Source organism: Colossoma macropomum, unplaced genomic scaffold (assembly GCF_904425465.1).
Source record: "Colossoma macropomum unplaced genomic scaffold, Colossoma_macropomum, whole genome shotgun sequence".
Taxonomy (NCBI): domain Eukaryota; kingdom Metazoa; phylum Chordata; class Actinopteri; order Characiformes; family Serrasalmidae; genus Colossoma; species Colossoma macropomum.
The window spans coordinates 29,768,153-29,838,648 of record NW_023494794.1 but is presented as its reverse complement, the minus strand read 5'-3'; the positions used below and the strand labels follow the sequence as shown (position 1 = coordinate 29,838,648).

The following is a 70,496-nucleotide window of genomic DNA, read 5'->3' as shown; positions in this document are numbered from 1 at the left end:
GCCAAGAGGTCAAAGGTCATGATCATGCAGATAAAAAGCTCCTGAAAGCGGATGAAGCTCCAAAAAAAAGCCCCATCTCTGAGAGCCCAGGCCCCGCGGGGAAAACGGAGAGCCAGGCTAGAGCAGTGTCCGGCTCGTGGACCCCAGAGAAACGAAGCTGTAAACAATCAGAAAACCACAACAGCGCTGTTAAAGCGGGAAACAGCGGACAGAAGAGTCCGGGAGCGGAAAACCATGAAAAGAAAAACATGGGAACGGCGGAGAACCGGAGCCCGAAGAACAGCACTCACGATGTCACTGCGGAGAAGAGCACAGGTCAGTCGATCTGCTCAAATCATCGTGTGTTCATTCAGTATAACGTATTTAAATATTATGATCTAATTCTACTGCTGTGAATATATAACCATATATTATATCTCTGCTGTTGGAACAAAACCTCGAAAATGAGAACTTTACAGGAGAAGGAAAAAACATACTTTAGTGTTAATGTAAGTCAGTGGAACCAGACTTTTATCCAAGTCATTTTGGGCCGTTTCTTTTGGTCCATTCATCATGAAATTTACACACAACGTAAAGAAGAACAGGCATTTTCAAATTACCTCAAAAACTGAAAAACATAGTTTTGCTCTGACAGCAGTGACACATGACCTTATAATTACATATGACCATTTATTATTATATACAACATATAACAATGTGCTATTTTTTAAAATAAAACAAATTTATTTGTTTAAGGTTGAAATCAGATGCAGACACTTTGTTTTCCAACATATTCACCAAGTATAAAATGTACAATGTGTCTGCATGAATTTCAGTTTTAAAACAATTGTGTTCTGACTAATTTGGATATTCGAGAGTAAAACCAGCAACACTTCTCACTGATGAAGGCAGGGTTCCTAATGCATACATTAATCCATAAACATTAAAAATGCATGAATGGTCAGCTCTAATTTTACCATGGTGACAGCCCTGTCTGCTGCTTTATATGGCGGTTACCTTCTGATGAAGGTGAGGAGGTAAAACTTCTTCTTATGAAATCAGAAGACCATGTTTAAAGTGTCACAGCTGAGTCTCGGCTGTTCTGTACAGTCCAGCCTGTTCTATTCCAGCCTTCTCTCCGTTACATCACGTCCATTTTCTCTACCAAACTGGACTTTAATAACACTTTATTACGTCTGCTTTTGCCCGTTTGCCATTTCTCAGATCGTTCACCTTCGGCCCCTACTGGGAAGGCTGTTGCTGGGACGACAGACGCGGAGGAGGCGTCTCGTCTGTTAGCGGAGAGACGGCGTCTGGCTCGAGTCCACAAGGAGCAGGAGGAGCAGGAGAGGTGCGCTTGCGTTTCAGAAAGAAGCTGCGCGACTTCTGTATCACTTAAACACACTCAGGAGCGTAAAAGTAAAAAGAAAATGTTTAAACAAATAAAAGCTTCTTGTCGGGTTGGTGCAGCTCAGCGTTTTACATTTACTCAAGTGTCGATGAAACTGAACACTTGTACGTAACCAAAGGGCAGGAGATTCTTCTTTTTCTTTTTTCTTTGTTTTTCTCTCGCCAATCAGCTCCTGTGCATTTTAATTTACTTTTTTTATCCAGATAAAGAAAGTTAGGGTCAGGGTCAGATAGGGTCACGGTGGCAGTTGGGAGAGCAGAGAATCCCAGGGTCGTCCCAGTAGGCCGTGCCCTTAGATTTGCATACTTAGATGCCGCGTTGTCTGTTCTCTATCTGAGGCGATGCGTCTGCGCGTCCGCCATGTTGGAGAGGTCAAGATCCGCTTGTGAACAGATTCACTTGTACTGAGAGACTGAAGAGTCTCAGGATTAAATCAGCCACAACTTCCTTATTACTCAACCGATTTTCACCAAATCTGTCTAGTTATAATCCTCAGACACAGATTAATCCAGGCTGCTCGGATCTGCTCTCGGTAACTTTTATTACTTTAATAACTGATCGTGATATTTAGCCGTCCAGACCAGCAGGAGAGTATTCAGTCTGGACCTGACATTAAAAACCGAGTTTAGTGTGAGAAACACAATCAGACACATCAGCAAATCCATCAATGAGTGAATCACTTCTAGTCTTTATACACATAAAAATAAAATAAAGCTAATCTATGATGAATATCTACACAGATTAAGGAATGCTGTAATTTACCGCTACAAAGCTTTAACCATCACTGTAAATAAATAACTACTACATAAAGTTAAGATCCTGAATAGACTATTAAATGAAATGAGCTTCAAATAAAACCAGAGGAAAAACAATCACATCAACAGGTTCTCTGTGCCTCATTAACCACACAGACAACACACATCACACAGACATGAGTGTGGATCACTGCGTTCCCTCCGTTATATAATCCTGTCCCTCTTTCTGAGAGTGATATTCCTGAAATAGTGTAATTTTGGACAGTATCTTTATTAAACTGCCGCTCTGTAATGGTACTGAATGCAGTCCAGCAGCGATTTTGACCACCCTAAGATAGTGGCGCCGTTGACATGCCTGTCTGGACCCAACGCAGCATCTAGGTATGTACATCTATGGCCGTGCCTGGTAAACCCCCACCGGGAGGCGTCCAGTGGGTGTCCTGATCAGACGCCTGAACCACCTCAACTGGCTCCTCTCAGTGTGGGGGCTCTACTCTGAGCTCCTCCCAGCTGACTCAGCTCCTCACCAGTCAGTAGAGGGTTCAGTATCACTTAAACACACTCAGGAGTGTAAAAGTAAAAAGAAAATGTTTAAACAAATAAATGAAAAGTTTCTCGTCTGGTTTGTGTGGTTCAGCGTTTTGTTTTACTCAGTTATAAAACTGACTGGATAAAAAAGTAAATTAAAATGCACAGGAACTGATTGACAAGAGAAAACAAAGAAAAGAGGAAAAGAAGAATCTCCTGCCTTTTAGTTAAGCACAAGCGTTCAGTTTCACCGACACGTGAGTAAATGTACGAATCTTCAAGGCAGGTTTATTTATACAGCATCTTTCATTCATTGTGCTCACTTAAGGCTTTAATATCCTCACCAAGAAAAAAGCAATGGAATTTCATATTTTGTATTTTTTATTTGTTTGAGGCAAAAATAAACACTTTTTTTTTTCATTTTTTTGACCCCACAATTTTTAAAATATTCACGTCTACCAAACGGTCAAGATGGCACTTTGTGGCATATATAGTGACTCAAAATGTGCTCTACCAAATGGTCAAGCAGAAGGTTAAAGGGTTCAAGTGTTAGATTAAAAGTGAAAAAGATGTAGGAGAAATTAAAAACATACTAAAACACGATTACAACAAAAATAAGTAAATAATTAGTGATGCACTGAAATAAAAGTTCCTGTAATTGAACAGACGCACCTGGCAGAAAACTGAAAATCATTCTATTATTAATTTTGTAATTTGCTGTTTTATTTATGCTTTTGAAAAAACTGCTACACATAAAACCACATGTTAAAAGAAAAGCACACTTTTATTATTAAAATCTGCTGTCAGTTGAAGTATTAAAATGTTTACATTAAATGCAGAAAGAGCTGGAATCCAGTGATTCTATTGGTCCATTCTCTGTGAAATTGTACACATTGTGAAAAGCAGCTGGTGTTTACAGATCACGTCAAGATCTGAGGTTCCCACCAGTGACGATGCACCTGTACATGTTTGTGTTTGTGTGCAAGGCTGAAAGCAGAGCAGCTGAAGGCTCAGAAGCGAGCGGATGAGCGAGTTCGCGAGGAAGAGGAGGAGCGGCGGAGGGAGGAGGAAGAGAAGGAGGTAGGGGCGCAGATGGAGAGAGAGGTTATAATGCTTTTACAGTAAATCCCCAAAGCCTTTCAGCCTTGTTAGCCTTGTAGCAGGCGGCCACTGATGGAGACACGAGCTCTAAAACAAACCCACTCAGAGTGGATCCTGATAAAGCACTTCATTACAGCCACAGGACCTTCGGCAGGATCTGAGGAACATCGCGATTTTACATCACTACAAGCAAGAAGTGCGAAAGTTTAAAAAATATTTTAGAGTTAAGATAATTTACTGCCCAACACAGAAACAGAATATATATTTTCTGTGTAAAATGCATTCAGATACTTTGGATTTACTTCCACAGTCCATTAAAAATGAAATGAAATATTTTTCAGAACAGACACAAAGAACTATGTGCACAAGCACTGTGGATGTTGAACATTAGCTAATCAAAAGTACCTCTATGTACTAAATATATAAGCAGCTATGCAGATTAATTTCTTCATTTAAAATGCATTTTTTATCAGTACTGTCCTGGCGTTGTAATATACCATAGCATGTAATGTAACATACAACAACAACAACAACATTTATTTTTTATAGCGCTTTTTACAACTAGTGTTGTCTCAAAGCAGCTTTACAGAAAAGCAGTTTAGGAAGGATCAAAAGAATAAAAAAGAAAACAAGAGAAAATAAAAAGTAGTCCATGTATAGACGTAAGGAACTGAATCCAGGTCCAATCTGGGTCCAATCGCATGAGCAAGCCAGAGATGACAGTGGCAAAGAAAAGCTCCCTATGATAAAGAGGAAGAAACCTCAAGATGAACCGAGGCTCAAGGGAGGAACCCATCCTCCTCTGGTCGACCCCGGATGAAGAGAGAATGACAGAGCTAACGAGATTTTATCACAAGAAGCTTAGAGCTTGAAATCTTTCAGAAATATTCTGATTAATCCAGGAGGAAGTAACGTAAAGTTAGAACCCTCTCATAGGTTCTCTGCCAAAGTGAGAGACAGAGTTCATGATCAGTGCCAGACGCTGGTGCCTCCACTGTGGTAATTCTAGTGATGCAGCCAATGTAACATACAGTATGAATACATCATCATCATCTTAACCGCTTAGTCCAGATGGGGTCGCGGTAGCAGGTGGGAGAGCAGAGAATCCCAGACAGCCCTGTCCTCCGCAACTTTCTCCAGCTCATTCTGGGGAGCTGCTCCCAGGCCAACTTGGAGATATAATCCCTCCAGTGGTCCTCGGACGACCTTGGGGTCTCGTCCCAGTAGGCCGTGCGTGGTACACCCCCACTGGGAGGTGTCCAGGGGGCATCTTGATCAGATGCCTGAACCAACCTTAACTGGCTCCTCTCAATGCGGAGGAGTAGTGGCTCTACTCTGAGTCCCTCCCGGATGACCGAGCTCCTCACGCTGTCAGTAGAGTGTAGCCGCCACCCTGTGAAGAGGCTCATTTCTGCCACTTGTATCCTCGATCTCATTCTTTCGGTCATTACCCACAGCTCATGACCACAGGTGAGGGTCGGGATGTAGACTGACCGGTAAACAGAGAGCTTTGCCTTACGGCTCAGCTCCCTCTTCACCACTACAGTCCGGTTCAGTGACCGCATTACTGCTGCCGCCTGTCCCAGCCGACCTCACCATCCCTCTTCCCATCATTTGTCAGCAAGACCTGAGATACTTAAACTCCTCCTCCTGGGGCAGGTCCTCTCCCCTCACCTGGGGTGGGCATGCCGTCCTTTTCCAGGCAGTATAAATACATTAACAATAAACAGTTTGGTGATTTTCATACATTGCAAAAATATATTTGATAATTATACTTTTTTTTTTCTTTTTTATACTAGACAATCCAACACAACGTTTAACACGTTTATCACCACTAGTTCCTGAACGCGTGTGCGTGTGTGTGTGTGTGTGTGTGTAACAGAGAGATGCCAAGCGTCAGCGGATGGAGAGAGAACAGATGAAGCAGCAGGAAGAACAGGAGAGACAGCAGAGGAAAAAGGTTTTACAAACTTTACAGTATATACAAAAATAGCCGTGCACAAAACTTTACACTTAGCACTAGAACAGCTGTTAACTTTACACTAAGCACTATACCTGCTGTGAACTTTACACCACACAACACACCAGCTGTAAAGTTTATACCACACAACACACAAGCTGTAAACTTTACACTGGGCACTACATCCGCTCTAAACTTTACACAAGACACTACACCAGCTGTAAACTTTACATTAAACACTACACCAGTTGTAAACTTTTCACCACAGAATACACCAGCTGTAAACTTTACACTAAATGCTACACCAGCTGTAGACTTTACACCAGTGATACGCCAGCTATAAATGTTACACCATGCAATGCACCAGATGTAAACTTTACGATAAGTACTACACAAGCCGTAAACTTTACACTAATCACTAGATCTGCTGTAAATTCTACAGTGCTATGATCAGTGTCTCTGCTCTATGAAGGCTTTTTGTTAAAGTTTTTGGAAACGTAAACAGACTTAAGTAGTGTGTGAATATCTCTGTTTCCAGAGAATTGAAGAGATCATGAAGAGGACGAGGAAGAGCGATGGGGAGATGAAGGTGACGTTTAACATGAAAATAATACGACCAGAATATAAAAACATTTTTTTCTGTTTTTATTTTTCATTTTTCATCTATCAGTCAGCCTTTCTGGCTACCCAATGAGCACTTTTCAGCTTATACAATAAACATATCGCCTTGTTCAGAATGACTGAGATGCTAAAAACCTGTTGGATGTTTGTACAACCAAAACCCCTCCCAGTACAACAGAAACTCCTCCTAGTACAACCAAAACCCCTCCCAGTACAACCAAAACTCCTCCTAGTAAAACCGATACTCCTCCCAGTACAAACAAAACTCATCCCAGTACAACTGAAACTCCTTCCCATGCAGTATGTCAATATGACACACTGCTAACCATAAACTTGGACTAAAGACATTAGCATATGTAAATCCGTATCATCTGTTCGGCCATACTTTTATAGATTTATAGAACTGTTATGTATCTTTTCTTCCAGTCATTTAGCAGTTAAAGCTCTCAGCTCTCCGCAGGTTTCAGTGGAGTTTTAGTGGTACCTGTGCTGCGGCCCTGGAGAGAGACGACTTTAATAGGCCTGATTTGTGTCAGAGAGGGAAACTGGAGCGGAAGTGAGTGAGGAGAGCTGGAGTGGCTTTAATGATGTGTGTGTATTTCCACAGAGAGAGGACAGCCTGGAGCTCCAGTCGCCCCCGTCCCACCAACTCTCCCCACCAGGTCAGTCTGCCGTTAATGCAGTGCTCTACTCTCTCAGCCTCTTTCATTCTCTCTCTGTCCAACCCAGTCTCTCTCTCAGTCTCTCTCTCAGTCTCTCTCTCAGTCTCTCTCTCAGTCTCTCTCCCACATGAACTGCCTCAGCAGCTAACTCTAATATCAGCTGTGTGTGAGTCAGTGAGTCACTCTTTCCCTTTATTCCAGCTTCCATTCTCTTCAGGAGACTCACTTTCAGTTCCTCAAAGAATCTGCAGACACACCTCCAAAGTTCAGTCTCAGAAGCTGGTTGATTTTTTTCTGAAGTAGTCAAACACATTCAGTGGTGTTGAGGTCTGGACTCTGGGGTGGTCAGTCCATTGTTCAGCTTCTTTGTTTGATGTGTCCGTCTCCTTTTCTCAGTGAGGTTCTTCTTGATCAGCTACACCTCCTTTCAGACCCACAGCGCTGAGTCGTCTTCTCACAGTGGAAGGATGGACAGAAACACCTGTGGATGTTTTCAGATCTGAAGCAGCTTGATTTTCTCCTCTCTCTCAGAGATGAAAGCTTTAAGTGCTGTTTATCTGATGGGGGCAGTTTTGGGGTCGACCAGCTCTTCCAGGTGGTTGTTAGGAGACACATTTTCTCAGGAGCTTTGAATCAGTTTTTGAACAGTTTTGGAAAGTTCTGTTTTTCACCCCACACCCCTACCGTTTTGCACGTTCACATCTAGGGGTAGGGTTTCATGATTGTTGTTGAGATAGAGGGAAAAGGCGAGGCGTTAGGGCTACATGACCCTCCCAACAGAGTGTTATGAGAAAAAGAAAATCAGGCAAGATGGAGCACAAGAGACCAAAGAATCTTCTCCGTTAAAAATGACAATAATAAGTGTATCATCTTAGTTCAATGTTGTTTCAATGTATTATGGTCCTTTTCAAGCTAAGTAAATTTCCCGTTCCACCTTAAATAGTCCAGCAGTTCTGACACCTGAAGCGCCAGAATGTAACTGCTGCTCCATTTAAGGTGGAACAGGAAAATTCAAAGACAAAGCTGGTGAATATCTGACTTCAGCTTCATATCACTGAAGAATTAGGGGTGGGTGATAATAAATAATTCTCCTATAACTCGAGTTTAAAAGCTCTTAATAATATAACAGTGGTGTTAAAATGTTTTATGCTGCTCTGTGTTCAGAATATTAATGTGTTCTTTTACATTTAAAAGGTTTCAGCATTTATATACTATGATTTTGCTGAAATGCTCCATCTTAACCCATTCATTTTGGACTCTCTTGGGAGCGCCCTCTAGTGTTTGAGAAACCCGGAAGACATTACAGAGTGGAAATTCTCCTCACTACAAGTTCTCTGGTTCTAGCTGCAGAGCCACACTGTCAACCCCGCACTCTCAGCTCCGGATATGATGTCGTGTAAAGGTCAAGAGGCTAGCCATTCGTCACATGGAGTACGTACAGATGCCTATTACCAGAGAACCGGCTCTGCTATTACTGCATAATGTTTAAGAAACCCTCAGATATCTGAAGAACCGTTTCACCAAGAACTATTTAAGCATGAAATGGTTCTATGTAGAACTCATAGTTCTAAATAGACCAATTTCCTTTACTAAAGAACCCTCAAAGAACCTTCATCCATTCTTTTTAAGAGCGTATGGGTTCAAAACACCAGTAAACAAGGCCAAAACTGATATATAAATCAGCGAGCTAATAAACACCCATTTCACAACCTCAGTATCTCTTCATCTGTCACAAAAAAACACTTGGACGCGCACGATAGGCTAACAAGTTCCTCCTCGTACAAAACTACTGCCTCACTTGCACTTAAAAGCAGCATTACTATGTACTGTAGACACTTTGGTGCTAAAAAAACAAAAAACGTCACTGTCAAATTCTCTCGTAAGGGCTGGAAAGTATGACTGCAATTCTGAAATGAACCACAGGAGGCGCACTGGTAAGGAGCTGATAGTGCGGGTCTGAAAGTGCAGCACTGCGGGTCTGCAGTTGGATACTACTTGAGAATCTTCCCTGATTTTGCTCTGATATTCTGGTAGTGAGGTTGATCCACCTAGCCAGCTCAGAGTCCAGAGTCCAGGAGCAGAGCGCTCATCTGACAGCATAGTCTCAAGGCCTGTACGGCTCCTCTGGCTACTGGACACAGAGAACTGGTGTCAGAGTGAGAGATGGCGCCCCCTGCTGGCTGCAGTCTGAGTGTGCGGTGTGTGAGCCGTGGTAGCAGTGGTGGTTTTTGCGCAGTGCTGATTGGCTGCGGCGCTCTGATAGCCGGCCGGATCGGATTCCCCGAGTTCAGCAGTGTGAGCTGAAGGCCGTCTGGTCAAGGACATTTAGGGCTATATTTAAACTGCCATACAGCACTTTCAGTTCAGTTACTCCCCTCTGACTGAGAGAGAGAGGGAGGAAGAGAGGGGGGGGGCGCAGGGAAGGGTAAGAGGTGGAAAAAGAGAGACAGAGAAGGAGAGGGGGGAGAGACAGAGAGAGAGAGAGAGAGAGAGAGAGAGAATAAGGGTGAGGGGGGAGAGAGAGAGGGGGAAGAGGGGGAGAGAGAGAGGCTGGGGAGGGAAGGAGGGGGTGGAGAGAGAAAGACAGGGAGAGAGATAGAGGAGGGGGCAGAGATAGGGAGAGAGGGGGACAGACAAAGAGAGAAAGACAGGAAGAGAAAGAGAGAGAGAGAGATAGAGCAGGGGGAAGAGGGGGAGAGAGATAAAGAGGGAGAGAGAAAAAGACAGAAAGAGAGAGAGAGAAAATGGAGAGAGAGATAGAGCAGGGGAAGAAGAGAGAGAGAGAAAGAGGGAGAGAGAAAAAGACAGGAAGAGAAAGAGAGAGAAAGGGGGAGAGAGATAGGGGGGGGAGAGATAAAGAGGGAGAGAGAAAGAGTGGGAGAGAGATGGAAAGAGGGGGAGAGTAAGAGAGGGAGAGAGAAAAAGAGAAAGGGGAAGAGAGAGAAACAGGAAGGAAAAAAAGAAAGAGAGAGGGGAAGAAAGAGAGGGAGGAGGAAGAGAGAGGAGAGAGAAACAGAAAGAGAAAAAGAGAGAAAGACGGAGAGAAACAGAGAGGGGAAAGAGAAAGTGAGGGAGATAGAGAGAGAAAGGGGGAGAGAGAAAGAGAGAGGGGATGAAAGAGACGGAGGGGAGAAAAACAGTGGCCAATCAGAGGCCCCGAATCACTGGAGGCGAAGTGGAAAATTGTGTAAATTTGAATATTTTCACCCTGTCATCCTCTAAACAAAGTGCAGATGTTGAAATAGAATGAAATAATATGATGAGTAAACAGATAGTATGTTTATCACTGTTGGCGTATAAGTGAGGCATCTCACTGGACAAACGAGGCCGTCGTGGTCACAAACAACAGAAGAGACCTTGGAGGGGCAGGTAGTCAGCAGTATTGATCGGTCAGTTATTTTGAACCTCCTGTGGGAACAATACCACTACTGCTGAATCCCAGAGGAGGACGGGCTCTCCTTTTGAGTTTGTTCATATGATCCACACAGTCACTCTGACAGACTGTAATACACTACAGGAAGTGTAGGGGGCGATATGGCTTCTACTGTTTCATTTAAAAGCCTCTATAATGTTCATATGATCCACACATTCAGTCTGACAGACTGTAATACACTACAGGAAGTGTAGGGGGCGATATGGCTTCTACTGTTTCATTTAAAAGCCTCTATAATGTTCATATGATCCACACATTCAGTCTGACAGACTGTAATACACTACAGGAACTGTAGGGGGCGATATGGCTTCTACTGTTTCATTTAAAAGCCTCTATAATGTTCATATGATCCACACATTCAGTCTGACAGACTGTAATACACTACAGGAAGTGTAGGGGGCGATATGGCTTCTACTGTTTCATTTAAAAGCCTCTATAATGTTCATATGATCCACACAGTCACTCTGACAGACTGTAATACACTACAGCAAGTGTAGGGGGCGATACGGCTTCTACTGTTTCATTTAAAAAGCTCTGTAATGTTCATATGATCCACACAGTCACTCTGACAGACTGTAATACACTACAGGAAGTGTAGGGGGCGATATGGCTTCTAGTATTTCATTTAAAAAGCCTCTATAATGTTCATATGATCCACACAGTCACTCTGACAGACTGTAATACACTACAGGAAGTGTAGGGGGCGATATGGCTTCTACTGTTTCATTTAAAAAGCCTCTATAATGTTCATATGATCCACACAGTCACTCTGACAGACTGTAATGTGCTACTCTCACTGCCAGCTGCACGAATGTGATGCAGTCATTCTTTAATCTTGCAGGTGAAATCCAGGTGAACTCAAAGGTGAACGGTGAGGTAAAGACTCCACCTAGCAGCACTCAGGTGAACCCTCCAGCTCCTGTGCCAGTCCGCAGGCAGGAGAGTGCAGAGAAGAGAGTGGAGAGTTCCAGAGAGGGAGCAAACACACCTGCACAGGTGCAACTGAAGAGTCCCTCATTAAACGGGCAGACACACAGTGAAAAACATACAGAGCAGAAGGGTGAGAGAGGTCAGGTGAAGGAGGGCAGTGCCCAGGTGAGAAAAAACGAGTGTCCCACAGTGCAGGTGCAGGGAACCCAGCTGAAGGTGACAGGTGAAAACCAAAGTGTGCAAAAACAAGAAAACAGCCAGCTTCTGGTACAGGACAGAGAGAGAGGAGCTGCCAAGGTAGAAGCACCTGCCCAGGTAAAAACATTTGTCCAGATAAAAGCACCTGCCCAGGTAGAAGCACCTGCCCAGGTAAAAACATTTGTCCAGATAAAAGCACCTGCCCAGGTAGAATCACCGGTTCTGGTGAAGACATTTGTCCAGGTAAAAGCACCTGTCCAGGGAGAAGCACCGGTTCAGGTGAAAGCACCTGTCCATGTAAAAGCACCTGACCAGGCAGAATCACCTGCCCAGGTAAAAGCACCTGCTCAGGTAGAAGCACCTGCGCTGGTAAAAGCACCTGTCCAGGTAGAATCACCTGCCCAGGTAAAAGCACCTGTCCGTGTAGAATCACCTGCCCGGGCAGAAGCACCTGCCCAAGTAAAGAAACCTGCCCAGGCAGAATCACCTGTTCAGGTAAAGGCACCTGCTCAGGTATCATCTCCCAACCCAGTAACCCAGGTGGTAAAACAGGAGCCCAGCAGCCAGGTGAAAAGCCCAGTGTCTGAGCAAGTGAAGGTCCAGTCTCCAGCTCAGGATCGCACTGTGAAGACTCCAGACGGCCCCCTGGTGAACGGCCGGGGAAACAAGGTGAGCACACAGGTGTCCACCGTCCAGGTGAGGACTCCTCCTGTTGTACTAAAACTTATATTTAATTTTTTTCCAAATGCCTATTTTTAAGATCACTAATATTTGCATATCCCAACAAACATTTGATGTTTTGAAATACAAGAACTTGGATATAATTTTTATCAAAACTTTGTTCTCAGTATTAATTTTAGTATCATTTTAATTATAAATTCTACTTAAGTTGTTATTATTATTATTATTACTATTATTATACAGACACCATCACAAGTGACATCAAAGCCGGGATTGAAAGACAGCAGCCCCGCCTCCCTCCCCCCTTTACCAGTTTCCCGGGCTCCGCCTCCTCTCATTAACCTGGAGCCTATAGAGAAAAGGGGCGGAGCAAATGAAGAGGAAGTTCAGTCGATGGAGGTCAGGTGAGGCCACTAGTGGACGTGTTCCAAACCCATCACGGTTTCCCACGGTTTCATCTCACACATGCCTATATCCCATCTAGAAAAATGGGATATAGGCATGTGTGAGATGATTTAGGCATGAAGTTAGCATCATGCTAATTGGTGCCCCTGCCAGAAAAAACAGCACAGACTAACATAAACATGTGTTTTGGGTGCTGGTACGCTAGTCCGCCATCATGACTTTGCTGGGTGACCACCTAAAAAGCATAGATCAGCTTGTTTTTTCAGCAGAGGTGATATCATTTCCATTACTTTCTAGCTATGTTAGCCTCGTAGCTCCAGTGCGAACCCAGATAGCAGACTTATACAGGGAGATTCACTTGAAAGAGGCCCCGAATATTCTGCTGTAACTCCCATTAGGATGAAGCAATCTGAACCAAAAAAATACGCTACATATCTTGACGTATGTATAATTGATTGCATTACATTACGCATTTTCTGCCAGACACATTTCGGCGTGGCGCTCCATGTTCCTGAACGTATCGGCAAGCATATCGGTTGAACAGCAGCAATTTCACGTTGGATGTTTTCCTTCAAACCTTCCACAGTGTGAGGCTTGTTCCCATAGGCTTTTCCTTTGAGCATAACCCAAAGGAAGAAGTCTGGTGGTGTCAGATCCGGCGACCGTGGTGGCCAAAGCCCCTTTCAAATGACCCTGTTGCCGAAGAAGGACTCAAATTCTGCCATGCTCCTTACTTTATACTGTATACCACCATCCTGATGAGAAGTCGAGTGACTGAGTGAAGGGGTACGGGGGTATGCACCTGGAAGTTGCAAAAGGAGGTTAAACGTCGCGGCGGCTGTCCGGCGCCTCCCTCATCGCTCCGACACAGGGGCATCCTGGCTTGTTCGAAGCTCCATATGCTGAGGAGCTCATTGCATGTTGTTTCGTTCAGATTGCTTCGTCCTAGAGAGAGTTATTACAGAATATTCGGGGCCTCTTTCGAGTGAATCTCCCTGTATAAGTCCGCTGGCTTAATAAGGTTGGTACCCCGCTGACTGTATGCCACCCGGATTGTCCTGCATGCAAGACAACTAGTTTTTAAACTCAACAGATTTTGAGATTTCTCAATGTTTTTTGGGAAAATAAACTAAGACTAACATCACAAATGACTGAATAAAAAAAAAAAATTTAATGACTAGGTCTGATATAAAATGATTTAGTTTTAGAAACGTTGAGTCTGAGGCTGTGCTAAATTAAAATTATTTACTAAACTAATTTACAAAGGATAACGAAAGAAAGAAATGAAGGAAAAATCAGTAAATTGGACTGGGAGTGGAAAATGACAATGACAGTTTAAAAAATCATATAATAGGCTACAACAGTTTCAACATGAGAAATATTAGACATATCGACCAGATTAGACTGTCTAAGATACTATTTTTTGCAGTGTAATAAAACATGCATGTTGTGTATCTTTGTACAGCACCAGTGTCTTCACCTAAAAAGCCCTGTCGTCACCTAAAAAGCTACTTTTTTGCTGTGGTTTTCCTTCCCGGATGAACTCAGGATACTCAGATATTAAAATAAGTTAAAATGCACATCTCTACACCAAACGTGTCCTGGCTGATTGGGTTGGGGGGAGTTGATTGTGTAAATTAGATATTTTGCCATCACTTCAACACTGAGACTCTCCTTCCTATCCCATCAGCCCCGTGTCGAAAGAGGAGCTGATCTCCATCCCGGAGTTTTCTCCGGTGGCGGACGTGCAGCAGAACGGAGTGAGTAACACGCGGGCGCTGGAGGACCTGCTGGACCTGACGGGTCACGTGGCGTATCCCAGAATTCCACAGGGCGCCACGCTGGGAGACTGCAACAAAAACCTGATCGAGGGGGTCTGCAGCCCGAGCGGCGACAACAAAATCATCTCCACCAGCCCCGCCTCCAAACTCAACATTCAGTAAGGAGGAGGGGGCGGAGCTTAGAGAGGTGAGTCTGTAAAGAACGATGATATCAGAACCGTATCGGTAAATAACTGCTTGAAAATAATATTGCGATATTATATGATATCCATCGTACACACACGTGGCCCACAATTCTGCACGTATTGGCCCACAATTGCCAATAAGTTAACATTTATAAAATGTAGAAATCATCATCCAGATCTGAACACCTGTCTGATGATATATATTCTGCCTATATTGTCCCAAAATTCCAAACATATTCTGCATATATTGGGCCACAATCCCAAATATGTTCTACATATATTTGCCCATATATAAAAGTTGGTTCAAGGGTTGTTTAGTAAAGACAGTGGTTCTATATAGAACCACGAACACAAAGGTTTCTTTGCATGGCGAAACGGTTCTTCAGTCTGGAGAATGTGTTGTAAATGGTTCTATATAGCACCAAAAAGTGTTCTTGTATTCTTACAAGCTTGACATCATAACATTAGCAGAATCATTTTTGGTGCTAGATAGAACCATTTCCAAAATGGTTCTATATAGAACCATATTCAACACATTCTTCATCAATCTGAAAAATTATTTCACCATGTAAAGAACCTTTAAGCATGCAAATGGTTCTTTGAGTGTTCATAGTTCTATATAGAACCACTGTCTTTACTAAAGAAGCCTTGAAGAGCCATGTTTTTTAAGAGTGTAAATGGCTGGAGAGTAGAGCTTTGGGGAAAACATCTAATTGCAATTTTTCTGACCAATACTGTGATTAAAAGTTATGACAACACTGAACAATATGAGATATCATTTAAATTGTAGCCCTTGTGATTTGTGCACTTTTTCAAATTGTGATCTTGCAATTTCCCTTCGGGATCAATAAAGTTCTATCTGTCTATCGATATGAAAATGATGAATCATTCAACCCCAGCTGCAGCCCTGTCACATATTTATTATTTATTCAAGCAAAATTATTTCTGCCAAAAATCTAATTTATGCTGTTGTCCCCCTTCCTATAATTGAGGTCTGACAGCCAAGACGTCTATAATCACATCTATATCAGAACTGTTAAATTATTAAATTCATCACAGTTAAATTCATTTTATGTAGTTAATCATGATTAATCATAATTGTAAACTTAGCTGATCCACATTTGGGGTAAGGAGGCAGGGAAAGTGGGGGAATTCGATCTTCCAGCAAGCTATTGCTTTGAAGGCGATTTCCACCAAAATTCCCCCATAACTCAGTGTGTGAGATGGAAACAGTGATTCAGAGTGGTTTGGTGTGAAATGGTTCAGATGTCTTTACAGTGGTGCTGATAGGAACCAGGGGTCGCCATGACTACAACACAGATATAGACATTTTATTTACTATCCAGAACCACCAGTGAACCTACACGAGTCTTCTGAGCTTATATGAAATGTTGATGATGGAAAATAGTGGAAAATCTGAAATAATAAGCTTTCTTTGGGGACTATTTTGCCTCACAGTGCCCTGCATATTATGTATCCCTCCACCATGAATGGAGTTTAAGACCAAAATCTTCTCAAAACTATCATAAAACAGTGTGTCAGTCATCAGGCAGGGAATTTATAACCATTTCATGTAATAACCTTCTGTGAGCTTTTAGAGGTGGACGTCTGGTTCCTATCACCACCATTGTGAACAGTTCTGACTCAGTAAGTTTATCTAGAACGGAGCGTTTCACACCAAACCACTCTGAGCGGCTCTGTTTACATGTTAAACGTTTAATAATGTGATAGTAATGATCTTCCTCTGTCACTTGGGCAGGTGGAGTGAGTGACGGACTGTCGAGTGTGGATGAAGCAAGCGGAGTGGAAGAGAAACAGAAGAGGAGGTTCTGGAAACTGACTGATACTGAATGTACTTTCAATGCGTGAACATCTTCAGCGAACACATTTACCCATCAGCCTCGCGCTCCTCATACTACCACGTGCACAGCCGCAGCCGCAGTCTTACTAGACCGAAGTACAGTGATGATGATGATGCTGATGATGATGATGATGATGATGAATGTGCTATTTCTTTACCGCTAACAGAGAGCAGTATTAGTGTGAGCTAACTGTTAGCTTTGGGTAAGTATGTATGCGTGTTGTATGTGCGTACATGCAGTATTTATTTATGTTTGTACCGGTATGACTGGCTAAAGTGCTCACAAGGGACGTGAAAAAAGACTTTCTGTGGAGCAATACCTTCTTAAACCACGTTTTACTCTTTCCTAAGTTAGCCTGGATAGAATTAGCCGACTACAGTTCACCTTTAAATGAGAAAAAACTCCAGCCTAAAGAGGTGTACGTCATCCACCCCCACTAGCGTTAGAGACCATCCATATTGTAGTAGATTTTAACCCTTAACAGTGTAAGAAAACTGTTCTAACTCTAATTATAGGGTAGCTAGGCCATATTTCATGCTAATAGGCTATGGAAAAAGGTTCCCTGCATCGCATTGCATTGTAGCCCCTCAAGTTTGCTATGAACTGCTTGTTTTCCTGGACAGGACTGTTTAGCGCTGTATTGTATGTAGCCAGTGATTTGGGTGAAAGGAATAGTTACGTCAAAAAATGATAGCTAATTGTTGCTAACAGTAGTTAAATGTGAATAGCCAGCAGTTAGCATTAGCATTAGGCAAATGGGGTCTTACTAACCTTCCATTTGTGCCCTGTTGGCATGTTTTGATGGGCTATTCCTTTCACTGGGACTGCAACAAGTAGGTCTGCTGTGTATTATGACACTGAACGCTAGTCAATCGCGAACGGCTGAAGGCCTCCAGGTCACTGTTAGTGTTTATTCTGAGTGAGTTTTCCTCCAGGGTGTGAGTAAAAAGTGCTTTAAAGTGTTCCACAACCTGCACATCCACAATCCTTCTGTATAAACAGACAGTGGAGCCTTTCAGATGCTTATTTCTTCTCTAAACTTGGTATTAAGGAAGGACAGCGGTCTTCAATTATCCTTTTGTAGTTTCTGTTGTGAGGTCGGACGAGCTTTGCGGAGCGTTGGTGAAAATCCCATTAAACCTAATGAGAAACTGTAGAACAGACTCAGTTTATATCACAATACCTACATTTAGAGTCAGTTATTCATTCAACCTAATGAGAAACTGTAGAACAGACTCAGTTTATATCACAATACCTACATTTAGAGTCAGTTATTCATTCAGTCTAATGAGAAACTGTAGAACAGACTCAGTTTATATCATAATACCTACATTTAGAGTCAGTTATTCATTCAGCCTAATGAGAGACTGTAGAACAGACTTAGTTTATATCACAATGCCTACATTTAGAGTCAGTTATTGATTCAAATTAATGAGAAACTGTAGAGCAGACTGAGTTTATATCACAATACCTACATTTAGAGTCAGTTATTCATTCAGCCTAATGAGAAACCGTAGAACAGACTCAGTTTATATCACAATACCTACATTTAGAGTCGGTTATTCATTCAGCCTAATGAGAAACTGTAGAACAGACTCAGTTTATATCACAATACCTACATTTAGAGTCGGTTATTCATTCAGCCTAATGAGAAACTGTAGAGCAGACTCAGTTTATATCACAATACCTACATTTAGAGTCAGTTATTCATTCAAATTAATGAGAAACTGTAGAACAGGGCTCAGTTTCATTTTTGTGGGTGGAGCATGGATGAATCTGTTCATTTTATGGCTTTGAATGAGGCTCAGCCAATCAAATTTTACTACTGGACCTATATCTGTTTTGTAATACGTGGTAATAATGATAAAATGTGATGTAGCCTCTAATTAAATTTTAAAAAATAAATGCTATACACCTGAACTGTGTTGTTAAATATAGTGTAATAGACAGAACACTGACCAGAAACATAACAGAACAATTTGTTAGCTCCCTCTTTTTCCTGCTGTAGGTGGTGCAGCGTGTGAGTAACTGACTCTAAATGTAGGTATTGTGATATACACTGAGTCTGTTCTACAGTTTCTCATTAGGTTGAATGAATAACTGGCTCTAAATGTAGGTATTGTGATATAAACTGAGTCTGTTCTGCAGTTTCTCATTAGGCTGAATGAATGACTCTAAATGTAGGTATTGTGATATAAACTGAGTCTGTTCTACAGTTTCTCATTAGGTTAAATGAATAACTGACTCTAAATGTAGGTATTGTGATATAAACCGAGTCTGTTCTACAGTTTCTAATTAGGCTGATTGAATAATTGACTCTAAATGTAGGTATTGTGATATAAACTGAGTCTGTTCTACAGTTTCTAATTAGGCTGATTGAATAATTGACTCTAAATGTAGGTATTGTGATATAAACTGAGTCTGTTCTACAGTTTCTCATTAGGTTTAGTGGGATTTTCACCTGCGTTCTGTAAAGCTTGTCCAGCCTCACAGCAGTAGCTATGAAAGAAGGTGGATAAGGTGATTCCTTACAGCTGCTTTACGTTGTTCTTGGACAGAATCAGTTGTATATTATCTCTGCTGTAGTGCTGCTGGTGGAGTGACTGTTGTGGGTTGAGTGAAACCGTTTCCTGTTCTGATTGTATGTGGGAGTCGGGGGATACACCAAAAAAAGTGTTTACTTGAAACGTCATGGACAACCAGGGATCTTCCACATCAGGTCAGAAGAGAGGGTGAAACCTAGTGTCTTATCCTTTTTCTCCTTTAGAGCAGAGTGTTGCAGTGACTGTGAGATGTCATTTGTGTAGACGATGTGCATGGGTCCTCATTGGCATGACCGCCGTGCTATGGTTATAATAATAAAACAGATAAACCCTCCTCACTGTGCTCTTTCATTGTGTTTTCTCTGGATAGATAAGCTTTATACTGAGGCTTAAACCATAAACACATAAACTCTGAACTCTGACATTGGCTTTGCTGCTTTTCTTGGCAAGATTATTCACTCATTTCACAAGATCAGAGCCAAATGTTCAGGCTAATTTTAATTTTTTGTCAAGAATTAATACTATTTTGTCATTTTGTTCATTTAAATGTGGCTATAACAACAATGTCCACATCAGTAAGCATACACACTGAAAAAGATGGCTCTTTAAGGGTTCTTCAGTGAAGGCAATGGCTCTATTTAGAACCATTTGCATGCTTAAATGGTTCTGTGCATGGTGAAACAGTTCTTCATATTGATGGAGAATGTGTTGTATATGGTTCTGTATCAGTGGTGGACGAAGTACACAAATCATGTACCTGAGTTAAAGTAGAGACACCCAAGGTAAAATATTACTCCAGTAAAAGTAGAAGTTCCTCCCTTTAGACCTCCACTTGAGTAAAAGTACTAAAGTATTTGCCTTCAAATGTACTTAAGTATCGAAAGTAAAAGTACTAAAAGATTAATTATGGCTCTGATGTCCTACTATCATTTTTGTAACAAGACTCGCTTCATTAACTCATTTTAGGTGAAAATACTCCAGTGTCTCTCTTGGTAAACCAGTCTTTAATAGAGTCATTAATTAGTGATGCTGATGTCTATTAAAATTATCATCAGCACAAAACACTGAAGGCAAACAGTTTCCATCAGGTAGAACTGAGTGGCTCTGAAATCACTTTTTACAAACAAGCAAAGTTTCAGTTTAAGATTTATTTACAACTTAGTTACAAGTTAAAATAAGTTTATTAAAAACATGCTTTAAACTCAGATTCACAAATGAGTTTCCTTTACTAAACTGCATCTGTAGGTCTCTGTTCATAAACATAAACTAGACAAAACTAATTTACTATAAAATGAAATGTGTTTGTATAAATTCAGAATAAAGACACGTCAGTCACAACTGCATATGTGTACATATTTCTATATTGTGGTCTATTTACACAAAGTTAGGTTAGTTCATCATTTATGTTGAATAGACTCTCCCAAAATTTTACACTGCTGCACTGATGTTAAACCGTGTGCTGCACTGGGTCGGTATGACCAACAGGTCAAAACAAGCTCAAAACAAAGTGCGCTGTGCCCTGATTGGTGTTCTTGCTTCACACTTCGTTTTGACATGTTACGTTTTTATACACACATAAACCAAAAGGAACGACAGATTTCTCATAATGTAGTGGAGTAAAAAGTGAGATATTTGACTTTGAAATGTAGTGGAGTGAAAGTAAAAAGTCACCCAAAATGGAAAAACTTTAGTAAAGTACAGATACACGAAAAAGTACTTAAGTACAGAAACGAATTACATTTACTTTGTTACTGTCCACCAAAGTTCTGTAACTTTTTTGAAAATGGTTCTCTATAGCACCAAAAAAGGTTCTGCTATTGTATATGATGTCAAGTTTGCAACAATAGCAGAATGCTTTTTGGTGCCATATAGAACCATAAACAACACATTCTCTATCTAAAGAAGAGTTTTACCATGCAGAGCGTGGCCATGACTTAGTAAGATGTGGGATAGACATAATTAAGTCATGGCCACGACTTAGTAAGGCATGGGAATGAGATCATGCTTTATTAAGCTGTCTTCAAGGCTTAATTATCTCATTCCCACTCCTTACTATGCAGTGGCCATGCGTTCGGATCTCGTTTCCACGCCTTACTAAGTTGTGGCGACGCATTATTTTTATTTATATGGGATGTCACCAGCAGGGCTCCATAGTTTTCAGTAAGATATGATAAGATAAGAGATAAGATAAGATAAGATAATCCTTTATTAATCCCACAACGGGGAAATTTGCGGTGTTACAGCAGCACAGAAGACAGAGCAGCAGGAAATATACAAACAATATATAAAATAGAATAAACAATAAAAATATAAAGATATATGTATATGTACAAAAATTACAAGAAAAATATACAAAGTATTAAATTTAAATTTAGAAATGTAGAAATGTATGTATTGTAGTGAGTATTGCACAGTGAATAAAATAGCAAATAAATAAACAGTAATAAATGGAGAAATATTGCACTTGACATAATTGCACATGATGGTGGTAAACATATTGACAGTGATCCGCAGTGAATATACTACGCATGGTGGGTTGAGATATTGCACACAGTAAAGTGCTGTGGCAGTGATGTTGAGAGTTCTTGCACATGGAAAGTAATTGTAAACTACTGTCTACTGAGTGCCGTGACTGTTAGAGTCTGACAGCGGCTGGGAGGAAGGACCTGCGGTATCTCTCCTTCACGCACCGCGGGTGCCGCAGCCGGGCACTGAAGGAGCTGCTCAGTGCTGTCAGAGAGCGGTGCATGGGGTGGGACAGGTTCTTCAGCATGTTTGTTAGCTTAGTCCTCATTCTCCTGTCCCCCACCACCTCCACTGGGTCAAGAGGACATCCCAGGACAGAGCTGGACTTCCTGATGATCTTATTCAGTCTCTTCCTGTCAGCAATGGAGATGCTGCTACCCCAGCACACCACTCCATAAAAAATGGCTGATGCCACCACAGCGTCGAAGAAGGTCCTGAGAAGTGCCCCCTGCACGCCAAAGGACCTGAGTCTCCTCAGGAGATGTAGCCTGCTCTGGCCTTTCCTGTAGAGGGCAGCTGTGTTGTCAGTCCAGTCCAGCTTGTTGTTGAGGTGAACACCCAGGTACTTATAGGACTTCACAATCTCAATGTCCATTCCCTGGATGTTCACAGGCACCGGAGGAGAATGTTTGGACTTGCGGAAGTCCACCACCAGCTCCTTGGTTTTTCCTGCGTTGATCTGCAGGCAGTTCCTCTGGCACCATTCCACAAAGTCCTGCGTCAGTTCTCTGTACTCCCTGTCATCTCCGTCTGTGATGAGGCCGACGATAGCAGAGTCGTCAGAGAACTTTTGCAGGTGACAACTGGCAGAGCTGTACTTAAAGTCCGCAGTGTAGAGGGTGAAGAGAAAGGGAGCGAGGACAGTTCCCTGTGGAGCCCCCGTGCTGCAGACCACCGTGTCCGACTGACAGCCCTGGGTCCTCACATATTGCGGTCGGTTAGTGAGGTAGTCCAGGATCCAGGTGGTGAGGTGATGGTCCAGGCCCGTGCACTCCAGCTTGTCCTTCAGCAGTGTGGGTTTGATGGTATTGAAAGCACTGGAGAAATCAAAAAACATGATTCTCACAGTGCTCCCAGCATTCTCCAGGTGAGAGAGAGAGCTGTGTAGGAGGTGGATGATGGCATCCTCCACGCCAGTGCCAGGTTGGTAGGCAAACTGCAGTGGGTCCATTGAAGAGCTCACCAGGGGGCGCAGGTGGACAAGAAGCAGTCTCTCCAGGGTCTTCATCAGGTGAGATGTCAGCGCCACCGGCCTATAGCTGTTGAGGTCTTTGGGGTGTGGGGTCTTTGGCACTGGCACCACGCAGGATGTTTTCCACAGCTGTGGGACTTTCCCTAACCTAACTCTAACCTGATTATTTCTCTTTTACTTATCTAAGTGCAGATGTCAGCATCAGCTCCAGCAGAAATACACACAGTCCAAAAAATGACCCACAAGTGATAAAAACAACGTGATACATTATAAATTCTGCTGTTCTAAACAGCTGTAAAGTTATGAATATCAGTTAAAATGACCTGGTCAGCAGTGGTGGACAGTAACTAAGTAAATGTAATTCGTTACTGTCCTTAAGTAGTTTTTTCGTGTATCTGTACTGAAGTTTTTCCATTTTGGGTGACTTTTTACTTTCACTCCACTACATTTCAAAGTCAAATATCTCACTTTTTACTCCACTACATTATGAGAAATCTGTCGTTCCTTTTGGTTTATGTGTGAATAAAAACGCAACGTCAAAACAAAAGAAGTGCAAAGTAAGAACACCAATCAGGGCACAGCGGTCACTTTGTTTTGAGCTTGTTTTGAACTGTTGGTCATACCGACCCAGTGCAGCACACGGTTCAACATCAGTGCAGCAGCGTAAAATTTTGTGAGTGTCTATTCAACATAAATGATGAACTAACCTAACTTTGTGTAAACAGACCACAATATAGAAATATGTACTCATATGCAGTTGTGACTGACGTGTCTTTATTCTGAATTTATACAAACACATTTCATTTTATAGTAAATTAGTTTTGTCTAGTTTATGTTTATGAACAGAGACCTACAGATGCAGTTTAGTAAAGGAAACTCATTTGTGAATCTGAGTTTAAAGCATGTTTTTAATAAACTTATTTTAACTTGTAACTAAGTTGTAAATAAATCTTAAACTGAAACTTTGCTTGTTTGTAAAAAGTGATTTCAGAGCCACTCAGTTCTACCTGATGGAAACTGTTTGCCTTCAGTGTTTTGTGCTTATGATAATTTTAATAGTCATCACCGTCACTAATTAATGACTCTATTAAAAGACTGGTTTACCAAGAGAGACACTGGAGTATTTTCACCTAAAATGAGTTAATGAAGCGAGTCTTGTTACAAAAATGATAATAGGACATCAGAGCCATAATTAATCTTTTAGTACTTTTACTTTCATACTTAAGTACATTTGAAGGCAAATACTTTAGTACTTTTCCTCAAGTGGAGGTCTAAAGGGAGGAACTTCTACTTTTACTGGAGTAATATTTTTTATTGGGTGTCTCAACTTTAACTCAGGTACATGGTTTGTGTACTCCGTCCACCTCTGCTGGTCAGAGAACAGTGTGAGATAAGACAGGAAGGACAGTGACCAACAGGCCTCTGCAAATCAATCACAGCCCCTTCTGAAGTTTATTTAAAGTCTCGCTGAGTGACGGAGGACAGCAGGTGAAGGCTTAGCTGTCCGGCCGCTCCTCCCCGCTTTCACACCGGTCTGGGATCAGCCTGCGCCGCGGTGACGCGCATTTATCCCGCATCCCGTCCTACCGAGAAACTGATCTGAGATCCGCCTTAACCACGCCCCCTTCGCAAGAAGCCACTTCCCCGTATGTAGCCAGTGTTCGGGCACTTTATAGCCTAGCTTAGCCTGCTAACATCGCTGCATCGTATGAAGTGGAGGAAGGCGCGGTAGTCGATTACTCCCGCTAATATTCGTTAAATTTACGAATAATATCTGGATAATCTGTATTTCAGTTTGTTTATCCGACTACCGACGCGAGGATCGTCGAGACTTCGTGAATTACGAGTTGTAAGAAGTTGCTAGCGCGTTAGCTGCTGGCTAACAGTACTTCCGAAGAGAAATTTGGGTAAGTGTTTTCTTTAACGTCGATCTTTTGTCCTGGGATAGCTTTTAAGATGTCTTATAAAATAAATATAGGTTTTGTGGTGTATTTGTGTCGATAATTGTTAATAGTTTCGTTTTTTTAAGTTGGCTAGCTCAGTACGTGAAGCTCAAACTGGCTTCACAGTCGAACGTTCCGTTCCACCTTAAATGCCGCAGCGGTTACATTCTGTGGCCTCAGAATGCAACTGCTGCGGCATTTAAGGTGGAACGGAACATTCGAAAACTGCTAAGCTAAGTTAGCTGGCCTGGTTTCGGTTGTAACATTTCAGGTGACCTTGTTTTTTCCCATCCAGCTCGACGACAATGAATAATAAATCATGTTAACCTAGTTACCTATAAAACTGTCTTTGTAGCTGATTTTAGTCACGGATGTTGTTTTATGCTTCGATTTGTCTGATATTAAAATTGCGGCCTTGCTTTATTGTGGTTCGGTTCTCCCTGGAAGGGCTTCAGTCGAGCAATGTGCTCGTTTACTAACTTATTAGCCCCCTATTTCTGTCTACAAATAGCTCGGCAACATCTTATTTGGCTCGAAAATGGAAAATATTTTCATTTTCACTTCATTTTTTGGGTCCACTTTCTTCTTACAAGTAGCACTGCGCCATTATTTTGTTTTTGTTTTTCCGAGCGGGAGGGCTAGCTTAAAGGGAAATTCCACCGATCAGAATTCCCCCATAATTCAGAGTTTGAGATGTAGATAGAGTGATTCAGAGTGGTTTGGTGTGAAATGGTTAAGATGTCAGGAACCAGGGGTCGCCATGACTACAACACAAATATAGACATTTTATTTACTATCCAGAACCACCAGTGAACCTACACGAGTCTTCTGAGTTTATATGGAATGTTGATGATGGAAAATAGTGGAAAATCTGAAATAATAAGTTTTCTTTGGGGACTATTTGGCCTGCATATTATTTATCCCTCCGCCATGTCTCAGTCATCAGGCAGTGAATTCATAACCATTTCATGTAGTAACTTTCTGTGCGGGAGCTTTTAGAGGTGGACGTCTGGTTCCTATCACCACCACTGTGAACAGTTCTGACTTGGTAAGTTTATCTAGAACGGAGCGTTTCACACCAAACCACTCTGAATGACTCTGTTTACATCTTAACTGATGTTAAGTCATTTTTTTAATTGTTGGAGTTCCCCTTTTCAGATTGGTTACGTTCTCAACTGTTATAGGTGTGGACTTTGTATCATGGTTCAGTATGACCTGTTTTACTATGTGCTGTCTTACTACTAGGTTTCTTTCAGTTTGATGTGAACGAATGGATGGAAGTGAAACAGACAGACATCCTGTTCTTTCAGTTTTATGTTTTTTGCCATATACTGTTGTATTTGTACTGTTTTGTGTATGTGCACTGTTTTGTTTACATATATTATGAAACATTTTGGTGCATTTTTATTTATGGAATATTCAGTATAAAGGTTGTTGTTGTTGTTGTTGTTGTTGTTGTTGTTGTTTTATTTTAACCTTATAGTGTTTTCTTCAGGTAGGTAAGTGCCCTGAAGATGGTGAGACCTCACTCAGGCTCTCCACGCTCCAAACCGAGGTTAGTCTTTTGTCTGTTTATGAACCATGCTTTATCTAAGTTCAGTGCCTTACTGTTAATCAGCATTGTGAATTTTTTTTTTGCGTTTCAGGCCCTTTTCTGATAGCTACCACAATGACCACCATGGCGATCGGTTCGGCCCCTCTTCTCGGAGTCAGAGGGGATTTCGAGGCCCCTCAGGTAAGGCCCCTCCCAGCTGGAGAGAGAACAACAGTGGAGGACCTCACCCCTACAACAAGAGACCACCTCTAATGGGAGTACCCAGGGAGAGGCCACATGGACATTGGACATCACAGAACCAGGATAGCTTCAGATCGTACCCGCAGGATTCACACCGAGGCCGAAGGAGGCCTTCCCCGCCCCGTTCAAACCGCCCCCCACCTGTCCAACACAGGATGTCACCTCATGGTCCCTCACATGGACCCCCAGGCCATCACAGGCCTCCACCCTTCCATGGGAACCAATCTGGTCACGTTTCTCCTTCCCCCCGTCATTTTCAAGGCCCTCCAGACAGAAGGGGCCCATCTCCCCATGGTAACTATAGACCCCTTCAACGACACAGAAGTCCTGCCCATGAGCAGGAGAGGAGCTGGGGCCCTGAGAGGCAGCCGAGCCCCAGGGATAGGCCCTACAGCCGGCCAGCTCGCGGAGGGCATCGCTGGAATGGCCCAGGAGGCTTCCATCATCCCAATGGGGAAGCTAGGTTTTCTGGCTCTCCCCAGAGGAAGCCCAGGGAGTTTCATGAGAGGAGCTCATATCCAGAGAGGTACAGGAATGAAGCCGTACAGGCCGGGTGAATTGAATGGTAGAGATACAAGGGGCAATGTGAATGTGCAGAATTTTAGAATCAAAAGTCAGCAACGCAGGGAGATAAGTTAACCCCAACGCTACTACTCACCCCGCCTTTACCTCATGTGTTTCACTGAGGGTAAAGATTGCAGCAGGATCTAAATTGTTAAGCTCACCTCACTGTAAAAGTCCTATTAAAGTCAACCATTCAATGTGGAGAGAATGTTATGTACGCCATTGAAGCATTTTATGAGAGAGTTATACTGGGCCCAGAAGTTTTATGGCATTCAGCAGGGTTGGGGCTGGATGTAGAATAATAAAAATTAAAAAACACCCCAAAAAGTGAAGTCAGTTTCCTACCCTGCTAAAGCAGCAGGAAGCTGGCATTATAACCCACATGTTTGTATTGTTTGTGATGGGTATGCAGGTGGTCTGCAGAGAGAGATCCACGGAAGCAGCATGGAGAATTTGGAAGGGAGCGACGGGGTGACAGGCCTGGGCACCATGCCCCAGTATGGGCACACCGGGATGGGGGCAACCCACACCCTCACCCCACTTCCAGATCGCCCTCATGGAAAGCAGGCCCACAGTCTTCCTCTGATTCGTCTTCCAGGTTCCTTCCTCCACGGCCTCAGGAGAGGCCTGCAATGCGTCCGTTGAAGAGGCTTGCGCGGCCTCCGTCATCCATAGGCTTGGAGCACGGACCACCCAAGCGCTTCCGCAGGGAGCTTTCAGTACGACCACTGCCCCCTAAGGGTTTTGGAGGTCGTGGCCTGTCCCTCAAGGACAAAGCCCGGCTCTTGAAGGGGCGTAAGTTCAGAGCTGAATCTGTGACACGCTTCAAAATGCCCCCACCAAGACCCAGGCTTTCAGACAGGGAACAGAAAACGTCAAAAGATGAAGACTCTGGAGCTCCACCTCGCTCCAAAGTCCTGCTAAAGAAAAGTGTGAAGAGACCAAGAAAGTCGCCCTCCGACATGGACTCCAAATCTGCTGATCCTGAAAGAGACTTGGAGTCACAGGTGGAATCCCGCCGCTCTGTGAGAGCACACAGGTACGGTATCATCCCTCATACTGTGGCAGTGGGCGCGTGATGTTTAGAAGGTCAAGCTTCCTGTTTGTCAGTGGCACTGCTTTCACCAAAGGGCATCATCCCCCTGTTCTCATGAGAAAAAAGAGAAAAATAAAGGCTATTTTACTCATCATCAGAATCATCTCTAAGATATGTAACCCCTTTGTCCTTGCCCAGAATATCTCTGTCCTTAACGAGGTTAACACAGGGATATCTAAAGGGATTGCCTAGGGGATTCTGACAATTCCCGGAAGTATGGTCTTATTCGTACCACTTGAAAAACCAAAACCCTCAGTCTGAAAAGGTTTCTCATGATGTTTACATCATTTGGTGTCATACCCAGAGCCAAGGTCACCTGTGAGAGAAGTGTAGCTCTTTTAAGGAGCTACTTTTGAAGCCTCAGTCTTCCAGTTTGTGCCGAAAGAAGGCCTCTCCCACATTGTCAACAGAGTTTGAACTTCGTTCCTTTCATCTGAACGGTAGATCAGATTAGGTGGTTACGCAACAGCAACCCAATATGCCCAAGCAAATTCAGTCCAAGAATTGCCCTGGGGATAAAACTTGAAGGTGTGTCTTGGAAAGTGGAGGTCTGAAGATGCCATTGGAATGCCAGCTGTTCAGTTGACGAAAGTAACCAAGGAGCACTTGAACGATTCCTCTTGAGAGTGATCCCTGTTTGAATCCCTGCACTTTTCAGATGGAAGGCTTGGCAAATGATAATGAAGTTCTTTGGAAGGAAATGGTAGGAGCAGTTCCTGCTAACCAGACCAGTGGGTGCTGTATGTACATGAAGATCTTTTTAATACCGTGCAAGACCAGAAAGTCAAGTCGGGATGCCCAAAGGCGGCATCAAGAATTGAACAAGAGGAGAATATTAGCACTTGAATAATCTCTGTGCCAGAGGCAACGTGTTCAGTCAAGACCACCCTGATGCCGTTTAAGCTCTTCTCCACATATGTCAGCACTGTATAAAACCCATGTAACCTAACCTTCCATGTCATTACAAGAGACCGGAGTGGAGTTGAGGGTTGACTTGCTGGATCCAAGATGTTATATACAGTTGTTTACAAAGATAACTGGTACGGATTGTCAGTAAGCAAGTCTGCTGCTTCATTTTCCTGAACATCCAGTTTTTTGAGATCACTGAAGCTGAAGGGGAAACATGTTGAGATGGTTTTGGAAGGCTTGAACTTGTTGACCACTTCTGAAGAAATGTGCAAAACCCTTTAGCCCTACTGATATCATCTTTTCCTCACCATCAAAAAACATCAAGGTTCTTCAGCTTGAAACAACTGAGTGACTGTCTTGAATAGCATCGTATGAAATTCTACCAAATTTGTAAAGATCCTCGCCTTAGTACCTCCAGGATGTCCCCAGATGGTCCAGATGCCCTCAAGCTAAAGAGTGACCTTTTGGAATGAATCTGTATACCATAAAAGTTGGAAACACCTTGTTGACAGGATGGACACACTTGGGATCAAATACCTTTGCAATTCCCAGTCAAGAGGACGGGATGAGGGGGAAAAAGGAAATGGATGGAATGTCCGGAGAAGATGGATGACAGATTATTAGGAGCAAAAATGAGCGTGTCTGTCAGATCCAGGCCTTTTCCTCGGTCTTCTCGTTCAATACACCCCAGTCAGTTACTCGCATTAGATCAAGGAAAACCGTTAAGAGCCAGAGTGAATCAGAGAAAACTAATCTGCCAGTTCAAACTGAAGCATGGAGATGATGGGCTTGTTTTGCTGTAAGTACCCATAGCAGTGATCCATCTTTAGTTATTTGCCGCCTTTTTTACAGTAACATTTGGTTTTGGAGGACTGTTTGTGATTTTGAGTATTTTTGTTTGAATGAGCATTGCTCTCTTGCACCTCAGTTCACGAGGAAGGTATTGCTGTGTCTTAATTTAAAGTTTTGCATGTGCACCGTCCTCTGCTTTCGTAATGATGTGTATTAATGTTTGATCATCCTCATCCATCCTGACTGTTTTTAACTCACTTTTTACCTCACCCGTCCTTTTAGCTCTTCACCTCTAGACAGACAGCTGACACGTGACCTTGTTGTGGTTTCCCATTGGGAGGCTGGAACTAGACCAAGTTCTAGTCCTAAAGACAGCTCTCCCTGGAAGAACAGGCCATCCAAGAATAAGTCAGGTAATACCTGCTGTGACATTTGCCACTTCTTTGTAGGAATTGGATGAAAGTGGTTCAGTTTTAAAGCACATTATTTTGCACATTGGGATTGTATCTCTATAAAAAAGTTAAATCTTTAGCATGACAGCCACTTTGTGTTTAACGTAGCTGGAAAGTCCAGTCTTGGTAGAACAACTTCGGCCAAGTACTTTTGCATCTCCAAATAAGGGCTTCTACGCTAGCTAACGTCACTATATTCGGCCGTCATTCAGGTTATGGTTTTCGGTCAAGCATTTAGCTTCAAATTGCATCGTCTGCTGTTGGCCTTATTGGTAACCTAGCTAACTTATTGGCAACTTCTAACAAAAAAAAAAAGACAAACGTTTTGGTAGTTGGAGACGGCTGGAACCCTCTTCAAGGAATTGTTAGTTGATTCCAGATCTGCAATTTCAAACAATACCCCAAGCCTAGACTATTTTTAGCCAGATTTAGTTTAGTTATCCACAGTTATTTGATTTTTAAATCACTGTATTTTGATTAGTTGTCATTTGTTTTTTTTGATATTTTCTTAGACACCTCAAGTTCTCGTGAGAATCTAACACTGAGTGAGCGCTTTGGCAAACTGCATAGCCCTGGATGTTCTCCACGTGACCAGAAAGAACGGCGGTAAATAATCTTTTATTTATTCATTTATTTTTGCATTGTGTGTGTGGTAAATGGACATTTTCACATTCTGTGCAGAACCCCATGCTTACTGCTGTGTATTTTATTGCAGGCCAGCAGATGGTCCTGGGAAGCCTTTTAGGAAGCCAGGTCCTTTTCAGGTAAACACCAAACATTACTCCTGTATTCTTATAGCTGTGACCACTTTACATCCAACCTAATTGCACGCATGTCTTAATAACTTTATATTTTTGAATAGAAACCTGGCTTTCGCCCAAACCTTGGGTTTAAGAAGGGTCCGTGTCCTGATGGAGTTTTCAGGAGACCTTTAATGGTGAGTGTTACAGGTATTCTTCTAGTTTACTGCTGGCTTAACGTTGAACGTTTCATTATCAGTTGAAGGAAACTCGAGCGTGGTTTCTTGGGTAGCTTAAGAAAGACTTGTCTTCAGGTCACTCGAAGTGTAAGCATTAGGGGTTGATTCAACATGCTCAGAAGTCGACAGTTATGTGATGAAAACTGAGTCGAAGTCGAATAATTGCAGAAGATGTCATGAATAAAAATCACAGGAGAAGGGAATGCTTTGCAGCAAGTAACTTTAAAAATTCGTGATGAAGCCAAACTCCACAGGTCAGTAGAGCGTGATGTCCTTTCCAGTGGATTCCCTGGATTGCATAGCTAGCCTTTAGGGAACCAGAGATACAGACCCTGGAATCACCAGGCTCCTCTTCTGCTGTTTTCTCTGAGGCATCCATGTTGTTGGTGTCATAATCGCGTGATCAGCGACTCGTCGACGTCACGATTTAAGCGTCACGGCCGAGCAGTAAAGTTGACAAGTCTGTGCAACCCCTCTAAGTTCTAGTCTGCAAAGTCCATGGATCTACACCAAGAAAAATGAGGATACATAATTTTATTTATTTATTTATTTTTTTTTAATCTCACAGTGGATAGCATTGAAGGCTATGTTCCTCTGCGTCCCCCGAAAAACATCTTTTGAAGTAAATGGGCTTCATTTTCCAACCATTCTTAAGAAGAAATATCTTCTTAAAACCCACTTATGCAGTTTTTATCCTCCAGAAACAGAGATTGCAAAGTAAAACAATGGCAAAAGACATTTTGATGACCATATAGTAATCAGTGTAAATGAACACATCCAGCTGTTCAGACTGAGGTCACATTGCTATGTATCAGGTTTTAGTACCACATATGAAAGAGGCCCAAGAAAGATCAGATTTGGTCCACTGCCATGTGAATGTAACCGAAGTGTTTCGTGGAATAATTTTGATGTCTCCTCTTCTCAAGGCCACCATCGTTCCACGTCCACCCCTTCATCAGAAGCCTGTATTTAGGAAGAGCCAGAGCATCATGTCCAAATACAGAAACCTGCAGACGCTCCGACACAAAGCCCCACCCCATCAACGCCAGGCCACCAGCTACCGCCGCTGGTGAAGCTCCACATGGGTACGTTGAACTGACCTGGTCAGATTTCCTGTTCTGTACCTGATATTAGTTGACAAATCACCCTATACTGCCATCTTTAGTTCATCTCTGTGGCTCTTCATTCATTCATAGTTTTGATAAGCGATGTCTTCTTTTATGGTGTGAAACGGTAGAAGCCATATCACCCCCTACACTTCCTGTAGTGTATTACAGTCTGTCAGAGTGACTGTGTGGATCATATGAACATTATAGAGCTTTTTAAATGAAACAGTAGAAGCCATATCGCCCCCTACACTTCCTGTAGTGTATTACAGTCTGTCAGAGTGACTGTGTGGATCATATGAACATTATAGAGCTTTTTAAATGAAACAGTAGAAGCCATATCGCCCCCTATGCTTCCTGCAGTGTATTACAGTCTGTCAGAGTGACTGTGTGGATCATATGAACATTATAGAGGCTTTTTAAATGAAACAGTAGAAGCCATATCGCCCCCTACAGTTTGTGTAGTTCTGTGCAGCCTATATTGTGAAAATATCATATTTAATTTATTGTGAGTGCATTGTAGATCTCTTCTTAAGCAACATATCAATGACCAGTCATCATTGTATAAGTAGGTATTAAAATGTAATGTTTTTATTTTTTGCAGATGCCTGGCTATTTTCTGTGAAGGTGCTCCATCCCAGTGGATGAAGGACCTGCAGATGACGTGCTTTTGTTGCCCTCTGGGCTGGGAAGCCCTCGCCTTTCCTGCTGTTTCTGTCCTTAAGGCAGTACAATTTGTGTGGTTCCTGGCTGCCACTCTGTGTATAAAGCATATTAAAGTTGCCAAAGTTTACTTTAATTTTGTCTCCTTTATGATGTGTTTTTTGTTTGTTAACGGACTCATTTGATCAGGGCCCGAAATATCAGCATACATCAGGCTGTGGTGTTGTCAAGGAATTTGTTGTGCAGACACTTTTGGTTTGTTTTTTTTCACCCATTTTCTAAACTTGTCAGTTAGTAAGATAACATATCAGCCTTGCTGAGGTGTTCCAGCTCTGTTTGTAAGATAGCAGCCTTATCAGGTGTGTTGAAGGGGGGCGGGGGGCTCTGTTGCATTATGGTTGAAGTTAATGTTTGAAACGGCAGATAAGTGTTTAGTGAGCTCCCTGAGTTAGTTATGCATATAAATATATATTACTCTTTAAAGCTCTTTGTACAGACCTTCACATAATTATGTACATTGTTTATAGAGGTTTCCATTAAAGAACTGGAACTTTTGTGTATTTTTAGTGTCATGCTCTCCTTTTCTGAACCAAAGAAAATGCAGATATGCCTAAATTCAGTTTGACACACTAAAAAAAACCTAAAGTCAGTCTTTTCTATTCCAATATTTATTATGTTATAGGACAGACAAGCAAAACACTTTGCATTAAACCAAAAACAAATGAAGCTCTGTGACAAAATGACATGATTCAATGCAGAGACCACACAGTGGATGTAATCAACATCTTACATTCGACAAATATATTACATGTATTTCGTGTTGCTGTGCTGAGTAAGCGGCTCAGTACGTCTCAGCCTCGTTCAGAACGTCCTGCTTCTGCTGGAAATACTCTCTGAACCAGGCGATGTGCTCCAGCTTCTGTCTGACGGACAGGTGGGGGTTCTTGCCCAGGCCAGTGACCACCAGCTCCATAAAGTGTCTGATGGGGCCCTCCTGGGGGAAACCGTCCTCCAGGTGGCGCTCCAGGAACACGTGTTCATGGAACGGCACACTGGCCTCTTCCTCCATACCTGAAGACAGAAAGGATGCAAAGAGTCAAAGTCTTGGTTTATATGCAAAGTACAAGAAAAACATCTGTACAGTGAGAAGCTCGAGGCGAGGCTGAGGCAGTTTATTCAGAAAGTGACCCTGAAATCTAAACTGACCTTATTTAAGCTTGGTAGTTCATCTTCCTAGTCAAATTAATCACACTTCATCAGATAAACACAACTCAATTCCTGGGGTCGGATTCATGAAGGTCTTTTAAGAAAGAAAATCTTCTTAAATGTGTTTTTTCTTAACTTCATTCTTAAGAAAAAAGTTAAGGAAAATTCTTATTGTTCAAATAACTTAGAATTATTCTTAAAAAAAAATCTTAAGAACAAGTGGTATTCTTGAAACACTGTTAACCACTTATCCTTACGACAGACTCACACTCATCTCAGGCTGTAACAGTTGACCAGATTAGTTCTAAATTAATTTAAGTATTTAAAGAAATACATAAGAAAATCTTAAGAATATCTACAAAAAAACTTTTTCTTAACAACTTAAACTTTTCTTTAGAATAATTCTAAGATGTGTTATTCTCGAAAACATTGTTTTTAAATGTGTTCTTTCCCTTACGACAGCCTCACTCTCATCTCTGACTGCAAGTGTTGACGAGATTTGATCTAAATCAATTATCAAACTTGGACGCAGCCTCTGCTGCTCCTCATCCTCGTCCTCGTCTCGTCATTCCACAATTACCTTATTTTCTAAGGAGGATATTTTTCCTGTTGGCTATTTACTCATATCATCACCTCAAGTTCTTGTTTGGTAAATTTTTTTAAACGCTCGATTTGTTTTTCCTCCATGTTGCTCCTCCAAGTGGATTAAACAATCATGGAAAAAATGGTTTTATATATATATATATATATATATATATATATATATATATATATATATATATATATATATATATATATATATATATATATATATATACACATATATATATATATACACACACACACACGATCCACAGCAGGGACAGACATAAAACTCACCTGCTTCATTGTTGATGGGATACTGCCACAGCTTTCCTTCTCTGGTCCACTGAATCATCTCCTCAAAGCCATTCCGGGGCCGCTGGTTCACCACTTGGACGATCTGATTGGCCAGATCGGCGTCCCAAAGCGTGGGACCAGCGGCTGAAAGACGACAAGATGATTTATGTTAGGGCTGCACAGCGAGTGTGTTTACACGCACTTAATAATCTGATAACTGCAGGAAATCAGATCGTATCCGTAACTGGTTCAGTGTGTTTTCATGCTCTTGAGTAATCAGATAATGGGGAAACTCCGGGTCTACATGAGTCAGACAGTAATCAGATTTCTGCTTTACAACCAGCCAATAAACTTGCAGAAGAAGACGTGACGTAAACGTATTACATCGAGTCACTTTAGCAGAAAATATAAATATATTTGATCTAGAAAATGAAGAATATTTAAATCCTTCATTTCGTCAAGCTTGTATTTGGTTTCAGGTGACGCTGCTCGCTTATTTCCAGGACTGCCGTCTGTATTCATGTATTCACACATGCTCAGACTGAGAAATCCAAAAGAAATCAGAGTAAGAGTTTACAGCACTGAGAATCTGATTACTGAGCTAAAATCCAGCCTCTTTATCTGATTTCTTAATAAGATTTATAGACCTTAATCTGATCTAAGAAATCAGAGTGTGCTGTTTATTATGTGGTCGTGTAATCAGGTAACTGCAGATCAGATTATTTAGTGCATGTAAACACACTCAGTGTGGACAGTATAGCACATTTCAGTTACCCAGCTACACTGTTTAAAAAAGACTGTTCTTCAAGGGTTCTTTAGCAAAGACAGTGGTTCTATAAAGAACTACAAACACTCAAAGAACCATTTAAGCATGCAAATCCATGTTGTTGTTGAGTTTCCAAGTGAAAATAAGTTTATGCATCCTCTATAGAGAGATTTTAACATGCAAACACTGTTTGTTTACTGAACGTAACACACTGGGGGTGAAATAAATCAAAATGTGGCCTGTGCAAAAGTTTTTCATGTTTTATAAGTTAAACTCAGCAAATAAACAGAAATTGTGCACTAAAATTTGCAGATTAATGCCAGTTTTGAATGTGTTCTCTGTACAGGATGTATAAAGTGTCCGAATACTTCCTGTATGAAAGCAAAGTCACTGCAGTAGATTTTTTTCAGGATTAATTTCATGACTGCGACATGCAGTCTGGAGTCTTTACTTACCCAGATCAGTGTCCGTCTCCTGTTCTGCAATGGCAGGGAAGATGTTCAGCCTTTTAGTGAAAAAAGGATTCTTCCTGTCAATCAAAAACGCCACAGAGTTCATTATAGTTCAAACTGAAACACTGAAAAATAAGAAATCAAACTCTTTTCCATTACGCTGCAGCCACAGACCTGAAAACACTAAAACAATCACTGAATTATTGAACTGTGTTTATTATTGTTGTTGTTTTTGTTATTCACCTCCTGCGGACTCCGTCCAGCTCGCCGGTGATGCCGCGGTCGTGCGTGTATCCTCGTCCATCTTCATCAAAGCGAATCTGATTGGCTGGTCTGGCGTTCGGCCGGCCGTTCAGCCTCCTTCCCACCTTCATATCAGCAATTATGTTCCTGAGAAACAACAGTACAATCTTAAAAAGGTGATTCTTCAAGGGTTCTTTAGTAAAAAACAATGGCTCTATATAGAACCATTAACACTCAAAGAACCATCTGAATGGTTCTATAGATTGATGGAGAATGGGCTGCACATGGTTCTACACAGAACCTGTTTGAAAAGCGTTCTATATAGCACCAAAAAAGGTTCTGCTGTTGTTACAAGCGTGACATAATAACAATAGCAGAACGCTTCTTTCGTGCTATAAATAACCGTATACAACACGTTCTCTGTCAATCTAAAGAACCATTTGACCATGCCAAGAAAAAAATGGTTCTCTGAATGTTCATGGTTAAGTGTTCACTGAAGAACCCTTGAAGAACCATCGTGTTTAATAGTGACAGAGCTGGATCTGAAAGCTCCCTATGATCCTGATTTTAAGGTGCTGATAACTGATAATGAAATTAAATCAGAGCTGTACAGACTGTCAGTTCAAAACTGTTACATTTCTTAAACAGCAGACACTTAAAGTAAATCTTAAAGGGGAATTTCACCTAAATTTCAAGATTTCTGCATAATTAAATGGTTGAGAAGTAAACAAAGTCACTCAGAGTGGCTTGATGTAAAACTTACAACACAAATATAGACATTTTATTTACCATCCAGAACCACCAGTGAACCTACACGAGTCTTCTGAGCTTATATGGAATGTTGATGATGGAAAATAGTGGAAAATCTGGAATAATAAGTTTTCTTTGGGGACTATTTTGCCTCACAGCGCCCTGCATGTATCCCTCCACCATGAATGGAGTTTAAGTTCTCAAAACTATCATAAAACAGTGTCTCAGTCATCAGGCAGTGAATTCATAACCATTTACTGTAGGAACTTTCTGTGAGGGAGCTTTTAGAGGTGGACGCCTGGTTCCTATCACCACCACTGTGAACAGTTCTGACTCGGTTTCTCTAGAACAGAGCGTTTCACACCAAACCACTCTGAGCGGCTCTGATTATGTCTTAACTAATAATGCAGGAATTCACTTAATGTAATGTAAACATTATAGTTTGTTGTTCAAAATAGGAGCAAAACATTGAATGTTGCTCTTTGTAGAAGATTTAAAGAAAGATTATCAGTGAAGGCAGACTGGAGCCCCCTGGTGGTCAGTTCTGGTATGGTTATTTCAGCGTTTCGTGTGCTCTGGACTCACCCGATGTCGTGCGTCTCTCCTTTTCTCTGCTCCTGTGAGATGGCTTCATGTTTCCGAAGCTGCCGGAGGAGCTCGGATTTGGCCTGAGTGCTGTCCGGCAGAGTGGACGCAGCCGCGGAAGCAGCCGCAACGAGCTCTGGACTCAGAGTCTCACTGCAACATACGTGATCATTTCAGACGTTAAAACCATCTCCACCAGTTAATGGACTTTACCTGTTAAACCAAGCAGAACCGACGGGGCCACAATAACTTAAACACTTCTCTGTTTGGATTAATTATGCTTTTACATTAAAGGGCCCGTACCACAAAATATCAAATTTTCATTCCTTATCTTTAATGACAGTGTTTGGTGTGCAATGTTAATTAGGGAAAATGTTTCAAAGTCCTAAAAAAAGATGGTTCTTCAAGGGTTCTTTAGTAATGGGAAGGGTTCTACTTAGCATCATGAGTTCTACAGAGAATGTTGAAAGCGTTCTTCAGATGGATGGACAATATGCTTCAAACTTTTTTGAAAATGGTTCTATTTAGCACCACACAGAGTTCCTCTGTTGTAACAAGCCTGATATCGTAACAACAGCAGAACCCTTTTTGATGCTACACAGAACCACATACAAGACAATGTGAAGTACCATTTCACCATGCAGACTCATGACAGAACCATTCCCTTTACTACAGAACCCTTGAAGAACCAATTGGCCCTCCCATTAAGCGAGTGATTGTGTAGAAGATGAGCCCTTTAAACAGTATAAAGCCTGAACCCTGTTCCTCTCTGGGTCTCACCTCTGTGACGCCGCCTCGCTGGTGGCCTGCTGGAACATGCTGGTGGTGCTCTCCATCTCCCCAGGCCTGGGTGGAGCGTCCTGCCCACTCCGCTGGATCTTGGGGGCTTTGAGTTTGCGCTTGGTGGTCACCTCCACCTTCATGGCCCCCAGCAGCTCCAGGAGACCCTTCTTACCCGTCTTCTACAAATGTAAACAATACAACATCATGACACTGTAAGGCTGTATCGTGGCTGGCATGTTGAAGCAGGGCTAACATATTAGCTTGAGGCTAGCTTATTAGACTGAGGCTAACATATTAGCTTGAGGCTAGCTTATTAGACTGGGGCTAACATATTAGCTTGAGGCTAGCTTATTAGACTGGGGCTAACATATTAGCTTGAGGCTAGCTTATTAGACTGAGGCTAACATATTAGCTTGAGGCTAGCTTATTAGACTGGGGCTAACATATTAGCTTGAGGCTAGCTTATTAGACTGGGGCTAGCATTAGCTCACAACTAGCTTATTGAACTTGGGCTAATGTATTACCTTATGGCTAGCTTATTATACTTGGGCTAACATATTAGCTCATGGCTACAGCACATCAAATCAGGGATAACACATTAGCTTGTTGCTGTTAGATTGAGGCTAATATTTTAGCAGTTAGCGCTTTATACTGGGTATAAAAATTAACATTAAAATATTAATATTATGCACATTTTCATGAACTTTTTGATTTTGCTGAATCAAAAAAATGCACCGAATGATACACCACATTACATAGACCCGAAAGGGGAACTCTACTTTTTTCAAAAAATCTACATAATTAAAAGGTTGAGCTGTAAACAGAGTGGCTCAGAGCGGTTTGGTGTGAAACGCTCTGTTCTAGATAAACTTACCGAGTCAGAACTGTTCACAGTGGTGGTGATAGGAACCAGACGTCCACCTCTAAAAGCTCCCTCACAGAAAGTTCCTACATGAAATGGTTATGAATTCACTGCCTGATGACTGAGACACTGATTTATGATAGTTTTGTGATAAAGCTTTGGCTTCAATCGCATTTTAATCCATTTATTTTAATACAATCTTGGTGGAGGGATACATGCAGGGCGCTGTGAGGCTAAATAGTCCCACTATGTAGGTTCACTGGTGGTTCTGGATAGTAAATAAAATGTCTATATTTGTGTTGTAGTCATGGCGACCCCTGGTTCCTATCACCACCACTGTAAAGACATCTGAACCATTTCATACCAAATCACTCTGAATCTCTCTGTTTACGTCTCACACACTCAATTATTCATTAATTTGGAAAAATTGGTGGAATTCTCCTCTAAGAACTGTGTGAATCATCACAGCTCTGCCGTCTTCACCTCATTATCTTCAGCTTTCTCTGGTGATTCTGGTGTTGATTTCCGTTGTTCTGCCGACTCTGTGATCTTTTTCTCTTCTGTTTTACCTCCAGCCTGACTCACAGCTTCAGAATCAGAATCTGAATCAGAATCTGAATCAGATTCAGTTTCTGTTCTTAAATCTGGACTCTGAGCTTTTGCTTTTACTGTGTTTTCAGTTTGTACAGTTTCTGCCTCTTGGTCTGATTTGTTTTCAAGCTTGTCCTTCAGCTCCTTCTCTGTTTTAGACGCTGCATCTCTCTTCTTGGACTCCTTCTGCAGCTCCTCTGTCCTCTCTTCACCTTTCTTTATCTCCTCTGCAGGAGAAGCAGTTGCTCCTTCTTTCTTTTCACAGAGCTGGACCCCAGCGCTCCCAAACGCTCTCCGGCTCACCTGGACCGCAGCCCTAGGGGACAGGTGAAGTACAGAAAAACAGGTAAAAATGAATTTGTTTTATTTTTCAGTGACGGCGCTGCAATATCATCAGCTTCAAGCAAAACAAGAAACTTTAAAGAGCTCATATCATGAAAAACTGATGTTTCTGCCTTTAAATTAAAGTTTGATGTACAACGTAAGCCCTGTGATGGACTGGCGACCTGTCCAGGGTGTATCCTGCCTTCCGCCCAATGACAGCTGGGATAGGCTCCAGCACCCCACTGCGACCCAGAAGGATAAGCGGTTTAAATGATGTGTGTGTGTGTGTGTGTGTGTGTTTGTGTCCAATGTAAACACTGCTAAAGTTTCAAAACGTCCAGTTCACTTCCCAGTCCACACAGTCCAAGCTGCCAAAACTGAAGTGTTCTGTGATGTCACAAACTCAAAACCAGCACATTTACATAGATCCAGCTTCTCAGCCTACAGCAGATTAGCCCCGCCCATTCAGGCTAGTGTTATGAGTAGTTCACGCTGGACTGGTTTGAAATAAGGTGCATTGCAGGGCAGCCAATCAGAACAGAAAGTTGTTTACAGTGGTGGTGATAGGAACCAGACGTCCACCTCTAAAAGCTCCCTCACAGAAAGTTCCTACATGAAATGGTTATGAATTCACTGCCTGATGACTGAGACACTGTTTTATGATAGTTTAGAGAACTTAAACTCCATTCATGGTGGAGGGATACATGCAGGGCGCTGTGAGGCAAAATAGTCCCCAAAGAAAACTTATTATTTCAGATTTTCCACTATTTCCCATCATCAACATTCCATATAAACTCAGAAGACTCGTGTAGGTTCACTGGTGGTCCTGGATAGTAAATAAAATGTCTATATCTGTGTTGTAGTCATGGCGACCCCTGGTTCCCATCACCACCACTGTACAGACATCTGAACCATTTCACACCAAACCACTCTGAATCTCTCTGTTTACATCTCAAACCTTTAATTATGTAGAAATGTTGAAAAGTCGGTGGAGTTCCCCTTTAATACTAACCGGCGCTTGAATCCTTTAACCTTGCAGCCACGAAACAAAGTGCAGAAACGCGCTAACTCACCTGAAAACGGGGACACAGGCCAGGTATTTACATGGTGGGGGGCTGAGTCGGGGGTCCTGAGAGAGACTTAAGGCGCTTCTGCGCTGATAAAGAGATAATATCGCTCTTCTGTACATGACCGCCACCCAGGGTCCCCATGCACCAACGCTGCACCTCTGCGGAAAACATCCGGAGGGAACTTGGCAGACAGTGAACAAAGGTTCCGGTCTAAATGTAACGCAAACGCAAGGGTTTTTACATCAAACATTTTTAAAAAACAAAGTTTTTACAAAATATTGAATTTAATCCTGACCCTTTTAAAATATTTATTTCAGCAGCACACTTGTCCTTTACAAACGTTTACATTATTTTATCTCTATCTCTAATATTTTATATCTATCTAAATTAAAGTCGTTTTGAGCAGGGCGATAAAACTTCACATTGTTTCTCAAATTAAAATAATAAAACAAAATAAAATCTCATCCCGTCTCAGTTTGATGGAGAAACGCCAGTCTGTCCGTCTCGGGTTCAAACCGGGTCTTTACTGATGCAATCAGGCACCACAAGCGGCATTTTCCCCACCCGTATTCCGACAAGCCCCGCCCACAACAAGCCGCAGCTGTCTAGGGTCGCGTTCCAAACAGTATACATGCAGCCTATGTAGGGCACTTAGGACAGAAAACGCTTCACTGAGTAGTTCTACATCGAAACTTTGAGAACAATCAAAGAACAGACCAAATCTCATATATGGCAATTACGACATATATTAGCATATATGGATCTCCCTTATATCCAACTTATATTAGTGACATATGAATATATATGTGACATATATGCCAGCTTATTTGAAATTGGCCTTTTTCAAATATGGGACATATATTTCATATGCTAACACATCTGTTTAAAAAATATATAATAGAAAACATTATTCACATATGGATGGCATATATTACTCATATTTGCCAGCTTCACATTATATAACAAAGTTTTTATGCATCTTCTTTATTTCTTCCATATACGTCCTAATGAAGAGAAAATTAGTATAACAGCTAAATAATTCAACTCAAAATACGTGCACAGTGTTAGCTATACAATAAAATCACTCAAACATGAAATCAATAACAGTTTTGTTCCCTGTCACATTTAAATAATATAACATGGTAATAATTATAACTGTACTGGGATGTATTCAACCATGTAGGCCATCAGACATGTATGTATGATCTATATATTATGCATATGTGTCCAGTATCTGATACATACTTACGTATATCTTAAAATATATACCTGATCCTTTATTATTAAGTGAAATACTACTAGTTTTCTACCTTTACAGTCCGTAACCATTTTCCCTGTGGAGGGCATAGGGAGCAGGGCGTAGGGCATGAGAGTGATCAGTTCAGATGGGAACTGTTAGCCAATCGTAGCGCCGGAGGGGCGGGGCTTTAGCGCTCTAGACCGGCGGAATGCTTGTGAATGCAAAACCGTCCAATCGCAGCGCTTGAGGGGCGGGGCTTCAGCGTTCTAGGCCGGCGGAATGCTTGAGAATGCAAAACCGTCCAATCGCAGGGCTCAAGGGGCGGGGCTTCAGCGTTCTAGGCCGGCGGAATGCTTGTGAATGCAAAACCGTTCAATCGCAGCGCTTGAGGGGCGGGGCTTCAGCGTTCTACACCGAGGGAATGCTTGTGAATGCAAACTGGCCAATCGCAGCGCCGGAGGGGCGGGACCTGCCGGAATATGGGTGGTAAAAACACAGCGTGCTCCAGCAGAGAATCCACATCAAAGCCGAATAGCAGCGATGGGAGCCGCTCAAGATCAACAGTGAGGTCAGTTTACAGCTGAAACCCTGAGTAGTTTCTCTGAAGTGAGGAGCTGATTAACACTGACAGGATCGTCGATATCTGTTTGATAAACGCCTCAGTGTCACTTTTTATGGTGTCTTCTTGCCCTGTAGTGCTGTATTTAGCTCGGTAGCTAACTGAGCTGAGCTGAGCAGGAGATGTGAGGTTATGCCGGTTGTGTGGTTTATGGTTAGTAATATATATTTATCTGTTCTAGATAATTACGGTACACACGTAAATGTGTAACTGAAGCTTTATCCACCCGGTCGAAGTTAATAAGACGTTAAAGAGAAGAGCAGAGCTGATCTTTAGCCTCATGCTGAGTGTCCTTGTGATGAACTTTACTTTCTTACTCTGAACTCAGTCACTGTTTGAAGAAAGAGAGAAAAAGAGAGAATGAATGAATGAAAAATGAGAATCTGTCTCTCTGTGGTCACCAGCCTAGCGTGGTCTTCTATGGTCAGACTTTAAAACCTTACCAGATGGTGGCTTGTTGGCATAATGCATTGCACTATATTCTCAAAAAAAGGTTCTTCAAGGGTTCTTTAATAAAGACAGTGGTTCTATTTAGAACCACGAACACATAAGGGACCTAAAATGGTTCTTTGACTGGTGAAATGGCTCTTCAGATTGGTGGAGAACGTGTTGTGTATGGTTCTAGTACATTTTTGAAAAAATAGTTTTTCTACACTATTAAAAAAGATGGTTCTTCAGGAGTTCTTTAGTAAAGAAAATGGTTCTATAAAGATCCACTCAAAGAACATCTTGCATGATTTGCATCATGAAAGCGTTCTTCAGATTGATGGAAAAAGTGCTGTATATGGTTCTATGTAGGACCTTTCTGAAAAAGGGTACTATGTAGCACCCAAAAGGGTTCTTCTATTGTTATGGTGTCGAGCATGTAACAATAGAAGAACCCTTTTCAAAAAGGTTCTATATAGAACCATCTGCACATTCATGCACATTTTCCATCTGAAAACGATGCAAAGAACCCTTTGATCATGCTTAGGGTTCTTTTAAGTGTTCATGGTTCTATATAGAACCATTTTCTTTACTAAAGAACCCTTAAAAACCATCTTTTTAAAGAGTGTACTGTTACAAGTTTGACATTGCATTTACAAACAGGTTCTATATTAGAATCCTACTCAACACTCCATCAATCTGAAGAACTTTCTTTGAGTGTTCATGGTTCTATCTAGAATGATTGTTTACTAAAGAACCTTTCTTTTTCAAGAGTGTATAATATAGCACTTTGTCTGCGCTGTGAAGGGTAAAAATGTCAATATATAGTCATACATAATAATAATCTTGATGCTTTTGTGTTTCACTCTCTCTCAGATTCTCCTTTAGACTGAGGTCCGATAAAGAGAAGCAGCCGGAGTCGCAGAGGGAAATCCATACTCCCGTTGCCATGGCACCGCACCCTGTGGTCCAGGCCATAATAGACCTGTCGGCTGGAGCCGTAGGTACGTCTGTAATCGGCGGAGGTCGACTGGACCGCACCTGTCTTTCTCCAGTGTGATTAATGCTCCTATAAGAACCTTCCAACACTGAAATATTGGCTGTGTCTCAAATTGAGTACTTCATTAGTGCACTAGACACTTCTAGGGCAAAGTGTTCACACTGGGAAAGGCAGCAGGATGTAGCCTACTTTTAATACCCAGATAATGTACTGAAACTGCTGTGTGGGGAACGGTACACGTTGACCAACACAGTTCCCTATATGTGTTTGAGGGCACTATTACGTGTTTCTTGCGTGTAAGTCTGCTGTTAAACTTCAGTGAGTGTGTTTATACGCACTTAATAATCCGATAACTGCAGAAAATTCAGATTTTGTCTGTAATCTAATCAATGCATTAACATGCACTTGAGTAATCAGTCTACATGAGTCAGACAGTAATCAGATTTCTGCTTTGCAACCAGCCAATAAACTCACAGAAGAAGACGAGATAAACTAAAAAAAAACCTCAAACTTCATAAGCAGATTTTTTTTAAAAACATTGCGTCACATTACCTGAAAATATGAATATGCATAATTTAGAAGATGATTAATATTTAAATCCTTCATTTTGTCAAGCATGTAGTCTGTTTCTCGCTTATTTCCAGTACCACCGTCTGTTTTCGCACATGCTCAGACTGAGAAATCTGAAAGAAATCAGAGTAAGAGTTTACAGTACTGAGAAATCTGATTACTGAGCTAAAATCCAGCCTCTTTATCAGATTTCCTTATCGGATTTCTAGACCTTACTCCTATCTAAGAAATCAGAGTGTGCTGTTTACGTGACCATTTGAATGATCTGATAACTGCAGAAGTTTGATTATGATCCGATTATGATGATTGAGTGCGTGTAAACACGCTCACTGTTATGTACCAACACCAGCTGCTCAAACTGCAGCCTAGAACTGCCAAACGCCTCTAAACTACCACCCTGGACAGAGCCTGCTTGTCTGTGTGGACTATTTTGGTGAGGTCAGTCTTATGAGGCCAATTCACTGCCCAGCGCTGTTGGAATACTTTCGGCTCCTTAAGAACCTCAGGAGGATCCTAATAACATTCAGAGGAAAAATGTACTCCAGGCAGAACGTATTACAAGCTAAGGGTGGGCAACATGAGGACATTTAATTGTTATCATGGTAAATTATGTCAGTAAGCTTTTCTGAGGATATTGTGGATATCAGCACTTAAAGAACACTGACTGACGGCATGTTTCATTATAAAGTGAGCAGAATTAGACCTGTTGGATTTAGTGCAGTGCAGTTTGTAAAACACTAAATAAAAATTATTGTAGTTGCACATTTATTATTATTATTATTATTATTATAGTATTGTTTATATGCGGCACTACAGGTTCTATTTTGTCTGTTCTAACTTATTAAATCTCAGAAAAATTATCGTGATGCATATTGTGAATTGTGAAAATGCCTTGAAGTATCGTTAAATAATATTTTTGTCATGTTGCCCACCCAATCACATACATATAAATATCATACAGTGTAGAGGTGGGCGATATGGCATGATCCAATACTGACACCGATACTGAAACCTTGCATGTCGGCTGATACCGATCTGATATCTTTAAAAACTATCAAGCTTTACAACGAGCTGAAGCACTTAAGATGATCATTTATTAGAGGAATATCCTGCTCAAATAGGCGATATGGCAATATGTAAAAATATATAACATGTATGCGGTTTGATGTGAAATATTTCATTGTAGGGACTCTCTTTACAGTGGTGGTGATAGGAACCAGGGGTCGCCATGGCTACAACACAAATATAGCCATTTTATTTACTATCCAGAACCACCAGTGAACCTACACGAGTCTTCTGAGTTTATATGGAATGTTGATGATGGAAAATAGTGGAAAATCTGAAATAATAAGTTTTCTTTGGGGACTATTTTGCCTCACAGTGCCCTGCATGTATCCCTCCACCATGAATGGAGTTTAAGTTCTCTAAACTATCATAAAACAGTGTCTCAGTCATCAGGCAGTGAATTCATAACCATTTCATGTAGGAACTTTCTGTGAGGGAGCTTTTAGAGGTGGACGTCTGGTTCCTATCACCACCACTGTGAACAATTCAGGCTCGGTAAGTTTCTCTAGAACGGAGCGTTTCACACCAAACCACTCTGAATGAGTTTAATTTAGCTTAATTATGCAGGAATTCTAAAAAAGGGTGGAATTCCTCTCTAAGAACAGCAAGCTGCTGGATAAATATTACACTAAAATTATAATATATTCATTTTCAAAACCATCTAGTTTCGCACAGTAGCTGAAGAGTTTAGCTGAGTTTTCTGTAATGTTTCATCTCAAGTGAAGCACTTCAGTTAAAAACAGCTCATTTTGAAGCTTCAGTAGTTTGTAAAGATATCAGATCAGAATCGGACGATACTCAAAGTTTCAACATCGGTATCAGGAAAGAAAACAAAGCACTGTACCATGTAGTGTGCACTATATAGTACATAGTATTGTCACTGAGACTCAGTGAGAGCATTAACAGTGTGGTTTAATATGAATGGGCTGTTCCTGAGTGATCCGGCATGCTGAGTTTCAGCTCTGTTTGCATTGCCAAAGCTCAGTATTGTGTCCAGGCCTTATCTGATCACTGGGCTTTTGTGAAGATGCTTACTCCTGCGGTTTCTGACCCAGGGCCATTTGCCCCCCCCCCACCCCACACGCACCCAGACACACTACACTGCTCTCTGACCTTTCACACCCCTTTACAGAGCACTCTCACACTGATCTGTCTGTCATACTGACCGGTCTGACTTTTTCTTTCATGCAAAACAGCACAGAGTGTGGAGAACTGTGAGTTTAAAGTGCTTTAGTATCATTAGTGGTGGTGCTAAGTAGTGCAGAACTCTTAGAAATCTAGTGTTGTTAGTGTAGTTTTATGTGTTGGATTTACATGACATTATTAAATGTAAGTACACACCTAATTACATTATTACATGGTTACAAATACTATTAGTGTTATAAAGTGGTTCTAAATTAAATCTGATTGGCTGAGCCACGTTGTAAAATACACATCCTATGACCGTATAAACACACTGTATAAATGTACCCTACACAAGAACCCGGTTCTCCAATGGGTTCTTTAGCAAAGAAAATGGTTCTTTGTTAAACCATGAACACTCAAAGAACCCTTTTCATGATTAAAGGGTTCTTTGCATCTTCAGAGTGTTCTTCAGATTGAAGGAGAATGTGTTGCGGTTCTATCGTTTATGATGTCAAGCTTGTAACAATAGAAGAACCCTTTTTGGTGGTTATATTATGATATAAACCGAGTCTGTTCTACAGTTTCTCATTAGGCTGAATGAATAACCGACTCTAAATGTAGGCATTGTGATATAAACTGAGTCTGTTCTACAGTTTCTCATTAGGCTGAATGAATAACTGACTCTAAATGTAGGTATTGTGATATAAACCGAGTCTGTTCTACAGTTTCTCATTAGGCTGAATGAATAACTGACTCTAAATGTAGGTATTGTGATATAAACCGAGTCTGTTCTACAGTTTCTCATTAGGCTGAATGAATAACTGACTCTAAATGTAGGTATTGTGATATAAACTGAGTCTGTTCTACAGTTTCTCATTATTATTCACATTTGTGGGCGGAGCATGGATGAATCTGTCCATTTTATGGCTTTGAATGAGGCTCAGCCAATCAAATTTTAGCACTGGAACTGTATCTGTTTTATAATAGGTAGTAATAATGATAAACCCTGATGTCGTCAGTAATTAAATATGAAAAAATTAAAATATTACACACCTGAGCTGTGTTAAAGGTAATGTAGTATAACAGAATAATACTGTTTTGATCAGAGAAATTGATTCGTTAGCGCCCTCTTTCTTCTGCCGTAGGTGGTGCAGCGTGTGTCTTCAGCGGTCAGCCGCTGGACACGGCAAAGGTGAAGATGCAGACGTTCCCGGGGCTTTACCGCGGCTTCCTGCACTGCTTCCTGTCCATCTACAGGCAGGTGGGGCTGAAGGGGCTCTACCAGGGCACCAGCCCCGCCCTCATGGCCAACGTCGCTGAGAACTCCGTCCTCTTCATGAGCTACGGCTTCTGCCAGGAGGTGGTGCGCTTCACCTGCAGCCTGGAGAAAGGGGCAGCCCTCAGGTCAGAGGCAGAAACCACATAATCAAGTCTGTTAGAGATACTGAACAGCTCCACACAGTCTGTCTGTATCTCTCTCTCTCTGTCTGTTTGTATCTTTCTCTCTGTTTGTATCTCTCTCTCTCTCTGTTTGTTTGTATCTCTCTCTCTCTCTGTCTGTTTGTATCTTTCTCTGTCTGTATCTCTCTGTTTGTATCTCTCTCTCTCTGAATCTCTCTCTATCTCTCTCTCTGTCTGCATCTCTCTCTCTCTGTCTGTATATCTCTCTCAGAATCTCTCTCGCTCTCTGTATCTCTCTCTCTCTCTGAATCTGTCTCTCTTGCTCTCTCTCTGTCTGTGTCTCTCTCTCTCTGAATCTCTCTCTCTCTGAATCTGTCTCTCTTGCTCTCTGTCTGTATCTCTCTCTCTGTCTGTGTGTCTCTCTCTCTCTGAATCTGTCTCTCTTGCTCTCTCTCTGTATCTCTCGCTCTGTCTGTGTCTCTCTCTCTGAATCTCTCTCTCTCTCTCTCTCTGTATCTCGCTCTCTCTGTATCTCTCTCTGAATCTCTCTCTCTGTATCTCTCTCTCTCTCTCTCTAAATCTCTCTCTCTGTATCTCGCTCTCTCTCTCTGAATCTCTCGCTCTCTCTGAATCTCTCTCTCGCTCTCTCTCTGTCTGTATCTCTCTCTATGAAACGTTGACGCTACATTTTGTTTGTTGTTACTAAAGCAAAATAAAATAAGAAAACTATCTTTGAATTAAAAAGTTAAATTCTCTCTCTCTCTCTCTCTCTCTCTCTCTCTCTTTCTCTCTCTCTCTAGTGATATGCAGAAGGCGTGTGCGGGTTCTGTGGCCTCTGTGTTCTCCTCTTTGGTTCTCTGCCCCACTGAGCTGGTGAAATGCAGACTGCAGGCCATGCACGAGATGGCAGCGTCCGGCCGGATCGCCACCGCCCAGAAGTACGTCACATTTACCTGCATTCACCTGCGTTTACCTGCGTTTAGGACTGTTTTCACCCGTTTACAGTGACTCTGTATGAAAGAGAACCAGATCAGAACTGAAACTGTCAGATTCAGTGTTTTTCCTGTTCACACTGTCACACCACTCTGCCACGTATCTTCACTATATATACTGTATATATACATGAATCACAGTCAAAGCAATAATACTAAACCACACTTGATCTCTGCGTCTTGGTGATTAAATACTTTATAACTTTTAATTTAACCAGTCAGTTTGCAGATCAAAAATACCTTCTGTGATTCATAAAATCAATATTGTTTTATTGCTTGTCTGCCGCTATCAGCGTCTGACCATTGTTTAAGTAGTGCTTAGAGACGTCTGTGATTGGCTGAGAGACGTGTCAATCAGAATTTTGCAAATATCTGTAACTTTAAAAGAAGAACTGCTGCTACTGTGAATACTGTTGTATTGACTGATTTCTCTCTCTCTCTCTCTCTCTCTCTCTCTCTTTTAGCTCTGTGTGGTCTGTTGTAAAGTCGATCGCCCAGAATGAGGGTCCTACAGGGTTTTTCCAGGGTCTGACCACCACCATAGCCCGCGAAGTGCCCGGATATTTCTGCTTTTTCGGGGCGTACGAGCTCTGCCGCACGTTCTTCGCCGACCACCTGCGCTGCAGTAAAGATGATATAGGTACCTTTATAAAATGCAGAGTGGATCATTGAACTGAATGTTCTTAAGTCGTCCTTTCAATAAAGAACGATTTTAGACACACTGTTTATGTCTGTTTGTGTATTTGTTTTCTTTAGGCGTGGCCCCCATTGTGTTTAGTGGTGGTTTAGGTGGTGCGTGTTTATGGTTGGTGGTCTACCCGATGGACTGTGTGAAGTCCAGGATCCAGGTGATGTCCATGACGGGCAGACAGGCCGGCTTCTTCAAGACCTTCATGCACATCTTCAGGACGGAAGGTAAGACAACTGTGTTCATATGATCCACACAGTCATTTTGACAGACTGTAATACACTACAGGAAGTGTAGGGGGTGATATGGCTTCTATTGTTTCATTTAAAAAGCTCTATAATGTTCATATGATGATCTACGTTATGTTGCTGTTCTTTCTCTCTCTGTAGGCGTCAGAGCTCTGTATTCCGGACTCACTCCCACTATGATCCGAACGTTCCCGGCTAACGGAGCGCTCTTCCTGGGATACGAGGCCAGTCGTAAACTCATGATGTCACAGTTTGACAGTTAACGTTAAATCCAGTGTTAAATCCTTCGTTAAATCCTACGTTGAATCTCTCATGTTAACTCCAGCTGCTGTTTCCTATCTAGAGCCCCAAAGTAACTCCCTCTGTTTCACCTGTGCTGTGGAAATCACTCCGTTCTACTTTCGGTTTTATTTATTATTGTTTTAGACGTTTCTCCAGTGCGGTGACTGACCGCCTTGTTTCCGTTCTGCACACGAGTTCTGTTAATACTCCAGCATATCATCAGTTAGATCAGTATTAGTACGTTTATTTAGCTTTGTTCTAAGCAGAACCAACCCAGGATGTTCTATGGTGCCATTTTAACTCCAGTTGTGCTCTTTGCTGAGCACGTTCCACTCCACGCATGTCTTATGTTCATCTCAGCGTATTAAACTGTGTGAAACACTACATTTCACTAACACTTTCCTTTACAGTCCCCTATGTTCTAGATATTAACCAGGGAAGTAAGAAGTACTCCAGAGTACACTCTTAAAAAGATGTTTCTGTAAGGTGATGACAATGGTTCTGTGTAGATCTCTGAACATTCAAAGAACCATTTGCATGCTTAAAGGTTCTTTGCATGGTGAAATGGTTCTTCAGATTGATGGAGAATGTGTTGTATATGGTTCTGTATAGCAGCAAAAAAGGGTTCTGCTATTGTGATGATGTCAAGCTTGTAACAATAGCAGAACCCTTTTAGGGGCTATACAGAACCATTTTCAGAATGTTTCTATGTAGAACCACATACAACACATTCTCCATCAGTCTGAAGAACCATTCCAGTAAGCTTTAGTTAAACTGTCTGGAAACTTAACATCAGGTTACCCAAAATAATCATTTAGTACTTTGGAGTTTGTACCTCACACTTACTTGGCTAATATCTAGAACTTGTTGAGCATCTCAGTAAAATTTAAACTATCTTGGAACTTCTATCGGGTTACACAAAATAATTATCTAGTACTTTTGGAAATTTTACCACATACCTACACAGTAAATATCTAGAACCTGTTGGGCATTTCACTGTAATAGAGTTGTCGGGGAACTTAACATCAGGTTACCCAAAATAATTACCTAGTACTTTGGAGTTTGTACCTCATACTTACCCAGTTAATATCTAGAACCTGTTGAGGATTTCAGTAAACTTTAGTTAAACGGTCTGGGAACTTAACACCAGGTTACCCAAAACCCCACATACTTACTCAGTTAATATCTAGAACCTGTTGGCACTTCAGCACAATTTAGTCAGACTGTCTTGCAACTTACCATCATGACACCCAAAATAATTTGTACCTCACACTTGCCTGGTTATTATCTAGAACGTAAGGGACTGTAAAAGAAAGCGTTAGCTGCATTTCACCCCACACAGTGTAATAAACTGTAATAATATTAATATTTAATATTGTACTGTTAATATTAACAGTAAACACTGATTCTGACAGATGTTCTGTGCAGCCGGGTGGAACATGCTGATAAAAATATAGACTGAATTTTTATTCACGCGAGTGGCGTAGCGACTGATGAAGTACAGTCTGTGCTGCGTACTCGATTTGTGGCCTAAATAATGTTTCTCCTTTATGATGATCTGATTTTTGTATTTTTGAAGGACATTTCTTGCTCTTTGTTATTTTTAGCTGTTTTGTTTGTGTTTTGGTGACCAAACGTTGCATAAACAGAACGTTTCACCATCCGCAGACTTTTAAAAATGAAGAATATGGTGCACTAAGGCAGCTAGAACAGCTGCACTGTATTCTGCCTCTCTAACACTGTCGCACAGCAGCTGAGCCCCAGCTTTCTACCAGAACAAAGTGTTTTACCAGAGAACCAGTAAGTTGTAACGTTTAGAAATGGGATTTTACATTTTTTAACGCACAGTTAGAGGAATCTGAATGTTTAAGCGCATTTTAGGATGTTTGGAAAGATGCTTAATATTTTCTGATGACTAAAACTGTGTTGATTTGAGAATAAATAACAGTTTTAAATGCAGCATTCAGACTGTTTATTCACGTTTATGGAATATTGAATAAAATATTTGAAAAAAAGTGGCTAAACATACTATAAAAAAATGTATGGCCAATTTAAAAAGTAAGGAACAATGGACTGACCACCCCAGAGTCCAGACCTCAACATCACTGCATGTTTAATTACTTCAGAAAATGATCAACCAGCTTCTAAGACTGAACTTTGGAGGTGTGTCTGCAGATTCTTTGAGGAGCTGAAAGTGAGTCTCCTGAAAAGAATGGAAGCTGGAATAAAGGGAAAGAGAGACTCACTGAGACTGAACAGTTGAGATTAGAGTTAGTTATAATTTATAATAGTAATTTTTTTAAGTACATACAATTTACGGTTCTAGTCAACTAAATCTGTTCATTTTTATGCATAAACATATTTATTTATGATTGTAATACAGCGTTAATCTGTAAATACTGGGTTAAACCATCTTCTTTATGTTGATGGACTTTATGTTTAGATGTCAATTATAAAACGGATAGTTCCGGTCCTAAAATCTGATTGGCTGAGCCGAGTTTGAAGCCGTTGTAAAACCTGCCATTTATGCACAGCTACGACCGCATCACAACTGAATCATGTATCACTGCGCCACAGCACGAAAAACTGCTGTTAATTAGTAATATTTGACTCTGATCGCTGATCGCATGGAGCACCGAGTGTACTGATGAAGCAAGAACCCGTTTTTGTTTAAACTGAGGGGCTGGAGACTTATATTCTTATCTAGAACCAGGCTGGTCAGCTAGCTAAGATAGCAAACATGCTAAACAGCGCCAATATTAATCTCGCAGGCTTGAATTAAAGCACTCAGAACATGATTAACTGTAAAACTACAGTTTAAAAGTCTAAAAAATGTCACTTGACTGTCTTACACGCTTCAAAGGTTCGTGTTTCAGTCAGCAGTAACGTCAGCGTCAAATCCAGGCTGAGTCTCAAACGGCTCCGTACTCCCTAAATAGTGTTCTAGCTATGAAAGTTTAGAAATTCTAGCTTTTACAGCCAAGAAGTGCATCATTTATCGAGTCTGGATGTGTCTGAATCCCAAAAGACGGTTTCTTAGCTACATTACGCACTGTTTTGCTGCAGGATATACATACCTAGATGCCGCGTTGGGTCCCGCCAGACACGTCAACGGCACCGCCATTTTGGGGCGGTCAACATCGCTGCTGGACTGCATTCAGTACCATTACAGAGCGGCAGTTTCAGAAAGATACTGTCTAAAATTACACTATTTCAGGAATATCACACTCAGTGGGATAGGATTATATAACGGAGGGAACGCAGTGATCCACACTCATGTCTGTGTGATGCGTGTTGTCTGTGTGGTGTTTGTGTAGATATGGCCGTGTGGTTGGTGAGGCACAGAGAACCTGTTGATGTGATTGTTTTTCCTCTGGTTTTATTTCAAGCTTATTTTTATCTAACTGTCTATTCAGGGAGTCTTAACTTTATATAGTAGATGGTTCCTTGAGACCACCTGTGGTTCCAAAACGCACTTCGTCATATTCTTCATAGCTTTCATATTTCATAAGTTACATTCTAAAGGTGGGGGTCGTATGAGAGCTGTAACTGTCTTCTTTCCAGTTAAATAGATGGGTGATGTCATTTTAAACCCTTATAATAAAAGAAGCTGAACTCAGATCTGCTCCGTAAAAATTATTTTTATGAAATAATACAAAGAGCGTCTAAGATTTTTGGCTTTCAGCAGTAAATTGTAAGCATATAGCAATATGTTTATGATCATCGAACACGTTCTGTTAATTTGAGGGGAGCTTTTACAGAAAAAATAAAAATAAAACTCGAACAAGAAGCTGGCGAATAGGAAGCCAACTTCAGCTTCGACCTTCTTACTGTGTTTTGGGGGTTTATTTTATGTTTATGTGTATTAAGGTTAGAAGTGATTCACACATTGATGGATTTGCTGATGTGTGCGGCTCTTGACCTCTCCAACATGGCGGACGCGCAGACGTATCGCCTCAGATAGAGAGCAACAGACAAAGCGGCATCTAGGTATGTGTATCTATGGCCTCAAGTGGCTTATTGATTTAATAAACACCTTCACACCTGTCATGTACATGTTTTAACAGAATATATATTCATAAAGGTTATACATTATTTTATAAGCAACATCATACAGTCAATTCAGTATATGTGAAAAAATATGCAATTTACTACAACACATTAAAATCATGATAAAATGTGTGTGAACGGGTAAGAATTGTGTTATTTCTCTGCACCAATGTGCACAAACATGAAAGTCAAAACAAATCCAACACAATCCATAACAGAACCAGATCTGTCAATAATCATCTGTGAAAAAATAGCTGCTACTGTTAACTTTAGGATAACTAAACTGTAAAATAATACAAAATGAAGCAGATGAGTCACTGTAGTTATAAAGGTACAGTGTCATTTAGATATCAGTTAGAGCGCAAAGCAAGGCACAAGGCTGAGGGGAGTCTTATTACATTATTCATATCAGACTCATTGAGTTTGCTCCCACAATAATAAAACATTAGCAATAATTTTGAGATTATTAGTAAATTTAGGCAACTGCTTCCTATAACATGGTGTTGGCCTGCTTGCAGTATCAGGAAGTGTCCACCAGAGGCTGCTGCTTTACCGCGCTGTGTACAGCAGGCACAGTGTACAGTGCAGATCTACAGAGGCTGAAAAAGAGAGAAGAAAATGAGAATTTTTGCACAATAATTCAAAGATACGTGTACAAAAGTGTAATAAACATGCTTATCATTTTAATTTTGCACAGTGGTGCTGTGTTTAAATATATATTTCCTCTTGAAACTTGTCACTGTAATGTTAGTAATTCCTTGCTTTTTTTAATGAACTCTTTCTAAGAGGTGGATGAAGTGGAATAAAACAGTTAAGATGTAATCAGAGTCGTTCAGAGTGGTTTGGTGTGAAACGCTCCGTTCTAGAGAAACTTACAGAGTCAGAACAGTTCACAGTGGTGGTGATAGGAACCAGACGTCCACCTCTAAAAGCTCCCTCACAGAAAGTTACTACATCAAATGGTTATGAATTCACTGCCTGATGACTGAGACACTGTTTTATGATAGTTTTGAGAAGATTTTGGCCTTAAAATCCATTCATGGTGGAGGGATAAATAATATGCAGGCAAAATAGTCCCCAAAGAAAACTTATTATTTCAGATTTTCCACTATTTTCCATCATCAACATTCCATATAAACTCAGAAGACTCGTGTAGGTTCACTGGTGGTTTGGATAGTGAAATAAAATGTCTATATTTGTGTTGTAGTCATGACGACCCCTGGTTCCTATCACCACCACTGTAAAAACATCTGAACCATTTCACACCAAACCACTCTGAGTCACTCTGATTACATCTCACACACTGAGTTATGCATATTTTTAAATATAGGTGGAGTTCCCCTTTACTTTTTGAAGCATGTCACTTGCTGTGCTGCAAAATACTAATAGAGAGTTTTTTAAAATAATAATTTGCGAATCTTATTCATTTTGAGCATTTGTTTGGTTTTGTTTGCCCTCTCTCTCTCTCTCTCTCTCTCTCTCTCTCGCTCTCTCTCTCTCTCTCTCTCTCTCTCTCTCTCTCTCTCTCTCTCTCACCCCTTTTTGGTTGCAAGTTCCGCAGAGGCAGCCGAAAAGGCCGTTGATCATCTGAGAGGCACACAGGATGAGCTGCACACCGCTCGTCACCAGCAGCGTCGAAAACAAACCTACATTGAACTCCACCACGTTCTCCGGCTCTGTGCACGTCGACCACCAGTTCCGGTGATTCAGATAACTTTCAGACCTCCGAGGAGAAGAGATGAAGTCGGAGAGATAAAGATAAAAACAGTGAAAAGCACTAAAATATGAAACTACATATATATTTTCGGTATTAAAATTGATCAGCAAGAGCACGTGGACTGAAAGTCTCTGTGTGAAGCTGAATTCTTACCTGTCCTTAAAAGGTGTGCTCCAGATCAGGAGTACTTTGCAGTAGGGTCCGTTCACCAGCCCTAACATGGCCACTACAAAACTGTAGAGGGCGCCAGCGACACCGAGTGCTGCAAAGGCGATGGAGAGGAACATCTACAACACAAAAGCAGAATTTCATTTATTTGTATTTAGGAGAAATTCGGTTTATATCCATATTTTAAGTATTTTTCTGAAAAATTATATACAGTGTAGATTCAAAATGCACTGTAAAGGCAGAGTATTAAGACAACAGCTTTGTAAACAAAAGCAGCTATCTTAGCAAATTAGCTTGAGCTACTTAATGCTGCGTTTAAGTGGTGTTGGAAACTGGGAAATACCAGTTTTCTCACATGTAAATTCCGTTTGAACAGCTGACGAGATGTGACAGGTGATCTTTCACCATTTATGTCAGTAAAAAATGCTAAACTTGCAGTGAATGTAAAAAAATCCACACTTGATGTGCTTTTACCTGATCTATTCACGGCAATAAATGGCATCTTGTGACGTAAGATTATCTTAAATATAGTTGATTAATCTAATATTTCTCCTGTTGAGATTGTTGTGAGCCTAATTTAAGATTATTTACCTTATTTTGAAACATTGCCTTCTTGTTTTAAGTCATTTGATTGGGTAATATGATCTCACTGTATTGCTAGATAATTTTGCCTGTTGTAAGAATCGTGCTTAAAACTAGCAAAAGTATCTGTCAGTATAGTGAGATAATTTTACTTAATAAAATGACCTAAAACAAGTAAACAATGTCTAGAAATAAGCTAGATAATCTTATAACCATCTCAAAATGGGAAACATTAGCTAGATGTTTTGACTAGATCAGGAGTCGCAACCCCAAACGTTAAGAACCGTTTCAAACGTCCTTTCAGCAAAAATCAAACCACCTTGAGAGCCACAACATTTTATGTCCGTTTGCCTATCGTGGCTGTAAATATGCCTCACTGATTGTGTCTACATGCACTTAATAATCCGATAATTGCAGAAAATCAGATTTTGTCACTAATCCAATCAGCAAAGTAAGTCAAAGTAAGCAACCACCTGGGATACACCACCTAGCAACACCTTAGGAACCTCCTGGGATAACATAGCAACTGCCTTGGATAGCATAGCAATGGCTTAGCAACACCTTAGCAACCATCTGGGATACTATAGCAATGGCCAAAGAACATCTTAGCAGCCACCTGGAATAGCATAGCAATGGCCTAGCAACACATCATCAACCGCTTGGGAATGCTTAGCAACCACCAAACAACACCTTAGCAACCTCTTGGGATAACATAACAATGGCCAAGCAACACATTTGCAACCACATGGAATAGCACAGCAACAACCTAGCAACACCTTAGCAACCACCTGGGATAACATAGCAATGCCCTAGGAACATTTTAGCAACCACCTAGGATAACAGCAACGGCCTTGCAACACCTTATCAATCACTTGAGACAGCACAGCAACCATAGCAGCATCTTAGCAACTGCCTGGGACTCCATAGCATCAGCTTTGTCAAGCCAACTCAGAGCCTGCTTACAAACTTTCGCCTCAGTTCTGCTTGTTGTTAGTTACGTGAACTCCTTCATGAATACATTTTAGGCTTGGTCTTATTCCTGATGCTGGTTTAAATCCAGCGTGAAGCTGCAGAGAATTTCGTCACAACTGGACCGATAAATACTGAGAACACATCTCTCTGTGGAGCAGATTTGAAGGACCAGCATGTAGTTTAGGATAAAGAGGCTTTGAGCAGTGTGTGGCGCTGGTATGTAGCTGCAGCTCACATGGATGTCACAGAAACGCAATTAGAGAATTACAGACCTAACTGCATTACCTTACATCACTGCTGCTGAGAGCTGATTGGTTAGCATTACTGCTGCTGAGCGCTGATTGGTTAGCACTACTGCTACTGAGTGCTGATTGGTTGGCATTACTGCTACTGAGAGCTGATTGGTTGGCTTTACTGCTACTGAGTGCTGATTGGTTAGCACTACTGCTACTGAGTGCTGATTGGTTGGCATTACTGCTACTGAGAGCTGATTGGTTGGCTTTACTGCTACAAAGTGCTGAGTGGTTGGCTTTACTGCTACTGAGAGCTGATTGGTTGGCATTACTGCTACAAAGTGCTGAGTGGTTGGCTTTACTGCTACTGAGAGCTGATTGGTTGGCATTACTGCTACAAAGTGCTGAGTGGTTGGCTTTACTGCTACTGAGAGCTGATTGGTTGGCATTACTGCTACAAAGTGCTGAGTGGTTGGCTTTACTGCTACTGAGTGCTGCTTGGTTGGCATTACTGCTACTGAGTGCTTGTTGGTTGGCATTACTGCTACTGAGTGCTTGTTGGTTGGCATTACTGCTACTGAGTGCTGATTGGTTAGCATTACTGCTCCTGAGAGCTGATTGGTTGGCATTACTGCTACAAAGTGCTGATTGGTTGGCTTTACTGCTACTGAGTGCTGGTTGGTTGGCACTACTGCTACTGAGTGCTGGTTGGTTGGCATTACTGCTACTGAGTGCTGATTGGTTAGCATTACTGCTCCTGAGAGCTGATTGGTTGGCATTACTGCTACTGAGTGCTGATTGGTTGGCACTACTGCTGTTGTGGCTGTTGAGGTATTTATCACCACTGACTCACTGCTGATTGGGGTGTTGAGTTTTTATGAAGTTATTGATGCTATCTGATTATGTTCCACATGATGTTACAGTGGGGAGGTCAGAGGGCGGAGTCATGTGGTCCAGTGGTTGCTGCTGTTGTTATTGTTGTCAAAATATAACCTAAATTACAGAGTGAATTACAGCTGAAGTACTGCAGGAGGACGGTTTTGGTGAAGTGTTTGTGTTTTTACTCTCCGTCTCCATGGAAACACATGCTAGCATAAGTAGATTTGAACTTCCACTTATGTCTCTCTCTCTCTCTCTCTCTCTCTCTCTCTCTCTCTCTCCCTCTCTCTCTCTCGCTCGTGTGGTTTTTCTGCACTCTTGCAATGTGTAGCTCTCATGTGACAGACAGTCAGTAGTTTCGTGTGTTGGAACAAACTAATCAAAGCGATTATAAGCAAACAGATAGTTTTCCTAACGGGTTTGATGTAACGTAACATATGGTTCACTCCTCAGTGCATACAGTCCATATATGGAAACTAAGGTGCAAAAACAACCTGTTCTGAACTTTTTTGATGAAACAAAAAACAACACATTAACTCATACGCACATATTCAGCAGTTTAGCCTGGACTGCTTTTTGAACGAGGCACAATACAGTCCAGCCAATCAGAACAGAGCTCATTTACATATATCAGCCTTAAAGGGACGGTAACAGAAACAGCCTGTTTAATTTTAAGGGATAAAGAAAAGCTGGAAAATAAATTACGATATTTTGTGGCACTCACACAAGCACAGGTGAGAGTAAAGTACAAGAAAAATGGAGGATATGGGCCCTTTAAGTGGCCATCTATCTACCATAGTGCACACTAAGTAGTGAGCATGGGGCTTATTTGACACTCACCCCACAGCGGTTTCCACAGCATCCCTGACTTCCAGTCAGATGAATAAAGAGGGCGGGAGCTAAAACCTGAGAGAAAGAAGAAAAGAGAGAGGTCAAAAAAAAGAGAAACAAGAAGTGGATCGATTTGATGCTTTGAAACCCACTTTAAAGTGATAGTTTGGCAAAAAATTGACCTTTTTGTGCTTCTTTAGTTTTAGCCCTGGAGCTACAAGGCTAATGTGGCTAACGTTTATTGTAATATGCAAACACAAAATGTACTGTTCACTCCTAAGTCCATATATGAAAGATAAAATGCAAAATCAGGCTGTTTTACAGCACCTAGCAACACCTTAGGAACCTCCTGGGGTACCACAGCAATGGCTATGCAAAATCAGGCTGGTTTAAATTCAGTGTTTTTGTGCTGAGTTTGATGCTGGATGTAAATATTCTAAAAGTTTCAAAACATACCATTCACTAGCCAGTGCAGACTGTCCATACATGGAAACTACGCTGCTGTTTTGTTTCTGTGATGTCACAAAAACTAACACATTTACATATATCTGCCTATTTGGCCTACAGCGCTTTAGCCCCGCCCACTTACACTGAAGTTATAAGTTGTGTTTCAGCCTGGGCTGCTTTTTGAACGAGTCATAGCCAATCAGAACAAAAACATGTCATATGTTAAACAAAGATATTTACATATATTCATATTTATTTACAAATAAAGATATTATTACGTATGTCAATTTTAAAGGCACCTTCTGTTTAATTCTAAGGGATGAAAAGGGGTCATGAAAAAATGAATTATGACAGTTTTTGGTACATAAAACCATGCAAACATTATAAGTGGACTTATAAATAAAACAAATACAATAACATAAGATATGAGCCCTTTTAAGTGATCTCTAATAGACTTGGCTGTGTGCTTTTAGATACTACTGTTTTATTGTTATGTAAAAACATGGAGTAAAGCAAAGTTCCTCAGTCCTGGTCCTGCACTTTTTAGAGTTTTCTCTGCTCCCAGCACACCTAATCTGACTCATCACAGGCTCATTAACAGCCCGTTATTGAGTTAACGTGGGTGTGTTAAAGCAGGAAAAGCACTACAATGTGCAGGACAGTGGGCTTCCAGGACCAGGGCTGAGATACACTGGACTAAAGTGCATCAGCATAGCTGAAAACAGCAGCAGCCACCTGGAAACCAGGAGCTAGTCCATGTCTTGGCTGGTAAGTGAGATTTTTTTAAGAAAACCTGTCTGTTAGAGTCTTTACTCCTATGCATTCTTACCCTGACTGTGTATTTAATGCTGAAGGTCATGGCTTTGTGCTGTACACACCCAAACTGTTTACCTTTGCATGAATCACACGCGGCTCTCAGGGAGCAAACAGGGCTGGATTTCCTCTCTCTGTCTAGAAAATCAAATTTACAGTGGACCAGAAATCTGAACTGATCTTTAACCTTGTTAGTTTGTGTCTCTGTTCACATTAGGCATGATTTATCATCTCGCATCATTCAAAAGAATTCCTGCCTTCCATCTAAATGTGATGAGTTTAGTCCTGTCTCTAAAGTGTCTTCTGATTTTTTGATGACATCACTGCGCAGCAGTGGGCGGAGCTAAACAATATTGGCCATTGGCATGATGTTTCACACGCGGTTAGCTCAGAGGCCCTCCCTGTTGCGTCAACGTCTAATTTTTTATGTTGCAATCTTATTTTCACAATTCAGTGCCGTATTATGTCGAAATTAATCACCTGATTTCTCAAAGAATAACTGCTACTTTATTGAGTCACTATTTTGACCTTATATTGCTGCTTATATTGCATACGTTAACCCCAAAGTTGCGCCTGTGGTCATTAATGTGGAAGTTCTTGGGCGAATTCAGGCGAATAAGACTTGTTTCTCAAATCAGATCTTTCGAGTCGACTGTCCACTCTGTTATCTGCATGTGATCAGATCAGATTTGTGTGTCCAGACATCACCAGTCTATCTGCATCGGTTGCTGTGGTAACGATGTAGGCGTCAGTAACTACTTAGCTACACTGGTGATGCGGATTTCAGTCGTGGATGCAGGAGAGATGGAGGAGCATCATCTCCCCTCCAAATTCTTCAGGATTCTCTTCATCATCATGAATCTTCGGAGCTCTTCTTGACACTTTGAAATCCAATCTGAGCATCCAGACTGAGACGCACCTCCAAATGTGGTTTGGATCTGATTTGCAGAAATTGGGTTTCATGTGTTTTTGCTGTTCAGACTATCAAAAATTAATCTGGATACAGTCTGGACAAAAATCAGATCTGGGCTGGCAGTCTGAACCAGGCCTTAGTAGATAAACTGCTAAATTAGCCACGCCCCTCAGTAATTAGTGCGGCTTTTAAGGCCTCAGCATCTTCTTTCTCCAGGGGCGGAGCTTACGAGCTCACATACTTTCTGCGGTTTTGTTTTGCCTGTCACGGATGCTCCACTAATGCAGGTGATGCAATGACATTTTATGACAAGTTCCATGACTACTGGAAAACTATTCTATCATAGTTCTCACAACGGTGACGTGCGAGTACATCTCACACATGGAATTATGGGGGTATTCGGGTAAATGAGTGGAAGGACATTTGATTTGACGCCCCTGTTCTATACCAATAACGAATTCTCCTAGAAGCAAAAGGCCGAGCCAAGAACCACTTAGGAACATTGTTAAGAGCCTGTAGAGAGAACTGAAAACCACAAAGTGTTAGACTGCAGATAAAAACACTCCATCTGCAAACTTCTCAGGAGTGTCCAGCTATATACGTCTTCATTTTCTGACCGATCTATGAAAGGTGGAACAGGAAAATTCAAACAAGAAGCTGGCAAATAGGAAGCCGACTTCACCCTCGTCTTCTTGTGAACCTAATTGTAAGATAATCTATATGTTTTGGTGCTCACTACTAATTAGTACTACCGAATAACAGGCTTAGGAAGTATTCATTGTTTGTTTAACAGGGAAATAATGGCGCTCATCGTACTTCTTGCGAAATAAAGCTTCTCGAAGTCGTCCAACTTTGTTTCATGGCACGCCTCTTTTTTACCGACCATTCACAGGCTTTGTCGCGTAGTGTCTTCATCCTCGGAGTTCGCCGAACTGCCATGTTGAAAGAACCCCTTTGCGGTTGTTCGTTTTCTCCACGATTACGTTATATTGTTTTGTCTCCGCAAGAAGGCCTTTAGTAAACATGGCCATAGTTACTCAAAGTCCATTACAAATGGTCAAACTGTAACTGGATCACGCTGATTACTTCTCATTACTTTACTTCTGAGGGACTCTCTAAACCTACACAGATCTGTAGCTGGAAAATACAGGAGGAAGTTCAATATTCCTTTCAGTACCAAACTTGATTTAACAGCTCTGTCAGTGTCACTGACTTTAAACAGCACACAGTTCTACGGATTACAGTGATGAACTGATGCTGTTTTAGTAGAAAACAGTTCAAAATCAGCTGATATGAACTGAATAACGTGTAAAAGATACAGAGCTGTTCGTGAATGGAGTTCTGGTCTGTTTGCTGAGCTTCTCTTCTTTAGCACAGAGATCTTTATCCATCACTTTCGTATCAGCATGATTAGATGATTGGATAGACTGATGGCTGAGTTGACAGAGCTTCCCGCACTCGTACTGCGCTGCTCACACTCACAGAGTCAGCATACGCCAATTACATGCAGGTGCACACTCAAATAATCTACATAGAGAAACCTTAAGATTTCAATGCATCGTATGTGATTAATATTGTTCTCTCAGAGACAGAATTCTTCTTTAATGTGATTACAGTAGTTTAAACTGTAGTGTGTTACTTCAGGAAAAGTAATTACATTACTGTAATAATACAAGGACAAAAAGACTCTTAAGCCTCTCAAAATGTTTCCCAATACATTCTTAAAAATAATAAGAGTAATAAGAGTGTGAAGAACCTTTTTAATGGGGAATTATTGATTACTGATTTGTCACAAATTCTGCATAATTCAATGATTACGATGTAAACAGAGCCGGTCAGAGTGGTTTGGTGTGAAACGCTCTGTTCTAGATAAACTTACCGAGTCAGAACTGTTCACAGTGGTGGTGATAGGAACCAGACGTCCACCTCTAAAAGCTCCCTCACAGAAAGTTCCTACATGAAATGGTTATGAATTCACTGCCTGATGACTGAGACACTGTTTTATGATAGTTTAGAGAACTTAAACTCCATTCATGGTGGAGGGATACATGCAGGGCGCTGTGAGGCAAAATAGTCCCCAAAGAAAACTTATTATTTCAGATTTTCCACTATTTTCCATCATCAACATTCCATATAAACTCAGAAGACTCGTGGTTCACTGGTGGTTCTGGATAGTAAATAAAATGTCTATATTTGTGTTGTAGTCATGGCGACCCCTGGTTCCTATCACCACCACTGTAAAGACATCTGAACCATTTCACACCAAACCACTCTGAATCACTCTGATTTCACCTCACACACTGAGTTATAGGGGGAATTCAGGTAAACGAGTGGAAGGACGTTTGATTCGGCCAGAAAGTTACACCCACACCACACAGTGAGAGACCAAACACATTATTTGTACATAATTTAGGTCTTTGGCCCACCACAAACTTTGCGCTTTGGCCCCCCATGGCAAAAAGTTTTGCCCCCCCCCTTTTCTAAACCAGTAACGATTTCTCCTAGAAGCAAAATGCAGAGCCAAGAACCGTTTAGGAACCTTCATTGTTAAGAGTGTGGAAAGAGAACAGAAAACCAGTGTGGGACTGCAGACAAAAACACTCCGTCTGCACACTCGCTAAAGCTTCTCAGGAATGTCCAGCCATGGACGTCTTTATTTTCTGACCGATCTGGGGTCAGTTCTAACTGACCAGTGGGGGAGTGCAAATAGCATAAAGAACTTTAGGGCGTGGTAGCAAATGAGAAATGAACAGGGAGTCCATTCAGGATCAATATAACTGGGGTGGAGATCTACCACATAAATACATTACAACCCAGATCAGTTTTATATATTAAAAAACCCTTATTTAATATTGCATTTAATATCTAAACAGTTTACCTGCTTTACTGTCTATTAGTTCTTTTGAATTACACTAATATTTTACACATTTTATTATAGTCTTTCTGGCGTGCTATAGATGCCATGTAAACAAAAACATACACTATTATTATTAATTATAGATTAATAGTGAAGCAAAGTGATAAAAGTGCAGCTAAGCTTAAACAGAAAGTGCAAACTCTGGCACAAGCCTTTAAGATCCAGCATTTTCTCTGTATTTTCATTATAATTAATGTTTTACGAACTCACCATCAGTCCTCCTCCGATCAAACCCCCCATGTACTTCACTTCTTCGGTGAGATTTCCATCCTTTGCGTATTTAACTGACCATCCGGGGAAGAACAGGATGATGTTGCAGAGGACAGAGATGAAGGCCAGAGGATACAACGCTCCGGCGATGAAGCGCGCACACTTTCCTGTGCACATCCTGACAGGAGATGCGCCTGAAGTAGAAGAGGAGGTTAGAAAAGTGTACGAGGTCTACAGTCTGCACTGCTCTAAAGCTTCTCTCAGCTCTGCTAAGGTTCCTCTCACGTTCTCCTGCTCAACTCCTCCTGTTTGAACTGTTAGAGCTGATTTGACCGTGCGCTGAGACTCAGTGGGATGGGCTTACTGTGCATGTGAGACAGAGATAGTTTCGGTGTGTGATAAGACTGATTCCACACACCACTCCTAGTTCTGTCACTGTTAGACATGTTATTAAATAGCTTTTTAAAGGCTTCCACCTGAATCACCGTCTCAGCACTGGTTTCAATGGTTTTCACCTACTTTACTATATACAATATAGTATATAGTGTTATAAACCTACTAGCTTTTCAGAATGTTTTTAATGCAGGTGTACATGTTTTGGTGCCATCCTAAGACCTGTTTTGTCTAAAGCTCAAATTACATGGGGGCCACTAGCCAGGTGGTCTTTCCCATGGGGGTCTGGTTAAAAAATTGCAGTATGAATTTTAAGTACACATATATACACTGATTCAAGTGCATCTTAGTCAGTGTTTATTAGAAAGTCTTCTATCATTGCAATGTTATTGTTAACATTATATTATTATTATTATTATTATTATTATTATTATTATTATTGTTTTTGTTGTAAAAACTGATAGATTTTAATAAACATTTTAGCGTTCAATTAAATAACTTAACAGTAGAATTACATGGGATGAGTTTACATGTTTGATAATTCCATTTGTTTCTTAATTGTGGCTCTGAGAACTAAATGAATCCACAATTGCAGATTTAACTATCAGTCTAAATTCAGACTCGCACCTCAAAGACTTGAGACACGACTCAGACTCGCATCTCATAGGCTTGTCTCAGACTTGCAACCCAGAGACTTGACTCAAACTGACATCTCAGAAACTTGAGACTTGACTTAGACTTGCAACTCAGAGACTCAAACTCGACTCAGATTCGCATCTCAGATGCTTGACTCAGACTCGAACCTCAGAAACTCGAGACTCAATTCAGACTCGCACATCAGAGACTCGATTCAGACTCGCACCTCAGAGACGTGAGAATCAACTGGACTTGACTCAGACTCACACCTAGAGACTTGGACTTGCACCTCAGATACTCGACTTGGACTCACAACTCAGAGACTCAAGACTCAACTCAGACTCACCCCTCAGAGACTCATTTCGGACTCACATCTCGAAGATTTGTCTCAGGTTCACACGTCAGAGACTCAGACTCAACTCAGACTCACACCTGAGAAACTCAGACTCAACTCAGACTCACACCTCAGAGACTCAAGACTCAAACTCACATCTCAGACACTCGAGACTTGACTTAGACTTGCAACCCAGAGACTCGAGACTTGACTCAGACTCGCAACATAGAGACTCGACTCGGACTCACACCTCAGAGACTTGACTCGGTCTCACACCTCAGAGACTTAAGACTTGACTCAGACTCACACCTCAGATACTTGACTCGGTTTCACACCGTAGAGGCTTGAGACACAAACTCAGACTCGCACCTCAGAGACTCGAGACTCGATTTAGACTCTCACTTCAGAGACTCGACTCAGACCCGCACATCAGAGACTCAATTCAAACTTGTACCTCAGAGACTCGAACTCGCACCACAGAGACTCGAACTCGCACCACAGAGACTCGAACTTGCACCACAGAGTCTGGTATGAGTGATTGTTATGCTGCCTTTATGAAACGAGTCAGTCAGCCGTTGGTGCTATTGATGTTCTGTGAGGACTCGTGTTCAGACAGGCTTTTAGCTGAAGCTGTGTGCAGCGTTTCTCTGGCTGTGTCGAGGCCGGCCTGCTCTAAACCTGCTGCTGTTTACCTTGACCATTGTTCCTCAGCCATGCAGAACCAGGATTGACAGCCGCATTCAAGCACTGGAAGCACTTGAGAAACACAAATACGCACAATCATAATCACTTCTGGTGAAAGCAGCCACGACGTGTCCATTCAGGTTTTACAGTAACAGCCGTGTAAACTCTCCTCCTGCAAACCGCACTCTGATAATCTCTGATAAGGCCAAGCAAATAGCGCAGTTAAACCGAGTGACCGCAGGCAGGGACGTTCACTAACACATCCTCTACAGAGAACACACTTCAGAGCATATTTTAATGCACAATTACTGTTTATTTGCTGGATTTAACATATTGGGGGAATAACAAGAAACATAAAATGTTACCTGTGCAAAAGTTATGGCACATTTTACATTTTATGGTTTTATGGTATTTTTTTATTTTATGGTTTTGTGGTACTTTATTTTATGGTGATGTTAAACTGCAAATAAGTCAGAGACTCCACTGAGGACATGAAGATCAATAAAGCGTTGTTTAACCTGTGAAGGAATTTATTGTTGTGAAATGTGCTGTGTTGTGTGTGAAGGTGCTGAAATTGTATTTTAGGCTGCCTATTGTTGTGTTTCTCCTTATATGGTCATGTCTGTCACACCTGTCACTTGTCCTGTATAAGCTGGGTCTAATCTTGGCATCAGTCCAGCTATAAAACTGTGACAGTCCATTGTCTTACGGGCTGGCTGGCTGTCTGGAACCTGTGCGCACAACGAATAAACTTCATTTGTCCAGACAACAGACCTAGTTCCCTGGTTCGTTGGGGTTTGGATTCTATCAAGTGGTGCCGTTATCCGGATTGGACATCTCATCTCTAGGTGAGTGCCCATTTCGAAGCAAACCCTGAAACCAGTAGGTTATCCTCCTCTCGTTGATGGAACAGAGGGGAAGACCGCGGTAGTGTTCCCATAAGCCCATGGCAGGAGAGAAGGCTACCACACAGAGGGGTGGTAGGGTGGCACCTGATAGGTCTGATAATGTTTTCAATGTCAGAGCGGATTAACAGTTATATAAACATATAGACTCATCGAGTTTGGACAAATACTATCAAAAGAAAGTGCCTGTTCATTCAGATAAAATATGGTCCCTAGATGAGAAGCTAAATATGTCATTCGGGCAAACAAGTAGAGAGCAAACTCGCAGAACATGTCTTAATGCATGCGACCTCCAAGGCAAAATAGGCCTGTGGAAGTATAAACGTAAGGAAAAGTTTGATGTTTAAATTAAGTTTGATATAGTGACTGGGACTAACTTCCTGGAAAGCTCAGGGTTGAGTTTCAGATACAACCGAAGCTGTGTTTAAAAGCCAAAGTAGCGCTGACCTGTACTGGGGTCTGTGCAAGTTTTTATGGTTGTCCTGTGTTGTCATGGAGGCATTAGCTGTCATCAATCAGCTCATGGGGCAAGGTATTAGTTTTATTTTTTATGCCTGAAGTGGTCCAAATCTCTTGCAGATTGTGGCTCCTAAAGTTGAACGTGTCAACCTGACTGGGTTTTCCTTGTCTGAATACTAAGCAGTATGAAATTAATAATGCAACATTGTCAGGTATTATTTTGATAGCTTCCTCAAATGCAGAGGAACATGAACATGACTTGCTAGCTTTGTTAGATTATCTACATTCTGTAGGACACAAAGCCTCTTTTAGAAAGATTAATCAGTCCTCTGTTCAGTATTTAAGACAGCTGGTTTTGCAGGCTCAGAAGCAAATTTTACCTGACTGTTGTGCCACAGTGTGTGCTGTTTTATTACTTGATATGTTAGCACAGCTGCAATCTTTTCTGGGGTTGTGCAATTATTGACAACCTTGAATTGAGGTTTATGCAAAAACTGTTTAACCACTATATGATCTAACTTCTTAAACCTGAGTTTCAGCTAACTTATGATCAGTTAAGAGTTTCATTTTCTTAAACTTGCATTATGCGGTGCCCTAGGACTAGTGAACGTGTAACTACTGTTCACACTGTATGTTTCAAAATCACTAGGATTTGTGTTTAACTGTTTAACTCAAACTCATGGTGACAAAGAGAGGTCTGTGTTTTAGTACTCTGCTAAAATAGACACGGTTATGATTGGAATGTCACCTGCCTGAGAGCAACCCAGGCAAACTATTTGTGTGGTTTTAGCTGTTGCTTCAATTGTTTTGGATTAAGTTCTCGTTGAAATGTCCACACTGAGTTTCCTCTTTGCTCTTAAAAGGACAAGATTCTTTCAACGACGCACAGGGTGGGCTGTCACAACACAGTATGAAAAAATAGCTACCGGCAGATTGCCAGATCATTATTCCACACAACAGGCAGAACTGGTAGCACTAACTCGTGCCTGTGTGCTTGCTAAAGATTTAAAAGCAAATGTATTTGTTGATTCAATGTATGTCCATGGCATATGCCATGATTTTGGCTTGTTATGGAAGCAGAGACATTTCTTGACAGCAATTGGAACCCTAGAGAAAAATGCTTAGCAGGTGGCA

The 70,496-nt window shown here is 41.4% G+C and overlaps 6 protein-coding genes across 7 annotated transcripts in view; 4 read left to right on the top strand and 2 right to left on the bottom strand.

Moving 5' to 3' along the window:
- map7d2a (MAP7 domain containing 2a) overlaps positions 1-17,605 on the top strand; it is a 45,929-nt gene extending 28,324 nt beyond the window's left edge. The window contains exons 10-19 of the mRNA XM_036580779.1: positions 1-315; positions 1,204-1,330; positions 3,660-3,753; positions 5,657-5,734; positions 6,273-6,323; positions 6,963-7,017; positions 11,292-12,247; positions 12,503-12,663; positions 14,355-14,632; positions 16,390-17,605. The exon at positions 1-315 is cut by the window's left edge and continues 122 nt beyond it. Coding sequence (XP_036436672.1) covers positions 1-315; positions 1,204-1,330; positions 3,660-3,753; positions 5,657-5,734; positions 6,273-6,323; positions 6,963-7,017; positions 11,292-12,247; positions 12,503-12,663; positions 14,355-14,607 — 2,090 coding nt within the window. The 3' untranslated portion in view covers positions 14,608-14,632; positions 16,390-17,605. The remainder of the gene's footprint in view (positions 316-1,203; positions 1,331-3,659; positions 3,754-5,656; positions 5,735-6,272; positions 6,324-6,962; positions 7,018-11,291; positions 12,248-12,502; positions 12,664-14,354; positions 14,633-16,389) is intronic.
- A 6,646-nt stretch (positions 17,606-24,251) lies between these two features.
- Positions 24,252-33,612, top strand: si:ch211-114c12.2 (uncharacterized protein LOC336578 homolog). 2 transcript variants are annotated; one of them, XM_036580794.1, is made up of 10 exons: positions 24,252-24,660; positions 26,192-26,251; positions 26,343-27,017; positions 27,468-28,094; positions 30,135-30,265; positions 30,817-30,910; positions 31,020-31,068; positions 31,167-31,241; positions 32,210-32,368; positions 32,994-33,612. In XM_036580794.1, exons 2-9 carry the CDS (start codon positions 26,211-26,213, stop codon positions 32,354-32,356), a joined length of 1,839 nt encoding a protein of 612 aa, XP_036436687.1. In that variant the 5' UTR covers positions 24,252-24,660; positions 26,192-26,210; the 3' UTR covers positions 32,357-32,368; positions 32,994-33,612. The 2 variants fall into 2 exon arrangements, with proteins under 2 accessions (XP_036436687.1, XP_036436688.1); XM_036580795.1 differs by lacking the exon at positions 24,252-24,660 and adding an exon at positions 25,863-26,050.
- On the bottom strand, positions 33,313-41,758 carry mrps31 (mitochondrial ribosomal protein S31). Its single transcript, XM_036580805.1, has 8 exons — positions 41,567-41,758; positions 40,062-40,485; positions 38,714-38,895; positions 37,934-38,086; positions 36,599-36,745; positions 36,359-36,432; positions 35,138-35,281; positions 33,313-34,123 (listed from the first exon to the last, which is right to left on the bottom strand). Exons 1-8 carry the CDS (start codon positions 41,680-41,682, stop codon positions 33,894-33,896), a joined length of 1,470 nt encoding a protein of 489 aa, XP_036436698.1. The 5' UTR covers positions 41,683-41,758; the 3' UTR covers positions 33,313-33,893.
- A 1,513-nt stretch (positions 41,759-43,271) lies between these two features.
- slc25a15b (solute carrier family 25 member 15b) lies at positions 43,272-51,719 on the top strand. The gene is made up of 7 exons (XM_036580817.1): positions 43,272-43,371; positions 44,725-44,852; positions 48,754-49,012; positions 49,810-49,947; positions 50,466-50,641; positions 50,758-50,916; positions 51,079-51,719. Exons 1-7 carry the CDS (start codon positions 43,283-43,285, stop codon positions 51,198-51,200), a joined length of 1,071 nt encoding a protein of 356 aa, XP_036436710.1. The 5' UTR covers positions 43,272-43,282; the 3' UTR covers positions 51,201-51,719.
- A 3,552-nt stretch (positions 51,720-55,271) lies between these two features.
- On the bottom strand, positions 55,272-66,288 carry si:ch211-137i24.10 (uncharacterized protein LOC565274 homolog). The gene is made up of 5 exons (XM_036580855.1): positions 65,952-66,288; positions 60,661-60,726; positions 57,140-57,273; positions 56,806-56,992; positions 55,272-55,868 (listed from the first exon to the last, which is right to left on the bottom strand). The coding sequence occupies exons 1-5, from the start codon at positions 66,126-66,128 to the stop codon at positions 55,860-55,862; spliced, it is 573 nt and encodes a 190-aa protein (XP_036436748.1). The 5' UTR covers positions 66,129-66,288; the 3' UTR covers positions 55,272-55,859.
- Positions 66,289-68,606: 2,318 nt separating this feature from the next.
- The window catches only part of LOC118814920 (endogenous retrovirus group PABLB member 1 Env polyprotein-like), a 5,141-nt gene continuing 3,251 nt past the window's right edge, over positions 68,607-70,496 (top strand). Inside the window, exon 1 of the mRNA XM_036580807.1 lies at positions 68,607-68,846. The gene's annotated coding sequence lies outside the window, so the exon portion shown is untranslated. The remainder of the gene's footprint in view (positions 68,847-70,496) is intronic.

Bases quoted from the DNA above. Each gene is read 5' to 3' on its own strand.
- slc25a15b (XM_036580817.1), top strand. From the start codon at position 43,283: ATGGGTGGTAAAAACACAGCGTGCTCCAGCAGAGAATCCACATCAAAG. The intron at 49,948-50,465 runs GTACGTCACATT...TCTCTCTTTTAG, and splicing joins CGGATCGCCACCGCCCAGAA to CTCTGTGTGGTCTGTTGTAA. The intron at 50,642-50,757 runs GTACCTTTATAA...TGTTTTCTTTAG, and splicing joins CTGCAGTAAAGATGATATAG to GCGTGGCCCCCATTGTGTTT.
- si:ch211-114c12.2 (XM_036580794.1), top strand. From the start codon at position 26,211: ATGGTGAGACCTCACTCAGGCTCTCCACGCTCCAAACCGAG. The intron at 28,095-30,134 runs GTACGGTATCAT...CCGTCCTTTTAG, and splicing joins CGCTCTGTGAGAGCACACAG to CTCTTCACCTCTAGACAGAC. The intron at 31,069-31,166 runs GTAAACACCAAA...ATTTTTGAATAG, and splicing joins GGAAGCCAGGTCCTTTTCAG to AAACCTGGCTTTCGCCCAAA.
- si:ch211-137i24.10 (XM_036580855.1), bottom strand. From the start codon at position 66,128: ATGTGCACAGGAAAGTGTGCGCGCTTCATCGCCGGAGCGTTGTATCCT. The intron at 57,274-60,660 runs GTGAGTGTCAAA...TTTGTGTTGTAG, and splicing joins GCTGTGGAAACCGCTGTGGG to ATGTTCCTCTCCATCGCCTT. The intron at 56,993-57,139 runs GTAAGAATTCAG...TTCTCCTCGGAG, and splicing joins AGCACACCTTTTAAGGACAG to GTCTGAAAGTTATCTGAATC.
- mrps31 (XM_036580805.1), bottom strand. From the start codon at position 41,682: ATGTACAGAAGAGCGATATTATCTCTTTATCAGCGCAGAAGCGCCTTA. The intron at 36,433-36,598 runs GTGAATAACAAA...TTTGATTGACAG, and splicing joins CTGGACGGAGTCCGCAGGAG to GAAGAATCCTTTTTTCACTA. The intron at 35,282-36,358 runs GTAAGTAAAGAC...GTCGTCTTTCAG, and splicing joins GGAGACGGACACTGATCTGG to CCGCTGGTCCCACGCTTTGG.